Source organism: Ornithorhynchus anatinus, chromosome 1 (genome assembly GCF_004115215.2).
Source record: "Ornithorhynchus anatinus isolate Pmale09 chromosome 1, mOrnAna1.pri.v4, whole genome shotgun sequence".
In the NCBI taxonomy this organism is placed as follows: domain Eukaryota; kingdom Metazoa; phylum Chordata; class Mammalia; order Monotremata; family Ornithorhynchidae; genus Ornithorhynchus; species Ornithorhynchus anatinus.
The window spans coordinates 47,503,003-47,575,091 of NC_041728.1; the positions used below are offsets into that span (position 1 = coordinate 47,503,003).

At 40.3% G+C, this 72,089-nt stretch overlaps 1 non-coding gene across 1 annotated transcript; it reads right to left on the reverse strand.

Moving 5' to 3' along the window:
- Positions 1–24,152: 24,152 nt before the first annotated feature.
- LOC114816687 lies at positions 24,153–24,291 on the reverse strand. Its single transcript, XR_003764492.1, has one exon. It is a non-coding gene; the product is annotated as a small nucleolar RNA SNORA7 (small nucleolar RNA).
- Positions 24,292–72,089: the final 47,798 nt, after the last annotated feature.

Genomic DNA, 72,089 nt, shown 5'->3' on the forward strand with positions numbered 1-72,089 from the left:
CATAATGAAGGTTGTTTATATTCCTTCCTCCAATCTTTACTCCCCATTCATCTTTATCCAATCCATCTTCTCTCATTAGGTATTCAGTGTAAAGGATGAACAGATAAGGAGATAATATACATCCTTGTCCTTACTAATGGGAAACTAATCCGTTTCTTCAAATTCTGTTCTTACTGTAGCCTCCTGTTTGTCACACAGGTTCTGTATTAATGCAAGTAAATGGTCCGGCATGCCCATTTTCTTTAATGTGCTCCAGCATTACTCGTGATTCACGCAAAAACCTTTCTATAATCAATAAAAACATGCTGACTTCCTTTTGATATTCTCTTGTCCTTTCAGTTATCCAATGGGCATCAGCAATAATATCTCGTGTCCCACATCCTTTCCGGAATCCTACTTGATCATCAGGCAATTTGCATTCCATATAAGTCTCCAAAGGTAATTATTAATAATTTACTATGTGCAGAGCACTGTACTAAGCACTTCAAATAGCGCAATATAACAGAGTTGGTAGACACATTTCCTGTCCACATGGACTTAAAGTCTAAGGTCACTATTGTATCCTTATGTTGTGTAACATTATGAGTAAATAATTGCTACTTATTGAGCACATATGTACCGTTTGTATAGCACTGTACCTAGCCCTTGGGAGAATATGATGGATTTGGTAGTCATGTCACCTGCCCTCAAAGAGTTTATAATCTAATGGGAGCTTACAATTACAGTAAAATTTATTTCACTTGTATCTAAGGACCCAGAACCTGACACAGTAATGGCATGTTTTCTGTTCCTATCCTCATATGTTCATCATACCTTGAGGTCCAAAGGTCTACTTTCTTAGACAAAATAGTTCAGAGTGGGAAACTTTACTGAAAATCACAGAATTTCAGAATCCTTCTAGCTAAAAGGAGAGATATTCCATTGTGGTCATTCCAGGGAAATCATCATCATCATCATCATCTTAATGTTTTAAACACTTCCTACCTGCCAAGCACTGAGATAGATACAAGATAATCAGGTTCGACATGGGGTTCAGAGTTTAAGTAGGAGGGAGCACAGGTATTGAATCCCCATTCTGCAGATGAGGGAAGCAAAGAGAAGTGAAGTGACTTGCCCAAGGTCACAGCAGGTAAATTTCAGAGCTAGGATTAGAACCCAGGTGCTCTGACTCCCAGACCCATGCTCTTTCCAGTAGGCTATTGCTGCTTTTAGATGAATATAAGTTGTTGAGACTAAGAGCATCAGCACTGTGGGTGTGAAGGGGGCATTATTTTGGAGGCATTTGTTTTGTCTCTATGGTTTTGGGTGGAGAGGGAAGCCCTAGCTGCCCCTCCCAACCCCTTTACAGCTAGATGGAGAAGAAACAGAAATGGAACTGCAGGATGGAAGCAGTATTTCCCATCTCTTCTAAGCCAATGCCTGTAAGCAACTTGCTCACTTCAGATTTCAGAGCTATACAAGCATCCTGACTCACCTTGTTGGTAACTGCAAGCAGGACTGAGGATTCTCTAAGTCAATCTGATTCTGAAGCCCAGAAGGGGCCCAAGGTCTATGGAAGGTGGGTCCCGAGGGTGAGAGACATCTGAAACTGGCATTCTAGCACTTTCATTCATTCATTCATTCATTCAATAGTATTTATTGAGTGCTTACTATGCGCAGAGCACTGTACTAAGCGCTTGGAATGTACAAATTGGTAACAGAGATAGTCCCTGCCCTTTGACAGGCTCACAGTCTAATTGGGGGAGACAGACAGACAAGAACAATGGCAATAAATAGAATCAAGGGGAAGATCATCTAAATAAAACAATAGCAAATAAATAGAATCAGGGTGATGTACATCTCATTAACAAAATAAATAGGGTAATGAAGATATATACAGTTGAGCGGACTAGTACAGTGCTGAGGGGATGGAATGGGAGAGGGGGAGGAGCAGAGGGAAAGGGGGGAGAAGAGGTTTAGCTGTGGAGAGGTGAAGGGGGGGTAGAAGGAGCAGAGGGAAAAGGGGAGCTCAGTCTGGGAAGGACTCTTGGAGGAGGTGAGCTTTAAGTAGGGTTTTGAAGAGGGGAAGAGAATTAGTTTGGCGGAGGTGAGGAGGGAGGGCATTTCGGGACTGCGGGAGGACTTGGCCCAGGGGTCGTTCAGCGGGATAGGTGAGAACGGGGGACGGTGAGGAGGTGGGTGGCAAAGGAGCGGAGCATGCGGGGTGGGCAGTAGAAAGAGAGAAGGGAGGAGAGGTAGGAAGAGGCAAGGTGATGGAGAGTCTTGAAGCCTATGAAAAGTTTTTGTTTTGTGCGGAGGTTGATAGGCAACCACTGGAGGTTTTTAAGAAGGGGAGTGACAGGCCAGAGCGTTTCTGCAGGAAGATGAGCCGGGCAGCGGATTGAAGAATAGACTGGAGCGAGGAGAGACAGGAGACAAGGAAATCAGAGAGAAGGCTGATACAATAATCCAGCTGGGATATTATGAGAGCCTGTACCAGTAAGATAGCCGTTTAAGGGAACTTTCATCCCACTCCTCCCCATGCCTCATCCTGAAATGGACTGCCCTAATTACATTTCCTGTTTGTTCCTAAAACCATGTTTGTGCTTGTATTTCCCACCTCCGATCCTAATGGATGTTTATACTTCCTATTCTCTAACCCAATATATGTCTGCTGTACTTTCTGTTCCCCAGTGCCACGTATACCTGCATTTCCTTCTTCCTAAACCCTTGGGTTTCTCTGCTCCCCCTTTCTGACCCATATGTCCTTGCCTCTTATTTTTGTTTCACTCCCAAGCCCATGTTTGTCTTCACCCTCAAAGTTAAACATAGGTCCCCTGTTCTGATCTGTTCAGCAGGCCAACTCAGCATGGGACCAACTATTAAAAAAAAAACGGAGTTTGACTATCAGCACCTATTATTGACTCATCTAGTTATGCTTCTTTTTACTCTTTCCAAAGCAAATTTAATTACCACTCCCAACAATTATCCTTGAGCACCTAAATCAGCCCCTGGGCCCAACAAACCCACACCTGTTACATTTCTTCTGCAGTCCCTCTGCCCCGAAGGAGGGTTTTGGTCATGCCTTTCTCTTTGTATCCCCAGTGAGTTATTTATAAAATGAAGTCCCCTTTTATGATGTATTTGAATTACGAGGTCATCCAGTTTGCTCAGAGTGCTATTTGCTATTGGCATGTTTAGGTTCCATGTATATATAACTGAGATTTATAATCGAATGTTTTGGAAAAAGTCAAAACATCATGAAGAATGGACTGAAACACTGATTGAGGTGTTTGCCATCTTGCTGTCCTCTACTTTGTTCCAGAGAAATAAAGCCACCTCATTAGGCCTATTTTTATAGGTGCAGGATGCTACTTTATTGTCCAAACAACCATATCATTATCCATCTCTTTCATCTTCTTGTTTTCTTTCTGTTTCTCCTCCTTGTCCATCTTGTTTTCTATCATTAAAAAAAGTTTTAACATTTCTAGGTTTACTTTATAGAAAAGCAGTGTGGCCATATGGATAGACCACAGGCCTGAAAGTCAGAAGGGCCTAGATTCTAATCTCAGCTCTGCCACTTCTCTGCTGTATGGCCTTGGGCAAGTCACTTAGCTTCTTTATGCTTTGGTTACCTTATCTGTAAAATGGGGAATAAGACTGTGAGGCCCATGTGGGACATGGACTGTGCCCAACCTGATTAACTTGTATCCATCCCAGTGCTTAGTACAGTGCCTGGTACATTGTATGCACTTAACACATCATCTAAAACAAGAAGGGCGATTAACTTTTTTTAAGCAGTTAAGGACATCTGAAAAGCTTGATTGTTCATTCTCCATAGTCAATTTGGGCAATGTGTTTGTAAAGAGCTTTAAAACCTTTTTAAAGCAAATTATTTTAAACATCCCTTTCCAGAGATAGTTTCCATATGAAGCCAAGAGCAAGACAATTATAATTTGTATTGCATGTGAATGGAGGCATTACAGATTATTTTCTCAGACTTTAGATTCAGTTCTTGCATGATTAAAAAAAAAAGTTTTAGTTCAAATAATGTGGTCAATAACCCATTTGGAGCTAAATTTTCTCTATGTTTTGTTTGTATTTTTGTAAAAGAAAATTAAAGAATCAGGTGTTTTCAGATTGTGAACTCCTGAGGATAGAGGTTCTGTCATTTTGGACTCTCCCGAGTACTTGATAGAGTGCTCTGCCCACAGCAGAACCTCAATAAATAGTATCTTTGATGGATGACAGGCAAGTATAAACTCCTTGTGGGCAGAGAACTTGTCTACCAACTCTGTGGTACTCTACCCTGAGCACTTAGTACAGTGCTCTGCACACAGTAAACAATAAATACCGTTGATTGATTTGTGCTTTTCTTCTGGAATTTTCTAGGTCAGCTTAGCTATCTTCTTGCATTTATCTTAATTGGAGTCCACCACAGTCAAAATTCTTGAATAATTTGCTGGGAAGTAGCCATTGATTTAAAATATTGTCTCCATTTGTTTTGTATGCATTTTATTTATGCTGTGGTCATTTGTATGCTAATCGTATTCAGAAGTAATAACAACATTTAGTCTTGAAGAAATTGACTAAATAAATTTGATTCAGCACACAAAATTGTGAAAATAATAATTTCCAAAAGAAAGCCCTTATCTCCTAGGAATACATTTCCAAAAGAAGGTAAATGTTCATAGTGTTGCAGAAAAAGATTGCATTTGATCTGTTTACACAACTAAGCATTGTCTAATTGATTTCTCCCAATATTTTCAGTGCAAAATTAATTACATGTCCTTTTAATAGGGTCATTGCAAGAATAGATGCAGTTTCAATATAATCTGATATATCATATCTGTTATTTTCCTTAGCCCCTGTGTAGCTAAATGCCTGACAAATAAAATAGTTTTGCAACAAGTTGGAAATATTAGAGATGTATTTTCATTCGACTTCCAGGACTCACAGATTCCTGATATGACTGAGTCTCTGAGTTTCATCAGCACCCCTTCCAGGCCAGGCTGTATAACCCATAATACAAAACTCCCTTAAATCATTAAATTCCATACTGAGATAGCTCATGGGTCATTCTGTCCCACTATGAATGATCAAATGAGTACCCAATCTATTTACAGAAACCTGGAGGTCCTGTAAGACATTAGAGTTAAGACATTAATATTTCCCTGGGGGAATTTATAAAGTCTGGACTTTAAGTAGGATTAATAGTGATGAGATTATATTTTGTCAATAAGAAATTGTTTAAGCTTAGGGTTCAGTATTTCAAATGAAATTGTCTTGAATTTGATAGTGTTCTTTTTTTGGAGTTCAGTGTCTTCTGGATTATGAAAAACATTACACGAAATGGCTGCACCCTAGGTTTGATTATGCTGATTTCAAAGTTTAGGTTCATTCATTAAATCATATTTATTGAGAGCTTACTGTGCGCAGAGCACTGTACTAAGTGCTTGGAAAATACCATTCTGTAAAAGTGTGAAATCTAAAATAACTGAAATGCTTAAGGTTTCTGGTTAAGGCTCAGTTAATATAACTGACACTTTATAACACTCATTTGAGTTTTGCAAGATGGTACTGCTGACAGTGAGGGTATCAGTGGCTTTGAGTGTTACACTGAGACTCTCTTGAGCACTTGTCTATGATGTCCCTGAAAATAAAGTAGTGTAGCTTTCTGTCCCCATGCAATTTCGGGTAAGCATTACTCAGACACAAACAGTTTAGAGGGAAAAGGTATGTGCTGCCACTAGTAGGCATGCATTTGAGGTTTATTGAAAGTGTTTAATGGTTTGCACTGAGTCATCCATGTTCTCTCACCTGGACTCCTTTTGCCCAACAACAGTATTTGTTTAGCCTTAACCAAATGATTTTGAGAAGCAAATCAATTTGGAAACTAAGACATCATTCTGTGTTAATATTCACAATCTAAAATCTCTTATTTTACTTCCCTCAATTCAAAAATTGACCAAACTGTATCACGTCAAGTCATGGAAATTAGAAAAAGCAGTGGAAGCCATCCACATGTCACTGAGCTATTTTCTAATAGAGACAAACTGACAACAATTGCTCAGCATTTTATACTCAACTTGCGTCTTATTATGCTGGCTCTGTGCATCAACGAGAAAAAAAAAGACGATAAGTGGATTCTGACCAAAGCCCATCCACTAAGAAAACTGCTGAATCTTCATTTTTTTATACTTAGTCCCATTTACTTTTCTGGGTTAAAAAAAACCCCAAAAACTTAGAATAACAATAGGTGAACAAAGACCTGTGCAATAGAATTCATTCTGACTTCTTTAGTTTCAGGCAAGGACAGTGAACATTAATGAAAATGAAACAGAGATAGCAGGGGAGGTTATACATGATCTTTGACCCTTAAAAGGGGCTGAGTTTGGTTTAATTTGGGGCTTAGTTTTCTGATTGGCACTCATTTTATCTTAACAGGTTGTCCATTTTTCCCCCTTATTAAATCCCTGCCATATGACTAACAGCTGTGTTATTTCTTAAACAAATGAATTTTCACTAGAAACATCAGTATCAGCATTTTAAAACAAACAATTCAATTAAAAGTTTGACTAACTGAGAAAACATCTGTGGATTTTAGGAGCAGACATTTCTCCAATGCAAACCAATCTCCACCTTTTATATCTGTCAGTAACAATAGGCTGTGTGTGCTGATTACCTTCTGTTTATCAACAAAAGGAAAGTGTTATGATTACTGATACTTTTCATTCAGACCCATGCACTTAAGACGTCATGGTGAGTAATTAGAACAAACTATAGTTTAAAGTCTATAAATGTCTATAATAGACTATGCCATACTGTTGCCAGATATTTTAGAAACAGGTTTGAATGAATGAGGGTTCCTTTTCCTCTCCCTTAGATTTTGGTTGAAATTTAATTTCAAACTGCCCTTCTGAAGCAGACAGTCTCAGTTATTCCCAAGCTCTCCTCATCCCAGTGAGTATGGTTCTTTACTGCTTTCCTTTTAAATAACAGATTTCCCAATGAGTCATAAAAAGCCAGTTCTTTTGTGGGGCCAAGGAAGAAGGGCAGTCTTTCTAAACACTGAAAACACTCTTGTTACATTAATAATCCAAGATACTTCTCTATTATTTTATGACTTTATTATGCCTTTATAATTTTTATTATTATTCCAATTTGTGCTTTACAAACTCTCTGAGTGCCTAGCACTGGAGTGATTTTTTTAACTTTTTTGTATCTCCACTTCCTCATCTGTAAAATGGGGATTCAGTTATTAATAGTACTTATTGAGCACTTACTGTGTGCAGACAACTGTACTAAACCCTTGGGAGAGTACAAAACACTAGGGTTGATTGACACATTCCCTGCTCACAGTCTAGATGGGGAGGCAGACATTAAAATAAACACATTTTGGATGAGTACATAGGTGCTGTGGGCATGAGGGTCAAGTGACTAACAAGTGCTTAAAGGGTACAGTGTATGGGTGATGCAGAAGGAAGAGGGAGTAAGGGAAAAAATGGCTTCAACAGGGAGGGTCTGTTGGAAGAGACATAGCTTTAGTAAGGCTTTGAAGGTGATGAGAGTAGTGATCTGTCATATGAAAGGGGAAGGAGTTCTAGGCTAGAGGCTGAGCATGGGTTGGTGCTAAAATAGATATTGAGGTACAATAAGTAGGTTTGTGTTGGAGGACTGAAGTGTATAGACTGTGTTGTAGTAGGAAATTAACCAGGTGAGCTAAGAGGGGGTGAGCTAATTGAGTGCTTTAAATCTGTTTGAGTGCTTTTTGATGTGAAGGGAGATGGACATGAGTAGGAGTTTCTTGAGGAGTGGGGAGACATGAACTCAACTTAAAAAATAAAACCAAAAAAAAAAAAAATCCTGGCAAATTAGTGAAATAAGGACTGGAATAGGGAGGTCAGTGAGAAAAGACATGTTGTAATCAAGATGGAATAAGTTAGGCACTTGGACCAGCCAAGTAGCAGTTTGGATGAAGAGGGAAAAGGGAAATTTTTAGAGATGTTGTGAAGATAGAACCAAAGGATTTTGTGATAGAATGAATGAATATTTGGATTGAATGAGATAGATGAGTCAAGTGTAATGCCAAGGTTATGGCTTGTGAGATAGGAGAATAGTGGTGTTATCTACGTGAAGGGAAAAGAAAAAAATGAGGGAGTTGGAGGGAAAGGTATTGGATAAACAATAATAATAATAATAATAATGGCATTTGTTTAGAGCTTACTATGTGCCAAGCACTGTTCTAAGCCCTGGAGGGATACAAGGTAATCAGGTTGTCCCACATGAGGTTCACAGTCTTAGTTCCCATTTTACAGATGAGGTAACTGAGGCACAGAGAAATTAAGTGACTTGCCCAAAGTCATACAGCTGACAAGTGGCAGAGCCAGGATTAGAACCCATGACCTCTGACTCCCAAGCCCATCTTCTTTCCACTGAGCCATGTGGATCCCTGATCCATCTAAGCATCTTGCTTATACTAAAAATTATTGGCCCATTAAAGCCTTGTAAGTAGGTCTAGAGATGGAAAACAGTAGGACAAATTCTTCATATTTCCATATCCTTTTTCTCCTCACCTGCTAATAATCACACCAGCTGCATCTGCTCTTCCTTAGATACTTTAAATCCCAAAGACCCAGTTTTGCCCCCAGTGGTCAGGCTGGCCTTATTCCAACCCTCTGTGTCTACCCCAATATTTAGCACAGTGCTTGTTGGCACATAGCGAGCACTCAAAATATCACATTATTGTTATTATTATAATTATTATTCTTTATAGCAAATGCAAATCTTATTTTCAGGTTTCAACAGTTTAGATGAATGTACACTCACAACCCTACCAGAAACAATGGACATTTTCTGAATGGCTTTCAAGTGAGAAATGTGAATACTAATGAGACATCCAGTTCCAAACACAGGCTGTTCTCAGATTCCTAAGTATTTTTAAGGGATTACAATTGCCTGTGTACTGTAGGCATGGCTAAAGTTCTCTCCCTCAGTGAAATTCCTAACAAGTAACTGGATGATTCACAGGGTTGAAATATCAGAAACCAAGTTGCTTTTTACCCCCAACAAATTATTTTCTTTTCCCTGGTTTCGCTAGCTATTATCTTAACAGCAAGGATAAGTTTGTCTAGAGATGATTAGATCTCTATAGTTTGAAATATTTAAAACTGGGTTAGAAAAAGTGTTTGAGAGTAAATGGCAGAGAACAAGTGTCTTTCAGATTGTCTCTCAGTCTTTCAGACTGTTCTCCATCTCCTGACATCTGATTCTTCCAAGGTTTAGTGAGAATTAGAGCTTCCCAAATGAGTTGCACTTAAAAGTGAAATTTCCTTCCATCCAAGAGGGAAAGCACTATTAAATGTCTTATGGTATGATAGGTCATTCAAGTTATAATTAAATCAACCTGCCACTCCCCAAGCTTTTGTATGTTTTATCAGCAGGCAAGTGCACTTGAAAGATGTGGAATTTCTTTATTCCTTTGAAAATGTTGTGATGACAAGCACTAATTTGATGCTAGTACACTGTGTTCTGGATTATGATCCTCTCCTGCCATAATTTTAAGCATAAGATACAAGGACTGTGGCCTGATGGAAAGAGCACAGGCCTGAGAGTTAGAGACATTGGGGTCTAATCCCAGGATTCACCATGTGCCTGCTGCTTAACCTTGGGCAATTCACTTAACCTATCTGTGCCTCAGTTACCTCATTTAAAAAATGGGGACCTGTTCTCCTTTCTACTTAAGATTGTGAGTCCTGGATGAGAGAGGGACTTTGACTGACCTGATTATCTTGTATCTTCCCCAGCACTCGGAATGGTGCTTGGCACGTAGTAAGCGCTTAATACCATTATTATTATTATTATTATTATTATTATTATTAATATCATTATTATTTGCTACTGATGGGCCTGCTCTAAAAGTTGAATATGCATGTCTGTGAAAAAGCCAGGTCTCTGGACACTACAGTTGCTCACAAACCAAATCATTGAACAGTATATAGAGTCATGAGAGCAGATACTGTTATTCTTAAACCTAGTTTCCATCACTGGCTGGAAATAGATCCTTTGTGGACAGGTATGTGCTGTGTGTTTTCACATTTCCTGACAGTTGTCATTTGCTAATATCTACAGAATAACACAGAGTTGTTGTGGCTAAGAAGTTAGCAGTGTTCTCTTTAGACTCCACTGGGAAAATTAGCTACATAGGAAGCCTCATCAAAACATTTTAACATACTCTGAAAATGTCGAGGTGGAAAGAACTCCATCAATCATATCAAGGTGCACTATGACATCTAGAGCAAATTAAAAAAATCTGTAAAAGGTTAGCCTGTATTAGTAGCAAATTTTTGGCATAGCAACTTTTAAATGTAATTTAAGGAGAGCAACAACAACAGTAATGAGGATTGCATGCCATTTAGCAGCCCAGAACAGTGAAGGTTCATATAATAAAGCTACAGATATGTCAAAATCAGTCAGAATAAGGCAAAAAATACACTTTCCAAACTGCTTCACCACATGACAATGTCTGAGAATTGGAAATTAATTTCATGCCACGCCTACATGCTGGTGTTAATCCAAGAAATTTGGAAGAGAATTACACATCCACTCCCAGAACAATCTGAGTTGATTTAGTACCACTTGGTTGGAACATCCTGGCCTTTCTGTCAAGTGCTAATTTACAATTTACTTCAGAAGATAAACTGTCCCCAACTTCCCCCAGGTAATGCCAACCCCAGGGATTTTTCTTACCCACTGGAAAAGGACACTATCCAGAGTGTTAGGAAAAATAAATAATGGAAATTTTGAGTGTTAAATGAGCCACCCTGGGGTACCCACACATAATGTCTTGATTGTAGTTAAGGAAATTAGTGGAAAATGACAAATTAAATGGCGGGATAAAGGTTACAGAGTTCAAATAAATTGTCATCCTTGTAAGTGCCAAGCTTTAACCAGCAGACTTCTTTAAATCCAAACAACTGAAATACATTGTTTTCTAGTTTATTGGAAGAAACATTTAATTTTTTTCATTCATTCATTCATTCAATAGTATTTATCGAGCGCTTACTATGTGCAGAGCACTGTACTAAGCTCTTGGAATATACAAGTCGGCAACAGATAGAGACAATCCCTGCCCATTGATGGGTTTACAGTCTAACTGGGGGAGATAGACAGACAAAAACAGTAGCAATAAATAGAATCAGGGGTATATACATCCCATTAACAAAATAAATAGGGTAATAAAAATATATACAAATGAGCAGATGAGCACAATGCTGAGACGAGGGGAAGGGAGAGGGGGAGGAGCAGAGGGAAAGGGGGGAAAAGGGGCCTTAGCTGAGGGGAGGTGAAGGGGGGGAAGAGAGGCAGCAGAGGGAGTAGAGGGAAAAGGGGAAGCTCAGTCTGGGAAGGCCTTTTGGAGGAGGTGAGCTCTCAGTAGGGCTTTGAAGAGAAGAAGAGAGTTAGTTTGGCAGAGGTGAAGAGGGAGGGCTTTCCAGGACAGCAGGAGGATGTGGGCCAGCGGTCGACGGTGGGATAGCCGAGAATGGGGGATGGTGAAGAGGTGGGTGGCAGAGGAGCAGAGCTTAAAGGGTGAGCAGTAGAAAGAGAAAAGGGAGGAGAGGTAGGAGGGGGCAAGGTGATGGAGAGCCTTGAAGCCTAGAGTGAGAAGTTTTTGTTTTGTGCGTAGGTTGATAGGCAACCACTGGAGGTTTTTAAGAAGGTGAGTGACATGCCCAGATTGTTTCTGCAGGAAGATGAGCCAGACAGAGGAATGAAGAATAAACTGGAGCGAAGAGAGACAGGAGGAAGGGAGATGAGAGAAAAGGCTGACACAATAATCCAGGGGGGATATTATGAGAGCCTGTACCAGTAAAATAGCCGTTTGGGTGGAGAGGAAAGGGTGGATCTTGGCGATATTATAAAGGTGAGACCGGCAGGTCTTGGTGATAGATTGGATGTGTGGGGTGAATGAGAGAGCTGAGTCAAGGATGACACCAAGGTTGCGGGCTTGAGAGATGGGAAGGATGGTTGTACCATCCACAGTGATAGGGAAGTCAGGAAGAGGATAGGGTTTGGGAGGGAAAATAAGGAGCTCAGTTTTGGACATGTTGAGTTTTAGGTGGAGGGCAGACATCCAGGTGGAGATGTCCTGGAGGCAGGAGGAGATACGAGCCTGCAGGGATGGGGAGAGGACAGGGTAGAGATGTAGATTTGGGCATCATCGACATAGAGATGATAGTTGAAGCTGTGGGAGAGAATGAGTTCACGAAGGGAGTGAGTGTAGATGGAGAACAGAAGAGGGCCAAGAACTGACCCTTGAGGAACTCCTACAGTTAGAAGATGGGAGGGGGAGGAGGAGCCCATAAAGGAGACCGAGAATGAATGGCCAGAAGGATAAGAGGAGAACCAGGAGAGGACAGAGTCTGTGAAGCCAAGGTGAGATAAGGTATGGAGGAAAAGGGGATGATCTACAGTGTCAAGGAGATGTCATGGGTGAGAGGTCAAGGAATAGGAGCCATTGGATTTGGCAAGAAGGAGGTCATGGGTGACCTTTGAAAGAACAGTCTCGGTAGAGTGGAGGGACCAGAAGCCAGATTGGAGGGGGTCCAGGAGAGAATGGGAGTTAAGGAATTCTAGGCAGTGAGTGTAGACAATTCGTTCTAGGAGCTTGGAAAGGGAAGGGTAGTAGGGAGATAGGGCGATAACTGGAAGGGGAAGTGGGGTCGAGAAAGGGTTTTTTTAGGATGGGGGAGACATGGGCATGTTTGAAGGCGGAGGGGAAGAACCCACTGAAGAGTGAGCGGTTAAAGATAGAAGTTAAGGAGGGGAGGAGGGAAGGTGTGATGGTTTTTATAAGGTGAGTGGGAATGGGGTCCGAAGCACAGGGGGAGGGGGTGGCACTTGGGAGGAGGGAGGAGATCTCCTCTGAGGATACTGCAGGGAAAGATGGGAAAGTAGGGGAGAGGGTTGGGGAAGGGGAGGCAGAAGGGGGAGGGATGACTTTGGGGAGCTCAGACCTGATTGTGTTAATTTTCGTGATGAAGTACGTGGCCAGATCATTGGCAGTGAGGGATGGGAGAGGGGGAGTAACAGGGGGCCTAAGGAGAGAATTAAAGGTCCGGAACAATTGGTGGGGGTGACGGGCATGGGTGTCAATGAAGGAAGAAAAGTAATTTTGCCTGGTGGAGGAGAGGGCAGAGTTAAGGCAATAAAGGATAAATAGATAAGGTTGGCTTGGTGCTTGGACCTTCGCCAGGAGTGCTCAGCAGCTCAAGCATAAGAGCTTAAGAGGTGGACAGAGGCAGTGAACCAGGGCTGTGGGTTAGTGGAGTGAGAGCGGCGGAGGGAAAGGGAGGTGAGTGAGTTGAGATGAGTAGAGAGGATGGAGTTGAGAGCGGTAACCTGATCATCGAGAGTGGGAAGAGAGGATAGGGAGGCAAGGTGGGGAGAGATGCTTTTGGAGAGATGGATGGGATCAAGAGAGTGGAGGTCTCTGTGGGGGAGTACTACAGATTTGCAGGGGGAGAGAGTGTGAGAGAGGAGGCAGGTGAGATGGTTACGGTCTGAGAGAGGGATTTCAGAGTTGGTGAGGGAGGAGATAGTGCGGCAGTAGGAGATAACGAGATCAAGGGTGTGACCAAGTTGGTGAGTGGGCGAAGTGTGGTGGAGCAGGAGGTCTTTGTGAATTGTTGAGTACTCTACAATGATCCCCTATTATCAGTGTAGCCAAGTAGGTCTTTATATGCCCAAATAATAGAGTAATGTGCTCACTGCAATTTTTCATTAATTAGGTAACTGTAGTTGAAGATTATTTAGACTTGTCTTAACCCTGTAACATAGAAGATTGACCTACATGAAGGGCAGTAGGGTTGATATGTCATGTGTACAAAATCTACTGCTGCTAAGCTAATTTTCTTCTTTGTTCCAGGTTCGCCTTATTACTCCTACATTTTTCCTTTTTTTCTTTTCATTTCTTGGAATTTTTAGGTTTCACAGAGAGGGGTCTACCATTGTGTGATTTACCATTCACATAAATTTATCTTTAAATCTTTCCCCAAAAGCTGAACTCTGGCTCTCACAATTCCCATTCTTGCCTCTCATGATTCCTGTTCCTGTTCTCTAACCTTCTTCATATATACCACCATGATGTGACAATTCCACCCTGATGGTCTGATTCAGTGGATGCTCCCAACTCTCACGTTTGGTCCCATTTAACTTGTTAGGTAAATCGACTCCTTTGCTTGACCATGTGAGAGCCTGTTAGATGGATCTCAGTGTATTCACTCAAACCCAACTGACAATTATCCATCCAATTTCTTTTTTGTGGGGGTTAAAAAAAAAGTGAGCTGTCACTTTCAAGACTGTTTCTTTACATAAGTGAAGCCAAATTCATATCGATCCAAGTGACATGTTTGCAGAACAAAATAAACTGAAACATTGATATAATTTATGGCTTGTTATGTTTGGTGATAAACAGACATTTTAATTAAGTTTGAGTTTGGGAGCCTTTAAAACCTTCTGCCTGAATTTTATCACCCATAGCAAATAGGACCTTGAAAGAGGGAATGGGTAAACAGAAGAATTGAATCCTCTCTCTCAGAGAGGATTGGGCTGTAGGCATTCACCCTGTGATGTTGTGTGACAGCTCCATCACCAAAAGTACCCAAGTGGCTCCTTCAGCTCATAAAGGCACCTGAGAAAATTTTGCTATAAATCAGGGTCGAAGTCACTTTGAGTCAAACCTCACTGCATCTGAGATACGGCTTGATCTTTAGATGGAAAATATTTTAGAGGTAACCATGGCTGAAGAATGGACTTCATAGTGGAATCAAGATTAGAAACAGCCTTTCTGAAACATCATTTATTGCCAGGTCTTTAGGAGTTCCCCAGACCAATTGCCTTTAACTGGACATACAGTCCAAATTTGGGCTTCATCAGGGCTGCGAGTGTGATGTCCCAAAGGTAACCCCGTCTCAACCAATTGCAAAGTGTCACACCCCGCTGGGTCACACCTACAGTGAAGGGCATTCTTGCTCTTGCAGGTGGGTCATAGGCAGGTTTCCAGTAATGATTTGGTCAGCTGTAGGTGATCTAGCTACCTCTTAAAGTCCTGGTTCTCTGCCTTAAAATACAAAGGATTGATTCACTAATACCTCCCAGACCTTTTCACATTATTGTCCTATTAAGGGGTAGTTTATAATGGCTAAAGCTGAAGGTGTCCTGTTTTATCTTTTCCCTTAATAAACATAAGAGCAAAACAAGTCTGTGTGGAGGTCACACAGAACACACCCCTCTTGTTAATATCCTTGAAGAGACAGTTTGGGACCAGGATATTGGTGGTAGGATATGTTTGCTTTGAACATGGAATTATTTCTTCCAACAGACTATGGACATCATTTAAGAATTTTTTAAATGTGTATTTGTTTTGGGGGTTTTTTTGGTATGACACCTACAGATTCTTAGGTTTGTCCAGTGAAGACTCATTGTGATGACAAAGAAATAATTATGAACCTCTTCAGAGAATTAGTGTGGTGCTATAGACCAACAATAAATAGGGTGGAAGCAAACTGAGGCTCTCAACTAGCCTGTGTCAGAGAATATTTTCATCAGCTGTAATAAGTGTCACTCATAAATGGCTATAGATTTACTACACCAGTATGGAGGGATGCACTGCAATAGTTTCACTGGTCAAAATATGGCTAATAGCAGGAACACCATTTAGATTTTGAAAGGTGAGCTGGAGCAAAATGCAAGCACACCACTTTGGAAATTCAAGGAAGCACAGTCTCAAGCAGTGTGGCACCACATTGATCTTTTGAGGGCATTTGGGGTGGGTAGATCAGTCTAGTATGCTGGACACCATGAGAGGGGAATTTTCCTCCAACAGAAGCTTTGGGAAGGCCATTAGGAACAGTGCCAGACAATGAAAGTTGCTAGTATGATGGCTCAGCCAAGAACAATCTTATAATGTACCCAATATGAAAGGAGCCACATATTAATATTTTCAGTTGCATCGAGGTTCACTTCCTCTCAGGGTTGCAACCTGGAGAGTTTCCAGTACTCTACCCATCACACCTACAAGCAGGAGAGTCAAGCAGAGGCATACCCATTCCATTCCTAGCTTGGGCAGTGGCTAGTGAGTGGAAGGCAATCAGCTGTAAGTCAGAGCTCACCTGTGCTGGGCAGCAATGGGATGGGAGAGAGTTGAGGGCAGAGACTTGTTTACTGCACAGAATGAGGCAGGGGTAAACCCTTTCTGTATTTTTAACAAGAAAACTCTATGGCTACACTACCAGAACAATTGCAGATGGAATTGGGTCATTCTAGGAGAGATGTATCTGTGGCATCACTATGTGTTGGACACGACTTGACAGCATAAGACAACAGTAACGTTGAGGTTCACTCTCAGGAACGTCATCTTTGACACAAAGGACACAAGGGACATTGGTATATATTGTTGGAAATCACTTACCTCATGTAGACAAGGGTTAACACAATTGATTGACCGCTAAAGAAATCTCTTAAAACTGTGCTTCTCAGCCTTCTGTCATGAGAGGTTTGTTATTTACTGTTGCTTGTTCTTCCTTCCTCATTTTATATCCACCACATTAAAATGAATACTAATAGGCTTCAAGGCTAACAAGGTGATTTAAAAAAAAGGCCATGATTTTTCACTGAACGTAAATTTATCTGAAGGTGCACAATGTACTCTACGGTAAATCCCACCTCTGTTCTCCTGATCGGAACAATGAAGCAGCTGAAGTAAAGATTGGTTTTATATCAAGCTCCATCTGAACTGAAGTCAGGAAGAATTAATTTCAAGCTTTCACTGGTATAGGTAGCCACACACTCATGAATCATTTATTTAGGTTATATTGTATCAGGTTTACTGATACTGAAGAAGCAGTTGAGCATCTTTGCCTAAGGGAGCACAGGAATTCTTGGGGATTATTATGAGGTTGATTGGGGAATTTTCCATCATGCGAAGGAAAAAAAAGGTATGAGATCTTTAAATATATTTTAGTGAAGTTCTTGAATAAAAATCTCAATGTTTCATCACTGTTCTTATCTTATTCATTCAGCAACATTAATATAATTATAAATTTAGAAAAAATGACTCACACACTCTTGTACCTCCTCTACAATGAATGCACACACAGTTCCTCTCCACTGTGGCTGAGCAAAGCCAATGATAACTGCGACCTGCAACCTTCTGTCCAACTCTCGATCCCTTTCCTTCACGTCACCAGTGAAGCAACTGGTGTGGCATAGTATTTAGAGCAAGGGCCCTGGAGACAGAAGTTCATGGGTTCTAATTTCAGCTCTGCCGCTTGTCTGCTGTGTGACCTTGGGCAAGTCACTTCACTTCTCTGTGCCTCAATTACCTCATCTGTAAAATGGAGATTGAGGCTATGAGCTCCACGTGGGACAGGGACTGTGTCCATCCCAATTTACTTGTATCTACCTCAGCACTTAGTATATCCCTGCATATAGTAAGTCTTAATAAATGCCACAATTATTACAATCATAATTGTTGCAGCCTCCCCTGCCTCCATCACCGATGTTTCCTGCTCCCAACATACTCTATGCTGATCAGGCTGGGATGAAAAGTTCTGCTGACTATTCATTCATGCAATCATATTTATTGAGTGCTTACTTTGTGCAAAGCCCTGTACTAAGCACTTGGGAGAGTAGAATACAACAGACAGTTCTGCCCTCATCAAGTTCAGGCTAGAGGGGAGCTCACAGTCCAGCTCACAATTGAGAAGCAGCATGGATTAGTGGAAAGAGGACGGGCTTGGGAGTCAGAGGTCATGGGTTCAAATCCCGGCTTCGCCACTTGTCTGCTCTGTGACCTTGGGCAAGCCACTTTACTTCTTTGTGCCTCAGTTCCCTCATCTGTAAAATGGGGATTAAGACTGTGAGCCCACATGGGACAACCTGATTACTTGTATCTACCCAAGCACTTAGAACAGTTCTTGGCACATAGTAAGCGCTTAACAAATATCATCATCATCATCATCCAGTGAGGAGGTGGGGCGGGGCAGAGGTTTGGGCAGAGCTCTTGCCCCTCTATCCCTGGTTTTCCTGTGACCAGAATTAAGCATTGTGAAACAGCTGATTTGGGTTAGGGATGCAGTTCTTGTCTCCCCTCGCCGCAACTGAAGAGTCAACCACACTGCCTCCCCCTATAACTGATCTCCTCTGCACTATCAAGGAGGCTCCATCCCATTATCCCTTTCACTGCCCCAGCAGAACCTGCAGGATGGGACCTTCACAAAACCCTGGGATAATTGGAGGCAACTACAGTGGCTGCTGTGGTTATGGGTATGCCTTGGATTTTAAGTGACAGGACCCTGGAATTCTTCTTCTCTAGCTACATCACCCAACCACTTTAGTGTTTATTTTGTGTGTGTGTTTTATTTTTCTTTAGTGTTTTATTGTTTCATCACTCTGTATATCTGTCTCCATTCCCCTCCTCCCAATTTTTACTCTTAGATTGGGAATTCCTTGAGGAACAGAGATGGTGTCTAATTCCCACCTATGTATTAATAATTCTTAGTTCAGTGCTCCACACAAAATAACCACTTAAAATGCCATTACTACCACAATGACTTACAATGATTGATTATAGTACATTTGTGACTCACTCCACCCTTCAAGCATTTACTCATTTACATATCCATCTTTCCCTTTTCCCTCCTAACTGGAATTCATTTTGTGTTTGTGTCCCCTGTTAGACTGTCAGCTCCTTGTGGACAGGGATTGTGTCTTTTACCTCTGCTACTCTCTGGGGTGCTTTCGTGTTTAGGTATCAACAAGGTAGGAACATTGATAAATACTACTTGATTGTTCCTCCATCTCTAGATTGTAAATTCCTTATGGGCAGAGAATGTGTCTACCAATTGTGTTGTATTCTACCCTCTCTCTCAAGGGCTTAGTACATATTTACCAGTCAATAAATAATGGTAAATTAATTAATTGATTGATTAAAGAGATCATCTACAACATCCTTTCAGATGGGTATCTACATATAGACCTGTCCTTTGGTTCAAACACAGTACTGGTGCTGGTGCCCTTGTGCCCTTGAGGGTGCCATTAAGAGAGATATTTACTACACCTTGAGCCCATAAAAATATGGTAGAACAACTTTTCTGGCCCTCAGACATTGATGGTGACCATTGCTCAGACAGCAAGGGCATTGTAGAGAGTCACTTCTGCTTTTCCCTCAACAATATATATGAACTGTTTTCTAATACCTTAGACTTAGGAAGAAAAGAGGGAAAGTTGTATCCTAGAGTCAGAAAGACAAGCACTTGAATTGTTCATATGATAGTGGTGATGGTTTGCCCCGAGGCATTCACACATTTCCTTGAGTGGTGGTGAATATCTAAACCATTCAGAGCAGAAAGTTGTCTGTTATCTTTTTCTTAAGATACTACAATCTCCTTAGGTAGTCTGATAGTGCATAATAGTCTGCAGTTAAGAGCTTCTTTACATCTAACTTCCCCAGTGCTTTGCATAATGTTCTGCATCAATTTGGTACTAAATAAATATATATATATATAAATAATGCTCATTGATCTATCTAACCCAATCATTTTGGAGATTTATTATAAGCCTCATATATGGTTTACCAAAACAAAAACCCAAAAAACAACCCAGTAATTTATTAGGTAGTAGTTAAGCATTCAGACAAGCAAGATAAGTTTGGATCTCAAGGAAGGTCACTAAATTTGGTTTAGATCAGAAATACCCAGTTGTTCTTTCATTGAGCTGGTCAATGTCTTAAACATAAAAGTCCAGCACTGCAGTCCTGTGATATTTTGTTGGTGTTGCTGCTCTGATTTGCTTCTGCTCTGAGTATTTGGATATTGTTTTTCCCTAGCTGCTCTCCTTGCCTCTTCCAATTTTCACCAATACTATTTTCAATTTTATTTAAGAAATGTATTTTGTGGGTTAATGGGAATGATAGCGGGTTGGGGGAGGGGTCAGAGAGAGGGAGAGAAATGACTCTACCATCCAACCCCTGGATACCCATTAGTAAAAATATCTTAGTAAAAAATATTTAGAGGTGAGCACATGCTTTGTACTCGACAAAATGTGAGCATTTTACTTAATTATTCCCAGGTTTTGAGATTCTGGAACTATTATTTTGTTTAAAAAGGAAAGGGAGGAAAACAAAATTGGTAGGAATGGTACATATTAGCAGTCATCAATTGTCTAATACTCTTTTTTTTCTGCTGAGGAAAGGGGTACTTTTCATTTATGTGTGAGTAGTTTTTAAAAATTATTGAATATTTCATAACCATAGAGATCTGAAAGGGAAATGTTTTGGTCTCAAAAGAAGACCTTTGAATGAACAGGTTATTAGATCATGGCTCAGCAGATAAGCATCCTCTGTAAAACAAATATGAAGCAGACTATTCCCGTAGGTTAGATGGGAAATTTGGATAAGTAACAGTGATTGTAATTCAAGCACAAGTGGAGGATGAGGGAAGATTAAGCTCTTTGGCACTCAGTGATTTCTATTGTTTGGTATATTTTTATTTTTGAGCCGATGCATCACACATTCCTGAAATGGCGGGCAAAGATGAACTTGGTTGTGGGAAGAATGGAAATGATGCCAGAGGCTCTGTTTTGACACTGCAATCATCAGTGGTTCCAAAATATATGGATCAGTTTGTCTGGAAGAATTTCCAAACTCATCTGGATGTAAGAGACATTTCTGCCAAGGGCATTATGTGGTCTGAGAGAATTTAGTTTTCTTTCACCTTTAATTCTTTCAGGATAAAATAAACTGAGGATTAAAAGAATGCAGACACATAACTCTGTTGACCATGGTTGATGTCTTAATTAGATCAGAGAAATGTGTTTAGTTGTTTTGAAAGATTTTGGGTCTCTCACACAGAACAGCAACTAGATGAGTTTAACATCTAACCTTATAAAGCAACTATTTGTAGAATGGAACCCCTCGAAGTTGGCAGGAAATGAAACATCTCCACAATACCTGAATCAGTACCAGTCAGGTCTGGACAGAGAGAGATATATTTTCATCCCTCATTGTCTAGGGATCAGAGGAAGTAGTACAGTTGTTTAGGTGAAGTGTACTTGATTAAGTACATTATTGCTCTTTCCAGGTGGTGTCTTTGCATGGATATATTGTTTTACAATTTAGCCTGAGGATACCTGACTAAATTCCAAATGAAAGTCTATTGGGTAACTTAATCCTAATCAGGAGATGTTGTCCATATGTTATTGTAGAAGTACACAGTTCAATCTGATAGTCATCTTGGCTTGTTAGTCAGTGAACTATTTTGAAATGTTGCTATCATCACAGCCTGATTTTTTGAAGAGGAAAAAATTCCCGGTTATCTATTCTAAGTAAAGATTTCACCTCTCCTCTCAAATGGTGACTTGGAAGGAACAAATTTCTGAGATTAAAATAGAAATTTTAAATCATTAATATCTGAAGTCATTTTCTCCCTGTCGGGTTTCCCTCTTCTTCTGTTCTGAAATCAGGAGTTTAATCCTTCCCCAGATTTATCTTTGACATGTTGCTCCAGCTGTTCAATTTCCTTCCTAAGGGCTCTGTTTCTTCCTTGAGCCCTTTTTGACTCTTGGTTCTAAAGAGAATGTTTCACTACCCCAGCCTCAATTATAGCTCACCCATTATTATACTGTAAAATAATATCTTTCTCTGAAAACCCTCCTCTAGTCAAACAGCACATGTGAGGAACACCACAGGAAAGCCTCATATTCTAAAATTTATTTCTCATTTTTGCACAACTCACAGGTCTTTTTATGATTTCAAGAGGCAAACGAGGAAAGCAAAACCCAAGTAGAAAACTCAAGTTCTTTATAGGGAAGTGATCATTGGACATAAGTAAATAGGGAGGTAAATAGGACACATCTCATTCAAGAATCCTTGTATTTAGGATAGGTTGATGAAAAGGTGATTTTTTTTTCAAATAGAAAAATATACGGGCTCAGAATTGTTAAAGTGTATGTACTCTGGAATTAGAGAAATACTTTGAGGTTGGTTCATCTTTAACATCTTAAAAATCACAAACAAATTATCTGAAAGCTTATAATTTTTAATCAATCCACATTGGTGAATTGAATGGGATCCTTAAAGGAGCTGGGCATTCTTGTTTATAAATCTTTAAAATATAATTATTTATTTATTTAGGGGGTACTTTTCTCTTGGAATCTAATGCACCCATTCTTTGTTAAGCAACGTTTGCCTGAACTGAAACAGAGCATACAAAATGTATGACCACCCTTACCTATTTGCAGTGGTCTTCCAAGAGACGTTTAATTGGTAACAAACATGAATGAACTAGTTACTCTTTTTAATATCTCCACTGTTATTTGATCAGATGCAATGTTGACTGAAAGTGACCATATGAATACTGACTAATTTATCTTGAAGAAGACAGTGTCAACCCATTACTTAGACTGTATCTCCCTCTGGATGGTAAGCTCATTTTGGGCAGGGAATGTGTCTGTTACATTGTAGTATTATACTGTTCCCATCACTTAGTACAGTGATCTCTACTGTCTTGCTGCCAACCCCTGGTCCACTTCCTACCTCTGCCCTAAAACGCCTTCCTTTCTCAAATCTACCAATTATTCTCCCCTGCTTCAAAGTCTTACTGAAGGCACATCTCCTCCAAGAAGCATTCCCAGACTAAGCCCCACTTTTCTTCATCTCCCACTCCCTTCTGCATCACCCTGACTTGCTCCCTTTGCTCTTCCCCCCACTTGCTGCCCAACAGCACTTATGTATATATCTATAATTTTATTTATTTATATTGCTGTCTATTTATTTGCATTGATGTCTGTCTCCCTCTCTCTAGGCTGTGAGTTCGTTTTGGTCAGGGTTTGTCACTCTTTATTGCTATGTTGTACTTTCCCAAGTGCTTAGTACAGTGGACTGCACATAGTAAACACTTAATAAATATGATTTAGTTAATGAATTAATGATTTGCATATAGTAAGTGCTCAATAAATATGACTGAATGGCTAATTGACTTAAAGTCATCCAGAAAATTAACCAGGTCAGCCAAAGTACCTATGATTTGTGGTGTCTTGTCCCTTGCATTGAATAGCAAAGAATGCAGCCTGTTCAGTAACATAATAATAATAATAATAATAATAATAATAATGACGGTATTTGTTAAGTGCTTACTATGTGCCAAGCACTATTCTAAGTGCTAGGGTAGAAACAAGCAGAGTGGCTCAGTGGTAAGAGCCCGGGCTTGAAAGTCATAGGTCATGGGTTCGAATGCCGCCTCTGCCACTCATCGGCTGTGTGACCTTGGGCAACTCACTTCACTTCTCTGTGCCTCAATAACCTTATCTATAAAATGGGGATTAACTGTGAGCCTCATGTGGGACAACCTGATTACCCTGTATCTACCCCAGCACTTAGAACAGTGCTCTGCACATAATAAGCGTTTAACAAATACCTACATTATTATTATTATTATTATACAAGGTAATCAGGATGTCCCACGTGTGGCTCACAGTCTTAATCCCCATTTTACATATGAGAGAATTGAGGTACAGAGAAGTTAAGTAACTTGCCCAAGATCACACAGCAGACAAGTGACAGAGTCAGGATTAGAATCCATGACTCCAACTCCCAAGTCCATGCTCTTTCCATTAAGCCACTCTGCTTTAACATTTATTAATTTGTCCTGGCACTTACTACATACCCACACCTTTAATACTCTGGTATAAAGAGATTGCAAAATGATCTACTTGTGTTATCTACAGCTCTCAATCTATCATCCAGTGACATTTAGTGAGCAGTTACTCTTTGCAAACCACTATGTTAAATGCTTGGAAAAGTACAATACAACAGAGTTGGTAGAAGTGATCTCTGCCGACAAGGAGCTACCTATGTACCTATTAATATGCCTGGACATCAGCCTTCTCTCCCAATTGTCCTGTCTTATGCTTTCAAGTCCTCTCCAACCCATCGTGTCTCCATGGACACATCTGTCCCAGAAAGCCTCACCTCCAACTGTAATCATTCTGGTAGTGTATCCAAGTACTTTTGTTGGTAAAAATACAGAAATGGTTTACTATTGCCTTCTTCCATATAGTAAACGTGAGTCTTAGCCCTCTTCCATACCACTGCTGCCCAACACAGGTAAGTTATGACTTGTAGCAGATTGCCTTCCACTTGCTAGCCACTGCCCAAGCTAGGAATGGAATGGGTAGGCCCTCTGCTTGGCTTTTCCTCCCATCGCCGAGACTGGTTGAGTATTGGAAACTCTCCAGATGTGATCCTGAGAGGTGTTCTCCCAATTACGATGTAAGAATCTTAAGGACAGGAACAATTGTAGTCTTAACTTTGTAATCTTATGGCATCTAATGTATCACAATGATTCCTTTTGAGGTTTGGGAAATATTGATGATGATGATGATGATGATGATGATGATGATGATAATGGGTTCTGAGTCAGTGAAGCCAAGGTTGGATAATGTTTCCTGGGAAATTTCAAGGAAGAACAAGACCAAATCTCTGTCATTAAGAAGTTTTCATTTAAATTGGACCTTTATTGCTCAGCCATGATGGAGAGTTAGAGTGAATTCAATGAATACCCTTTCCAATTCTAAACTGCTGCTGAAATTCTATTCTGAAGCTTGGTCCTTTTCTCGTCACCTCCTGGAGTGAAAATCCCCACTGATTTACCAAAATATTTAGGGGTGTAATGCCAATCAAGTAGTTAAATGGGTACATTAGAAATAAAAATATAGCTAATGGTTTATTGGAAAGTCAAAGAGATAGCTTGTGAGGTACCTCTGAAAAAGCACATTAAAAGTGTTAGAATTCAACACAATATTCCACACATTAAAATCCTATAATATCCTACAGGTGTCACCCATTTATTTCTACCTGGTCTGCTCAAAGGTAGTCATTGGGAAAAAAAATACCACTTTCACCTGTTTTCTATTTAGCCACATCTGCAGAGACAGTAAAGAGATAGAGAACTAAGTTTTGAAAAGGACTAAAATTTCAGTGTTTGTCCAAATTTATTGGTATTACTGAGCTTTTTCCAACCTGCAAAAACACTAGCTCAGTCTAGAACTGAACAACATTGTCTATTTGAGAAGTCAGAGCTTACAGACAGGGCTTTTGGGCCATATCTATACACTCAAACAATCAGTCAATCACATTGAATGCTTACTGCATGCAGAACACTGTTCTACACACTTGGGAAAATACAGTGTAACAAAGTTGGTAGACAGGTTCCCTGCCCACTAAGAGCTTACAATCTAAAAGGATGACAGACTTTAAATAACTAAATTATGGATATGTAAATATGTACACAAGTGTTTTGGGGTTGAGGGAGGGGTGAATAAAGGGGGAAAATGCAAGTTCAAGGACAGCACAGAAGGGAGTAGGAGAAGAGGAAATGAGGACTTATTTAAAGGCAGTTTGAATTAAAGCGTTTCTAAGAATCTAAGAATGAGGATCTCAGTGTTAACTTGGTAACCCATCAACAAAGGGATATCAGTGCTGCACTGCTATTTACCATTATGTTTACTCCATGAAGAGTCAGGGCAAAAACAGATATTTCTACTAAAAAGGAATTTTAACCACTGGATGCTGTTTGGAAAATAATATTAATAATGGCGTTAAGTGCTAACTATGTGCCGGACACTGTACTAAGCACTGGAGCAGATACAAACCGTTCACTCCTCACTGCCGCTCACCACCTCATGGTCCCCTGTTCACGCCTATCCTGCTGTTGACCCCGGCTCACATCCTGGAATGCCCTCCCTCCTCATGTCCGCCAAACTAACTCTTCCCCTCTTCAAAGCCCTACTGAAAGCTCACCTCCTCCAAGAGGCCTTCCCAGACTGAGCCCCCTCTTTCTCTCTGCTCCCCCTCCCTTCCTCTCCTCCCTACCCTCTTTTCTTCCCCCTTCCCCTCCCCTCAGCACTGTGCTCATTTGTATACATAATTTAGTACCCTATTTATTTTGTTAATGAGGTGTATAACTCCTTGATTCTATTTATATCGATGATGTTGTCTTGTTTTAGTTTTGTTCTGTTTTGCTTTGCTGTCTCCCTTGTTTAGACTGTGAGCCCGTCAAATGCCAGCAATTGTCTCTGTTGCCAAATTGTACATTCCAAGCACTTAGTACAGTGCTCTGCACATATTAAGTGCTTAATAAATACGAATGAATGAATGAATGAATGAATGAATGAATACATACAAGCAAATAGGGCTGGACACAGTCCCTGTTTCATGTGGGACTCATTAAGTCTCAATCCCCATTTTACAAATGAGATAACTGAGGCACAGAGAAATAAAGTGACTTGCCCAAGGTCACACAGCAGACAAGTGGGGTAGTTGGGATTAGAACCCAAGTCCTTCTGAATGAGGCTCAGGCTCTATCCAATAGACCACACTGCTTCATTGTATTGAACTAGTTCTTGTGTTTCATTAGACCAAATTGTTATTAGTAACGATCTTGATAATCTTTCCAGTGAGAATTGAAATGTCTTTCTTGTAAATTATTTTTCTATATATATGGATTTGAAGGAAATAAATTTTAATGTTTGCTTCCACAAATATGCACTGTCATAACAAACTAAATGGTAAAATGCAGAAGCTTACAATTGGTTTCAGCAGAAATACTTTTTTTTAAGGCCAAATTTAATTACTGTATATTCAGCAGTCGTCACTTCGACGATTTAAATTTGACAAAGTATGCTTAACTAAGTGCAATCTGAAATACGTTTTCTGATATAGATTACAGTGAGGTATCCTTGTTTCTATATGGGCCCACATAGGCTAGTTTATACCAACAATTATATCCACTTAGATCATTCTATAGATGTGATTGGTGCAAAGCATATTCATATACCCCCAACATCCATATGCAAGTTCATTAAAATGACTTATATTCGAATTGTTAGATTTATTTTTATTTACAACTTAGATAAATATCAAAAGGAGAAAGAAGGAAAACAAACTGACCAAATCTGATTATTTCTCTGAGGTATGCTGCATTTATTCAGCCTCTCCAATTTTGTTTTACAGAAAGCATGAAAGTTCCTCATTAAGGTCTAACAAACACTAGGAAGTTCTTGTTATACCTTCAATGACCTACCATTGATCCACAAGCCATGACAAATTTGTTCAGAACAGTGAACAATAAACGTGTTATTAAAAGTTCATAATGCTCTGAGCTTATTTTTTTTTCCTTTTTTAATGGGGCAAAGCCATTCAGTAGCAGTAACTGCTCAACGAGGCCAAATTATATTTAAATGTCTCATTTTTGTGCTCATTATATGTAGTTATATTACATATAAAGTAAGATCTTAGTACCTGAACAGTCAAAGCAGATCCAAGTGTGAATATTGTAAGTAGAATTTTTCAAGTGTTAGACTAAGGAGGTTTTTTGGGCTTTTTTTAAATCAAACAAATATGTTTTGGAAATCTGTAGTCACAGTGGGGGACCTGGTTATCTTGTATCCACTCCAGTGCTTGGCACATAGTAAGTGCTGAACAAGTACCACTATTAATTATTATTATTAGAGAAGCAGCGTGGCTCAGTGAAAAGAGCATGGGCTTGGGAATCAGGTTGTGGGTTCTAATCCCAGCTCCTCCACTTATCAGCTGTGTGACTTTGGGCATGTCACTTAACTTCTCTGTGCCTCAGTTACCTCATCTGGAAAATGAGGATGAAGACTGTGAGCGCCACGTGGGACAACCTCATTACCTTGTATCTACCCAGTGCTTAGAACAGTGCTTGGAACATAGTAAGTGCTTAACAAATACCAAATAGTTATTATTATTAATATCATTATGATTACTATCATTATATTGTTATTCTTATGTGTTTTTGATACGGGGAGACAAGATGTGAGTTCCATAGGAAAATATCACTGTTGTAAATGTGAAAATTATGAACACCTGCCCTCCCCCCTTTACAGGAATGTGGCTTTTTCAAAAACTTCCCCAAATAGTCAAGGCATTGTTCACCATGAACTCACTTATGAGGAGGAGTTAATATAAGAGGTGGACAATTGTCTTGAGATTACTTTATGGAAGCCAATTTTGCCCAAGACCTGTTTCTGCATTGAATCGAAAATACTGGTCTCATCAGTCCTTCTCCAATAATTTAAGAACTGTAGGAATTTAGGCTTCACTGTTTCAGAAAGAACCAATGTGCCAGCAACACACATTCACTGACCATCCACAAGGATGATGTCCCTCAAATGGTGCATAAGATAGATGTAAAATAGTGAGCTCTTTGAAGGTAGAGATGGGGTCTACTAACTCTATTGAACTGTCTCCTTGCTAGTGTTTATTAACTTTCCCTGCACTTAGAATGTGCCCAATAAATACTATTGAATGACTTGTTATACTCCTGCAAACATCTAGTACCATGCTCTGCACACTTGGGCACTCAATAAATAGTCTTGATTAATTATAAAAGTGTAGACACAGACACTGCTGCCAGGCTATCCTAAACTACTCACCTGATCAATCCCGAACCCTCACCTGATAAAGCTCTGACCAGAAACACTACCTCTCCTCCCTCATTGACTCCCTTCCCCACTGCCTGCATCAACTACTCCAGGCAGTTCCCCAATGTTCTAACCCTGCTCCTGATGATCTTGCCAGTACTGTTGACAAAAATCAAAAACACTATCCATGAACTCTCCCAATTTCTCCTTCACCTGCTCAGCACCCGCTCTCGCAGCTTTCAGGAAGAGATCTCCCACAGACTTTTAAAATCTACCCCTTCTACCTATGCCTCTGACCCTGTTCCTTCCACTTTATAAAAACATTCATACCCACTCTTTCTTCCCTCCTCTTTGGTGACCACCTTCAATTTTCATTCTCTTATATCTCCTTCCCCTATGCCATCAATCTACCTTTCTACTGTGTGAATGAAAATTCCCAATATTATTTTTTTCATTTTACAGATGGGTAAACTGAAACACCGAGCAGTTAAATTATTTTCCCAAGGTCACAAAAGTCAGATGCAGTTCCATTAGCAAGGATTGTTGATTTTTCAAAAGTCTGAACTGTAACTGCCATACCTAGACTGAAAACTTCTTGTGGGCAGGGAACATGTCCACCAACTCTGTTATAATCTACTTTCCCAAGAGCTTAATACAGTGCTCTGCACGCAGTAAGAGCTCAATAAATATGATTGATTGGTTTATTACAAATGGTGCTGTTTCTAGGCTTTAAAAAAAGTTAATTTTATTTAGGAAGACTTACTCTATGCCAAGTACTGTGTAAGCACTGGAGTAGGTAAAAGATTATCAGATTAGACACAGAGCCTATGCCATATGGGCTCACAATCTCAGAAGTAGAAAAAGCAGGTATCTTATCCTTTTTTACTAAAAGAAAAATCTGAGGCCCAGAAAATCAATCAATCAATGATATTTATTGAGTACTTATTGAGCAATGTACTAAGCGCTTGGGAGAGCAAAATTCAACAGTGTTGGAAGACATGATCCCTGCCCACAAGGACCTTAGTCTACAAGGGGAGGCAGACATTAAAATAGATTAGGGTTGAGGGAAATAGAGTATAAGAATATATTTATAAATATTAGGGGTCTGGGTTGAGTATCAAAGTGCTTAAAGGGTAACCAGCCAAACCCACATAGGCACAGAAGGAAGGGTGACAAGAGAAACAAGGGACATAATCAGAGAAGCCTTGTGGGGAAGATGTCATTTGAAAATAGCTTCGAAGGTGGAGAGATGGTGTACTGTCAAACCTGAATAGGGAGGGAGGGAGTTGTAGGCCTTATGGAGAACTTGGCCAAGGGGTCAGCGTTGGGCCAAACAACATTGAAGTACAAAGAAGCAGTGTGACCTAGTGGAAAGAGCTCAGGCCTGGGAGTCAAAGGGCCTGGGTTCTAATTTCAGCTCTGCCACTTTTTCTTCTGTGTAACCTTGGAGAGTCACTTAACTTTCCCACGTGCCTGTTCCCTCATCTGTAAAAATGGTGATTAAGCCTGTGAGCCTCACGTGGGACATAGACTGTGTCTAATCTTGTATCTATCCCAGCGTTTAGTGCAGTGCTTGGCTCATAGTAAGCATTTAACAAATACCATTGAAAAAAAAAAAGCTTGGTGTTAGGAGAGCAGAACATGCTAGTTGGTTTGTAGTAAGAGATCAGTGAGGTTAGGTAAGCGAGAGAGAACTTACTGAGTGGCTTAAAGCCAATGGTATGGACTTCTCTTTAATGCGATAGTGGGTGGGCGATTATTAGTGAAGTTAAGTTACTTGCTCAAGGTCACACAACATGCCAGTGGCTGAGGTGGGATTAGAACATGTTTCTTCAGACTTCCAAGTTCATGCTCTTTTGGCAAGTCTAATATGATGTGAGTGGGCCAAAAGAGTAAATATTTCATCTTTAAACAGACTGATCCATATCAGGCAGCCAACAGAATATTAGTGTCAAAGCAGCACCTGTTTAGGTTGTTTGCATGTCATCCTGCAATGATTAATTTCTGTCTTCTCATTGCTCACTACTGTATTATTGTAATGACAACTAATAGCCTTAGGCTTATGTACTGTGATGTAACCTGAGAAGACTCCCACATGTAAGTGCAATGCAAATTATTAGTTTCTAGTGTCATTCAGATAGAGAAACAGCATGGCGTAGTGGATAGAGCACAGGCTGGTGAGTCAGAAGGTCATGGGTTCTAATCCCAGCTCTGCCACTAATCCCAGCTGTGTGACTTTGGGCAAGTCACTTAACTTCTCTGTGCTTCAGTTCCCTTATCTGTAAAATCTGTGAGCCCCATGTGGGATAACCTGATTACCTTGTGTCTGCCCCAGTGCTTAGAACAGTACTTGATACATAGTAAGCACTTAACTGACATTATTATTATTCAGATAGTTCTATCTTATAATCAATTTCAATCCACACATGCAAATCGGGTAAACTATCTAAATTATAGGATCCATTAAAATTATTGATATTTCTTTGCACCTGTGGAGCAGGTACAAAAACATGAACAAAGGTCAAACTTACCCATAGGCAAGAAACCTCTTATAAACAACTACTTGCTCATCAGCTGTATCGCAGAGAAACATATTCTTTTATGCACCTCTCTCTCCACCTTCAAAGCCTTACTAAAATCACATCTTCACCAAGATGCCTTCCTCTACTAAGCCCTCATTTACCCTACTCTTTCTCCCTTCTGAGTTGCCCTTGCACTTGGACATGTGCCCTTTATTCACCCCAACATCAGCCCCACAACACTGAAGTGCTTATCCATATTTATTTTAATTTCTTTCTCCCCCTCTAGACTGTAAGCTCTTTGTGGGAAGGGAACATATCTTCCAACTCTTATATGGTTCTCTCCCTGGCATTTAGTACAGTGATATGCACACAGTAAGTGGTCAATAAATATCATCGATTGATTATTCACACATTTGTGGCTGTTGTGAATGCATGCTTAAACAATTGAAAATAGAAGAATCTATAACTCTATATCATGCAGGCTTATTATTGTGCTCAAAAATATAGTGATTGCAATTTTTTACTGAACCTAGAACATAAAGTTTGAACTAGCTCAACTTCAGGTTTACATTGAAAAACTCACAAGAACTCAGATTTTCTTACAAATCAATAAAATTGGGGCTCTTTGATGGACATCTGACAGCAAAGCAGGACATATTCATTTGGCAAGCTCTCACTGATCTTCTCTATAAAGGGCCTCGCATGGACCCAGGTTGTATGAAATTGAGAAAAGTCTCTGCCCTTGAAGAACATATTATTTTATAAGATCTAAACAGACAACCAACAATTAAGGCTCAGATTTTTTTCAATCAACCAGTGTAATTGTTAAGTACTTACTTTGTGCAGTGCATTGTACTAAGTGTTTTAGGAGGGTAAAAACAATTGGTAGATATGATTAAAACAGTTGCTAGATATGATCCCTGTCCTCAAGGCACTTACAGTCTTGCAGTTTAAAGCGTGTGAAAATGAATAAAAGACATGGAAATCAAATAGTAAAGTTGCAAGCTCTTGGTTGTCTAGTCCAAGAAGTTCCTTATTATATTGTAAGAACCTTTAGGTTAGGAAATGTGTGTTTGGGACTAGTGTTTGGGACTCTCCAAGTGCTCAGCATAGAATTCTGCACTCAGTCACCTGATAAATGCATTGGTTGATTGATACATTCTGGGAAAAGAGGACTTTGATTGAGGAAAAGGACATCATCAGAGAAAATTCAGAGATGGATTAACAACTAGTGAATATTGAGATCACTCTGCTCAAGTGAGGCAGAGCAGGAGCCAGAGGTGATTGGAACAAGAAGCATTGTGGCTTAGGGGATAGAACATGGATCTGGGAGTCAGAAGGACCTGAATTCTAATCCCAGTTCCACCACATGTCTTCTGTGACCTTGGGCAGGTCATTTCACTTCTCTGTGCCTCAGTTACCTCATCTGTAAAATGGGGATTAACACTGTGAACCCCATGTGGAACAGAGACTGTGTCCAACCGAATTACCTTGTATTTACCCCAGCACTTAGTACAGTGCCTGGCACATAGTAAGCACTTAACACATAGCACAGATATCTTTATTGTTATTATTAATGAGGGAGAATAAAGTGTAAAATTGTAAAATTCAGTGGAAAGAGTTACTGTTTTGAATTTGATGTAGTGGGAGACAGAGAATCACTCTAGGACTTGGAGGGAAAGGATGACTAGATCCCAATGGCTAGCACTAAAGATGATTCAAATTTAGTTCTAACTGAAGAGGGGAAAGGCCAATTCATTCATTCAATTATAATTATTGAGGGCTTAATGTGTATAAAGCTCTGTACTAAGCACTTAGGAGAGTACAAAGAACAGTAAACAGACACATTACCTGCCCACAATGAGCTTACAGTTTAGAGGGGGAAACAGACATTAATATAAATTACATATATGAACATAAGACTCAATGAATAATTTTTAATGGTATTTTTTAAGCACTTTCCATGAGCCAGGCACTGTATTAAGTGCTGGGATAAATACAAGGTAATTGGGTAGGGCACAATTTCTGTTTCACATGGGGTTCACAGTCTTAAAACCCATTTCACAGATGAGGTTACTGAGTCACAGGGAAGTAGGCACAGTTGAAGTGGCCTGGCGTTTACTGAGCTCTTACTATGTGCAGAGCACTGTACTAAGTGCTTGGGAGAGTCCAGTACAACAGACTTGGTAGAAGTGATCCCTGCCCACAGGAGCTTCTAGTCTAGAGGGGGAAGGGATTAGTTCTCATAAAACAAATTGTTTTTGCTTTGAATTAGGAGCTAAATTGATTTCATCAGAATTTAAATAAGTTATATTGTACTCTCCCAGTGGTACAGTGCTCTGCACACAGTAAGCTCTCAATAAAAATGACTCATTGCCAAATGTTAGGCTGACTCTAATTCTAAAATGTGAAAACTAAGTGCTCATTTCCTTTTCCATTTCATTCCATTCTTACTATAGAGGATGGACCTATTACATAAAACATTCAAGCTGTTGAGTCAAAAAGGCAGATTCTAATTCGCTTATGTTATGTGTAAGTCAGTATGGGTGCCAAAAGGTGCGGGAATCCCTCCAGACAAAGTCCTCCAGCTCTCTTCTCTCTTCTCTGTCCCTGCTGAATCAGTCTGGAAAAACAGATTGATTGTGTTCCATCTAAGTGCTGCAGCTTCACCTGAAGACTGGCTCTGCCTTAGGAGGAAAATAAAGTTGGGTGAGTTGGCCATGAGTCAAAAAAAAGAAAACTAAGAAAATAGGCAGGGGGAGGTGAGAGGAAAATATGGTTTACCTAGAGAAAAATGTGAGGCAGATAGAGAGGGACGTAGCAAGCTCTTGGAAGGTCTGGGGAATTAATTACAGCATGTAAAGCTTGAAAGATTGCTCCAGAAAATGGGTAGCTTAGGAGAATGAATAGAGAAGTTTCTTTGGAACTAGTACTGTATTAAAAGTCACCGAAGAAAAACCACACATGCCTATAAGGCTTTGTCTAAATTCTAGTATCTGTAGGGATTCATTGTCTTGTACCAATTCATTCTTTGCACTTAATAGCTTAATGTTACACTTCCACTTCTTCCTGTTTCTGATTAGGCTGGAAATACTAACCTATTAGCCTTCTTCTCACATCCTGTTGGGGACCAGGACATTTAGCGGCACTGGTGAAAATTAAAAATAGGCTAGCTTTTATTATCTCAAGTGATAAAGCAGAAATAGAAAAACTCCATTATACTTCAGGCTCTATTTGAAACTTAGAGTTATATGAATCACTAATACTGTTTCTATTTAATATAAACAAAAGCAGGTAATTTAGATGAAGGCATATAAAAGTGTACACATACACAATAATACTATCAATCTACCAATAATGTCTTCCCCAGTTAAACTAATCCAATCATAAACCCAGTTAGTTCTCCAACACAAGGATTGCATTTTTAAGAACCTCTTGAAAAGGAGACATTTTAAGGTTACACGGATTGACTGTTGCCCCATACAGGCACCCAATCATTTATTCCAACACAAGATGTGTGGGGGATTTTTTTGTTTGTTTATTTTTCTAGCACTTGTTAAGCACTTACTCTGTGCCGGGCACTGTACTAAGCACTGAAACAGATATAAGATAATAATGGGCATGGTCCTTATCTCACATTGAGAATACAGTTCTAATTCCCATTTTACAGATGATTCATTAATTCATTCAATAGTATTTATTGAGCGCTTACTATGTGCAGAGCACTGTACTAAGTGCTTGGAATGTACAATTTGGCAACAGATAGAGACAATCCCTGCCCATTGAGGGGCTTACAGTAGAATCGGGGGAGACAGACAAAAACAATAACAATAACTAGAATCAAGGGGATGTACATCTCATTAACAAAATAAATAGGGTAATAAAAATATATACAAATCAGCAGATGAGCACAGTACTGAGGGGAGGGGAAGGGAGATGGGGAGGAGCAGAGGGAAATGGGGGGAAAGGGGGCTTAGCTGAGAGGAGGTGAAGGGGAGGCAGAGAGGCAGTAGAGGGAGCAGAGGGAAAGAAGAAGCTCAGTCCTGGAAGGCTTCTTCGAGGAGGTGAGCTCTCAGTAGGGCTTTGAAGAGGGGAAGAGAATTAGTTTGGCAGAGGTGAGGAGGGAGGGCATTCCAGGACAGCGGGGGGACGTGGGCCAGGGGTCGACAGCTGGATAGGCGAGAACAGGGGATGGTGAGGAGGTGAGCGGCAGAGGAGCAGAGTGTATGGGGTGGGCAGTAGAAAGAGAGAAGAGAGGAGAGATAGGAGGGGACAAGATGATGGAGAGCTTGAAGCCTAGAGTGAGAAGTTTGTGTTTCGTATGGAGGTTGATAGGCAAGCACTGGAGGTTTTTAAGAAGGGGAGTGACATGCCCAGAACAACTGAAGCCCAGAGAAGTTAAGTGGGTTTCTCCAGTTCACACTAGCAGACACATGACAGAGATGGGATTAGAACTCAGGTCCTTGACTCCCAGTCCTATTATCTTTCCACGCTGCTTCTCATTTGGTGTTCTATCCATATAAGTACAGATTGCAAAAGTGTTCCTAAATCTTCAATAGTAATAACAGACAAAACACATAATGAAAACCATTATTATATAAATATTGAGTCTACTAGACCCATCAATTTTAAGACATGAAGCAGAATGCAGCAGCATTAAAAGATATTTTCAAAGTCATTTATATCGGCAGTGGCAAAGTCAGAATAGATGCTACGTCCATCTTCTTGACATATTAATTGGCCAGAAAATCACTTTGAAACAACAGTCAGCTAACCCAAAGCTAAATTAGTAATGGGAAAACTCCATAAGGAAGTGAAAGTGTTCCATAGTCAAATACAACAATTAATTGTTCTGTAATGAGACGGACTGCTCTCAAAACTGATTTGACTACCAAACAATATTCATTGTCATATGATCAGCAAAGCCTATGGAAAGAGCATGGGCCTAGGATTCAGAGGATCTGGGTTCTAATTCTGAATCTGCCTCTTTTCTGCTGTATGGCCTTGGGCAATTCTCTGGGCCTCAGTTTCCTCCTCTGTAAAATAGGAATTCAATAACATGTACTGCCTTTTACTAAGATTTTGAACCCCAAGTGTGGCAGAAATTGCATCCAATCTGATGAAATTGCATCTATCCCAGTGCTTAGTACAGGGCTTGGCACAAAATAAGCACTTCACCAATAAGACAGTTATTATTATTGCCATTGTTATATTCTTATTATTTATCCTCAAATATACCTAATGCAACCTCAACCTGTCTTTAGCTGAAAATAGTTGGAAATCAAATTTGGTAAAAACGAAGTGCAGGGTGGACCTTCCTGTTTCAAAAGGCATTAACTGTGGGATTTCACGCATCAAGGGAGGGATTCAGTCTTCGATGAGATGTCTTGTTCTATATCATTTGTCTTGTCCATTGCAGTTGAAATGCTTGTAAAACCATGTTTCCTCTTAGATGTACACACCCAGCACTAAAATAATGGAAATCTCTTTGCTTTGAACTTACAGCCAAAATGACTTCATACTTTAAACTTAAATAGCTGCCAATTTTTTAACCATGATCACATTCACAAGCACAAAAGTGGTTAATGAGCCTGAAATACCCCTCATTTGCTTATGGAGAGGCCTGTGAAGGCAGCTATCTCCCTTAACTAAAAAAATAGTTTGGCAGTCCTGAGGCTGAGAGTTCTAATCTTAGAAGTTTCATGTCATCTTCCTCTTTGTCCTGAACTCCTCATCTGTAACAGGGACTTTACCTCACGGAGCTGGAATGAGGAAGAACAAATAAATTACATGGAAAACACTTTGTAATTTTAAAAAGCTATATAAATTCTAAATAAATAAGGTACTTGACAGGGAGTTTCTAAGTGGTGTATTTCAATGCATATTTTCTTGTTCAAATGAGGTGGATGCATTATTATATCCTTGCTTTTCATTCTTACTACTGTCTTGTCATTCCAATCATGAATCAGTGTTAATATTTCTGGAGTTTTACTTAGACACTCACTCCTCAATTCGTTTTTCTGAAGGTATATAAGTCAAAATTATAGGCTCAGATATTAAAAATAGTTGAAAAATCAATGAACTTTTAAATGCTAATAGATAACTTATAAAGTTTTAATTCCTAAGCCATCTATCTTGGTCACAGTTTCCTTTATCAGGCTCATCTCTGAATTTGCCTGATTCTTCTGGAATTGGCAGTTCACGGCTTTGATAACTCGGCTCTCGTTATATGCCAGCTAGACTACTGTGTCAGCCTTCTCTCTGATCTCCCTTCCTCCTCTCTTGACCCGCTCCAGTCTATTCTTCACTCCGCTGCCCGGCTCATCTTCCTGCAGAAATGATCTGGGCATGTCACTCCCCTTCTTTAACACCTCCAGTGGTTGCCTATCACCCTCCGCTCCAAACAAAAACTCCTCACTCTAGGCTTCAAGGCTCTCCATCACCTTACCCTTTCCTACCTCTCCTCCCTTCTTTCTTTCTACTGCCCACACCGCACACTCCGCTCCTCTGCCGCCCACCTCCTCACCGTACCCCTCGGTCTCGCCTATCCCGCCATCGACACTTGGGCCACGTCCTCCTGTGGTCCTGGAATGCCCTCCCTCCTCAACTCAGACAATCTACTTCTCTTCCCCTCTTCAAATCCCTACTTAAAACTCACCTCCTCCAAGAGGCCTTCCCAGACTGAGCTCCCCCCTTTTTCCCTCTGCTCCTTCTACCCCCCCTTCACCTTTCCGCAGCTAAACCCTCTTCTCCCCACTTTCCCTCCCCTCTTCCCCCTCTCCTGTCTCACCCCCTCAGCACTGTACTCATCCGTTCAACTGTATATATCTTTATCACCCTATTTATTTTGTTTATTTTGTTTAATGAGATGTACATCACCTTGATTCTATTTATTTGCCATTGTTCTTGTCTGCCTGTCTCCCCCGATTAGACTGTAAGCCCTTCAAAGGGCACGGACTGTCTCTATCTGTTGCCGACTGTACATTCCAAGCACTTAGTACAGTGCTCTGCACATAGTAAGCACTCAATAAATACTAATGAATGAATGAATGAATGAATGAATGAATGGGAGACTTATTGCATTGCTTGAATGGCCTACTTGAATCAATCAGGTGTATTCATTGAACATCTACAGAATTCAGATTTTTTTTAAGGTATTTGTTATGTGCCTATTATGTGTCAGGTACTATACTAAGCACTGGGATAGATACAAACTAATAAGGTAGAACACAGTCCCTATCCCACACTACAATGTAACAGAGTTGGTATACAAGTTCTCTGCCCACAGTGACCTCATCTGTAAAATGGGGATTAAGACTGTGAGCTCCATGTAGTTTAGGGACTATCTCCAACCTTAGTTGCTTGCCTCCACTCCAGTTCTTAGTACAGTGCCTGGCACAAAGTAAGTGCTTAACAAATTCCACAATTATCATTATGATTATCAATATTATTATTAGAAGAATGTAAATTTCCTCACTCTGCCTCATTTGACACTACTAATATTTTAGAGAAATGTATCCCTTTCAATGGAAACCCTCAAAAATGCTAATAGTTTAAGAAGTATGGGGGTAAAAATATAGTTTCACAAAATAGGTGTGAAGCATGGTGTTGTGATTTTCTACTTGTAAATGCAACGGGTAAGCATTTCCCACACTCTGTATAGCTGTATCACATTCCCTCTATTCCAGAAGGGCTAGGAATAGTGTCATATTGGCAGAGAAATATTAGCATTTCATACAGGACTCTTCTAGGGAAATGATTTATTCTAAGAGCCTAGAGGATGGAAAATGTGTCTAATTCTAAATCCTGTATAGTGTCTCTGCAGCATTTTGTTCCAGAAGACTGAAATTAATAATAATAAATGTGTGGCTGGGCAAGATGGAGGGCCACTGACACAAAGACAATATGTGGGAAACTAAGGCATAACCCACACTGTGCTGAACTTGGTCTTGTAGTCATCTACAAGTTGCCTTTCAATTATTACACTTACTCAAATGGTTTCACGTAGCAGATATATTCCTTTCAAAGAATGTTTTTTGACAGGTTCAATTATTGCAATAACTCCTTTGCTTTCATTTGTGATTATGAGACCTGACAAAATCTCAGAGGCCTCCAAAGTTTAGTGTCAGTATTTTTAGTATGCCTTAGTAGTACTATACTCCAAGAAGCTGGGCCAATGTGTTAATTACTTTTCATTTCAAGGGAGATTGAAGAGGCCCCCACCTGCCCCTTTTCCAGTGTTTAAATTATAGTTTGTCTGGACTGCAGAAGGTTGTGGAGTTTGTTGTTTGTTTTTACTTTGGTGGTGTATTGAAGAAATAGGCTGTCAAATATTCTAAGTCAGTTGACCTTCAGCATGTGATAATCTGGGTGTGTATTATGTTTTGGAAAGAAAAAAAAAATCTTAAATATACCCGCCTTCCTTCCCCTCCTCACTTCCCATTTCCACATTCAATCTCTCTCTCTCTTTCTCCCTGCCACCCTCTGTTTACTCTTCTTTTCTCTCTTCTCCTACACCTCTATCCCCCACCCCCACCTTTTCACAGGCAGCTGAAAGTGTATATTTTTACTGGACCTCAAAGGAGGTGATCCAGTGTTTCTATCCTTATTGTACTCTCCCCGGGGCTTAGTACAGTGCTCTGCACTCAGTAAGTACTCAATAAATGCCATTGATTCATTCAATTCATTCATTTGTATTTATTGAGCACTTACTGTGTGCAAAGCACTGTAGTAAGCGCTTGGAAAGTATAATACAGCAATAAAGGGAGATAATCCCTGCCCATAATTGTTTTATGGCACAGAGATTGATTGATTAGGGGAGCTAAGGCATATGGACTGGTCTAAATAGACAACAATTTGTGTTATAAATGCATGTATAAATTAGATACAAATACTAATAACTGTGTTTTTTTGTTATGTGCCTACTACATGCAAAGCACTGTATTAAGTGCTGGGGTAGATATACTACAATCAGGCCAAACACAGTTGCAGTTCCATATGAGGTTCACAGTCTAAAAGGGAGATAGAGCAGGTATTATAATCCCCATTTTACAGATGAGGGAACTAAGAGAAGTATAGTGACTTGACTAAGGTCACATAGCAAGCAAGTGGCAGTGTTTGGATTAGAACTCAGATTCTCCGAATCCCAGGACCATGCTCTTCCCACTAAGCCACTCTGTAGCTCCTCCCTCTTCTCCCTCTACTCCCTCTACCACCCCCCCTTCACCTCTCCACAGCTTAACCCTCTTTTCCCCCCATTTCCCTCTGCTCCTCCCCCTCTCCCTTCCCATCCCCTCAGCACTGTACTCATCCACTCAACTGTATATATTTTCATTACCCTATTTATTTTGTTAATGAAATGTACATCGCCTTGATTCTATTTAGTTGCCATTGTTTTTACGAGATGTTCTTCCCCTTGACTGTTCTCCCCCCTTTCCCTCCCCTCTTCCCCCTCTCCCGTCTCACCCCCTCAGCACTGTACTCGTCCGTTCAACTGTATATATCTTTATCACCCTATTTATTTTGTTTATTTTGTTTAATGAGATGTACATCACCTTGATTCTATTTATTTGCTATTGTTTTAATGAGATGTTCTTCCCCTTGACTCTATTTATTGCCATTGTTCTTGTCTGTCCATCTCCCCCGATTAGACTGTAAGCCCATCAAACAGCAGGGACTGTCTCTATCTGTTGCCGACTTGTTCATTCCAAGCGCTTAGTACAGTGCTCTGCACATAGTAAGTGCTCAATAAATACTATTGAATGAATGAATGACCACCAAATTGCCACTGTATCATAATGGGTGCTTCCAGGATGGCTTTTATTCAGTAAATTACAGATAGTGTTGGTCATTACAAGTTGATGTTTGCCATATTCACTCCAGCTATCACACTGGCCTGGACTTTGTCCTAGTTTTAATGTGTTATTTTAAGAAGAATCTTCCATTAACCAGTGAACCCTTTTGCAAGAAAACTCACTAACACTTTGAGTTTGAGATTACATATTGTCAATTCCTGGGGGTAGTTCATTCCTTAGTACATGTATAGGCTTCTGTTCTACAAGGTGACTGCTTTTTGCAAGGCCATTCTTTCTGATTGTGCTTTTTGTGCCTGCCTGTGTCTTGGAATGTATTTAGTGGCTGGTCATTCATTTTCAGTCTCCTTCATGGTCTTCTCCTCTTCTTCCCAACCCTAACTGTGGGGGTCCTTCAAGATTCAGTTTTTTGTCCCTTTCTATTCTCCAACCCCCTCTCTTGGAGAGCTCATTTGCTCCCATGGCTTCAACTACCACATCTAAGCGGATGATACCCAAATCTACATCTCCAGCACTGATCTACTCCCTTTCTTTCCAGTCTCACATTTTCTCCTGCATTCAAGGCATCTCTGTGGATGACCTCCCATCACCTCAAACTTAACATGTCTAAAATAGAACTCCTGATCTTCCCACCCAAACCCTGATCTCCCCTTGATTTTCCCATCACTCTAGACAGCACCACCATCCTTTCTGACTCACAAATCTGTAACCTTGGTTAACCTTGGTGTTATTCTTGACTCCTCTCTGTCATTCAACCCACCTATTCAATCCATCACTAAATCCTGTCAGTCCCATTTTCACAACATAGCTAAAACTGCCCTTTCCTTTCCATCCAAACGTCTGCCATGTTAAAACAATCACTCCTCCTGTCTTGCCTGAATTACTGCATCAACCTCTTTGCTGAGCTCCCAGCCTCTTGTCTCTCCCCAATCCAGACCATACTTCACCCTGATGCCCAGATCACTTTTCTATAAAAAAAGTTCAGGATATGTCACCCCTCTCCTCAAAAAACTCCAGTGGTTTCCCATGCACCTTCACTTCAAACAAAAACTCTTCCCCACTGGCTTTAAAGCACTCCCTTACCTGGCTCCCTCCTACCTCACTTGACTACTCTCCTTCTACAACACAGCCCACATACTTCACTCCTTTAGTGCTAACCTTCTCACTGTGCCTCGATCTCACCTTTCTCGCTCGGACCCCTAGCCCAGGTCCTGCTTCTGGCCTGGTACATCAATTACTCTCCCCAACTTCAAAGACTTATTGAAAGCACATCTCTTCTCTTCTCTTCCCCCACTCCCTTCTGCTTCCTCCTGACCTCTTCCCTTTGTTCTTCCCCATCCCAGCCCCGCAGCACTTATGTATACATATCTGTAATTTATTTTTTTGTATTGATATCTGCCTTCCCACCCTCTGGACTGTAAGGTCATTGTGGGCAGGGAATTTGTCTATTGTTGTATTGTACTCTCCCAAGCTCTTAGTACAGTGATCTGCACACAGAAAATACTCAGTAAATATGATTGAATGAATGGAGTTGTCCCCATGGTACTTTCAATCCAACCAAATATGGAAGGAGAGAAAATGGACATTTCTAACTTCCTTATTTTATTAAAGAGGGCGGCTTAGTATCCAAATATTTCATCCAGATTCTTTGTTATGTTCTAGATGATTATTCTTCTCTGGACCAAAAGCTTTGAGTGTGCCAAATATCTAAAAAGAATGTCTTGTATTTTATGTTTCCATCTCCTTTTATTTCATAGTCTGAGAGACAACCTTCTCTTAAGTGTGTATCTGATAAAGAAATGACTCTTAGATTGACTAATCTGTTATATGCAATGCAATAATTGAACCTGTCAAAAAACATTCTTTGAAAGGAATATATCTGCTACGTGAAACCATTTGAGTAAGTGTAATAATTGAAAGGCAACTTGTAGATGACTACAAGACCAGGTATCTTGCCCACTTTCTGCCAAAGCAGTGAATTTAGAAGGTTGCTTTGGTTTCTCCAGCTTTGCTTTATCTGCCCTTGCTCTTCATATTTTTTTTATTATTCTTCTGTAACTCAGGCAGCTAATCTAAGCAGCTTGCATTGTTCATCTCAATTCAAATGCCCAAAGGAAGCCATGTGAATGGTGCACTTTCAACCTCCTCCATTTCCTGCAGCTTCCAGCCTGTTCACTTGATATGTAAATAACATGAGTCAGCATTATCATCTTCTCCCTCCTGATGGATATTATGTCAAAATAGTGCCATTTAGACTTCCAGAAAATATATCACCTCACATGTCCTGTTAAATCTCAATTATATAGATGAAGGACAGTATGGAAAAGGACATAGCCCTGATGGTGACTCGCTGTAGGAAATTAGTAATGCTTCCAACCCAATCCAGGGTTATTTAATTAATTGCGAAGCATTAGGATCCTCTTTCCTTTCTTTCCAGAGGTTAAAATAAGTGAGTGGTGTTTTAGGTAATAAATCAAGAGACAGTCATCAGCATTAGGCTGGAAAAGATGCCTCCCATTTGAAATAACTGTTTTACTCTTTCTCCTCTTCCCTTTCCATTTTTTTTCTCCCCCTTTTCCTTGTTGTTGTCTCAATGGACTAGATGGAAAAGATAGAAAAGCAGTTACCCTTTAGAAATGGGAACTAGAATTGGACCCAGCATAGCTTGAATCCACAAAGAGTAGTGAAAGGAGTATGGCCAAGGAGAAAGGGCCAGGGTCTGGGAGTCAGAGGACCTAGGTTCTACTCCTAGCTCCTCCACTTGTCTGTTGTGGAACAGTGGGCAAGTCACTTAACTTTTCTGTAACTCAGTTACCTCATCTGTAAATTGAAGTTAAGACTGTGAGCCTTAGGTGGGGCAATGACTGTTTCCAACCCAATTACCTTATATCTACCTCATCTCATAGTACAGTGCCTGGTATACCATAAGTGCTTAACAAATACCACTAAAAAAAAGTAGTGTATCTAAATACAACTTCAGTGGAAGTAAAATATTCATGCTGACCCCCACCCCCAGCCCACTCGGCATCTGACGCTGGTGACTAGGTAAGCCTGCCTCCCTCACCCTGCTCCTTGGCCTTGTCAGCTATGCCTACTCCTTCTCCCATCTGCTGCAGATTAATTTTCTTTTCCATTTCCTCTTGGCTCCCAAGAGCCACCCCCAATCTCTGTCCTCTGAATCCACCACCCCTATCAATCAATCACTCAATGATATTTATTGAGCATTTACTGTGTGCAGAACACCATACTAATTGCATGGAAGAGTACAATACAATATAATTGGTAGCCCTGTTTCCTGTCCACAAGGAACTTATGGTCTAGTTCTTGTAATAGGTAGCAATTACTCCTGGATCTCCACATCCCTCTTACTCTACATTGTTTTTCAGATTTTATTGAAAAGATTTTCACAGTCATAACATGATTCCTTCCCTGACTGCAGTCTCTATAACAGCCATAGATGGGAGCTGTGGGATGGCATGTGGAGGGTGCTGATCCCCTCCCATACCACCTCCCTACACCAGCCACATTTCACCGAGGCCCATTACAAAGACCTGTGGCCGATGGGGAAGGGACCGATCATGTTAGTAAAACCTAGCAGGAGGTGTGTGATATCTGTTGGTATTTTTTTGTTAAGCGCTTACTATGTGCAGAGCACTGTTCTAAGCACTGGGGGAGATAAAGGGTAATCAGGTTGTCCCACGTGGGGCTCACAGTTAATCCCCATTTTACAGATGAGGTAACTGAGGCACAGAGAAGTTAAGTAATAATGTTGGTATTTGTTAAGTGCTTACTATGTGCAGAGCACTGTTCTAAGCGCTGGGGGATATACAGGGTAATCAGGTTGTCCCACATAAGGCTCACGGTTAATCCCCATTTTACGGATGAGGTAATTGAGGCACAGAGAAGTGAAGTGACTTGCCCACAGTCACACAGCTGTCAAGTGGCATTGTTTTTACGAGATGTTCTTCCCCTTGACTCTATTTATTGCCATTGTTCTTGTCTGTCCGTCTCCCCCGATTAGACTGTAAGCCCGTCAAACGGCAGGGACTGTCTCTATCTGTTGCCGACTTGTTCATCCCAAGCGCTTAGTACAGTGCTCTGCACATATAAGCGCTCAATAAATACTATTGAATGAATGAAAAGTGGCACAGCTGGGAGTCGAACCCATGACCTCTGACTCCCAAGCCCGGGCTCTTTCCACTGAGCCATGCTACTTGCCCACAGTCACACAGCTGACAAGTGGCAGAGACAGAATTTGAACCCATGACCTCTGACTCCCAAGCCCAGACTCTTTCCACTGAGCCACGCTGCTTCTCTAATGTTGGTATATAAGCACTTACTATGTGCAGAGCACAGTTCTAAGCGCTGAGGTAGATACAGGGTAATCAGGTTGTCCCATATGAGGCTCACAGTTAATCCCCATTTTACAGATGAGGGAACTGAGGCACAGAGAAGTTAAGTGACTTGCCCACAGTCACATAGTTGACAAGTGGCAGAGCTGGGATTTGAACCCAGGTCCTCTGACTCCCAAGCCTGGGCTCTTTCCACTGAGCCACGCTGTTAGTCAACTAACACTGTAGTAATTTTCTGCAGGTATTTGTTGTCACAATTTCACCAAGAAAGGCTGGAAAGGATTGGGTTGAGTTCATGCACACAAAAATATGCCTTCCATTGGAGTTTGATGCTGAGCTTGTCTTCTGTCATGCTCCAGTCCCCTTAGGGCCACAGCTGTAGGAAAGTGTAAGGCTGGGAGAACAATTTCAAAATGCTGTTGAGTGTCAACTAGACTCTGATGTTGGACTAGTGATGATGATGATGATAGTAATAATAATAATTGTAGTATTTGTTAAACACTTACTTTGTACCAGGCACTGTACTAAGCACTGGGATGGATATTGTTCTATCCAGGCCAGATAGACTCTGAGAGAAGGTGTGCAGATCGGGTCAATATTTCTGCAAAGGCTCAAAAATCAATTTACTTATGGGTGCATAGTAGTAGAATTGTACTATCCAAGCACTTAGTATAGTGCTATGCACTTGGTAAGTGCTCAGTAAATACTATTGAATGAATAGAAGAAGTTCTCTTAACCCAAGGAAATCTCCTCAGTCCAAGTGACTAGGTTATCCATTCAAAAAGACTAGTATTCAGCTGGAGAATTTTCCAGACCTGACCTTCCATTAACTAATTATACATAGACAAACTCTCATAACCTTGGATATAGAAACTGGTTAAAAACAATCTAAAAACATTTTTACAGAAGACTTTTAGAAGAAATCAGAAACCAAAGTTTTCATTTCTATTATTAGAAATGATTGCTCTAATTCAGTTCTGGATCATTGTCAAACCTCAAGAAAGTATCTAATCTGAGAGTTCTTATCTTCTACCACACTCTGGAAAAATAGATAAACTAGAGAGGAGACAATACATTTTGAAAGTGAAAGGTCACTTCCTGTTTCTAAGTATAAAAGCCAGATGAGGCCCCGCTAGATAATCCCATCTTGGTTTTATTTTACTTACAATGTAAAAGATACCATTCTTCTAACTGTCCTATTTGTAAAGTGCTGATCAGGTTATCTGGAGTCAAAGAATGAAATCCGACCCAAGTTCCACCATACTGCACATCAGTCAGCCTGTAGCCAGATGGCTGAAGATGACACTCTCGAGAAGCCTTTGGGTTCAGGGATAATGCCTATGGCTGCAATTGACCAGTCATTCAATGGTATTTATTGAGCACTTACTGCAAGCAGAGCACTATACTAAGCTCCAAGGAGAGTACAATGTAATAGATTTGGTTGACACCATCCCTGCCCACAAGGAGCTTAAAATCTAGTAGGGCAGACAGACAATAAAAATGAATTACAGATGGGGAAAGGATCAGAGTAGAGGGATATGGGAATAAGTGCTGCATCAGTCGAGCTACCTCCTTGCTGTGAAGATTACTTGAGCTCAATAGTGGCGAGGTCAGGTGGGATGGGGGTAACAAAGGGAAATGGGGGTCCATGGCAGTAGAGTGGAGTCACAGAGAGCAAGTAGAATGGAAAATGAAGAGGGAAAAGGAAAGGAATTCAGTGGAGAAGTGGTGTTGAGGGCACTGATTTGTGCATAAAGAGAAGGTAGTTGGGTATGGAGACCACTCGGAGTAAGTTGGCTTCAGAATATTAGTGGAGAATAATAGTCTCTCTATATTAGAGAAGCAGCGTGGCTCAGTGGCAAGAGCACGGGCTTTGGAGTCAGAGGTCATGAGTTCGAATCCCAGTTCTGCCACTTGTCAGCTGTGTGACTATGGGCAAGTCACTTAACTTCTCTGTGTCTCAGTTACCTCATCTGTAAAATGGGGATTAAGACTGTGAGCCCCACATGGGACATCCTGATTCCCCTGTGTCTTTCCCCAGCGCTTAGAACAGTGCTCGGCACATAGTAAGCGCTTAACAAATACCAACATTATTATTATTATTATTATGAAGGGGAGATGGTTCCAGGCCAGAGGCAGAAAGTGGGTGAGGGGTCAGCTATGAAATAGATAAGATCAAAGTACAGTGAGTAGGTTGGCATTAGAGGAGTGAAGTGAGCATGCTGGGTTGTAAAAGGAAATCAACCAGGTAAGATATTAGTGCTTTAAAATCAATGGTAAGGAATTTCTGTTTGAAGCAGAGGTAGATAGGCAACCATTGGAAGTTACTGAGGAGGGGGGAAACATGGAATTAATGTTTTCTTAGAAAAAAATGATCTAGGCATCAGAGTGAAATATTCACTGGAGTGGGGAGAGACAGGAGGCAGGGAGGTTAGAGTGGCGGCTGAAGCAGTAGTTAAGGCAGGGTAAGGAGGATGAGAAGAGACATAGAAAGGAGATCAAGGAGATGAGAGGGGAAAACAGGTAAAATTAAGGAGAAAGTAGTCACAAAGAGAGGGCTAACCATGCAGGAGAGAGAAGGAGAGCATCAAGGAGTAGTGGAAGGCCCTTTCCCCAGAAGCTTCTCCTGAAAAGCCCTCCCAGTGGCATGGCACCCTGGGAATTTGCCTTGTCTACTCCAAAGAGATTACTCTTCTTCTTTCTTCCTTCTTCTTTTTTATTCTTCTTCCTCTATAATAATAATTGTGGTATTCACTAAGTGTTTACTGCGTGCCAAACACTGTACTAAATGATGGGATTGATACAAGATATATAGGTCCCACATGGGGCTCACAGTTTAAATAGGTGGGAGGACAGGTATTGAATCCCCATTTTGCAGAGAGGGAACTGATGCACAAAGAAGTTAAGTGACTTGCCAATGTCATAGAGCAGGTAAGAGGCAGAACAGGTATTAGAACCCAAGCCCTTTGACTCCCAGGCCTGTACTCTTTCCACTAGGTCATGAAGCTTCTCATTAGGTTGTCTAATCATGAGTGAAATGCCATTTTTTGATTTATTATCACCATTATTTCTGGCATCACTTGTGTTTGACTCTTCATTTCTGTCATCTCGAAGAACTAAAGAATTGTAGCACGAGTATAGGCACCTGGCAAAATGAATAATATATAAAATCTACTCTAGAGACAGCATGGACAATAGTTTGTTCCAAAGGAAAAGTTGGAAAAAACTAAAACAAATTCTTTATATTTTCAGAACAATTAACACAATTAACTGCTTTCATGTAGATAAATGGTTTGTTTTTTTGAAGTAATATAACAATGCTAATCATTGCTAAAATGCTACCCAGAAACATAATAAAAGATATTCTAATGTTTCTCCTGCAGCAGAATTTGAGGAAGAGATGTTATTTTCTAACTACTCCCAAAACACTTAAAATGTAAATAGAGTATAAAAGGGGAAAATGTGGAATAGAAGATATGTGGAAAATATGAGATAACAATTGTGTCAATAATGATGACTCACTGTGTAGGTAGAATCGCAATTTCTCTAAAATATGGCATTAAAGACTCTGCTTTCACATTTTGAGTAACATCCAAAGGAATGTACTGCTTGATATATACCACACACTCACATACTGATGACTGAATGAAGAAATAATTCTTCTACCAGCCTCTTAGTCCAAAGCCCAGGTAACAAATGACAAACGGTGCTGTTTTATCCATTCTAGCAAAGTTGGGTCAGTGCCTTGGTAAGAAGTGTTCTGAGGATATCCACATTTCTGCTTTATCATCAATGAAGGCTTCTAGATTTCCAGTGATTAACTGAGCTTCTTAGGAGAGAATTCAATAATCCACACCACAAATTACCTTGTATCTTCCTTGTGAATCCTGTGACCCTGCTTCTGAACTGGTTAGCCCTGACTTCTAGGGGTGAAAACCAAGACACCTGAGCTTTATAACACAGTCTAAAGGATTAAATGTCCATTTTCATTTTCCATTGTCCTAGGCAATCTCATTAACACTGGATAAAGGAGGAGAGTTCAGAGTCTTGAAGGATGGAAAGATTTCCCTGAAAAGGTTAAGAGTAATCAGATATGATAGGATTTGCACTTCTTTGGAAAGAGCTTTTTGAAAAGCTATTAAATTTGAGTTGAGGCTGCTATCCAGTTGGAACAGGATCTTTCTTTTATCACCCTTAACATACTTAAACTTTTTAATCACTGCCTGAATGGTTATACGATAAAGGGTCACTACAGAGTATGAAATTTGAGGTATTGGCATATTACAATAGAGAACACAAACTGACTATGCCTAAATGTACTTTATAATTCCATATTTTCAGACCAATGATCAAATCTCAACCTCAAGGCCTATAGTTAACCATCTTCTTTTAGAACTAGGCATATGTTGGATTAGTAACATGAACATAATTTACTTTCTAACAAAAGGAAGTTGTGAAACATATATGATCAGCAGATGTGTTTTAAAGGAAATTCAGCAGGGAAAGAGAGAAGAAAAATGGCAAAAAGAGAACATAATATTTGGTATTCCTCATTCAAAATGTGATAATTCTGCATTTTGTCTATTTCAGTTTTGAATGGTTAGGATTTCTCAGCTCTCATCATCGTTTGGGACAATATTCTTAGAATGAAAACTCAGAACCACTAGAAAGCAATTTCTAATCTCCAGTTTAAATTTTCTGTTTTATAGTGTCTTCCCAAGTGCTTAGTACAATGCTCTGTATAAAGTGTGTTAAATAAATACAATTGATTGATTAATTGATTGACTAAAAACAACTTAGCAAAAATATGCATGACCCTTATTTGGATGATTTAATGTTTTCTTGCCACTTGCTTCTTCCTCCTTTCACCCATTCCCTTCATGAGTCCCACCCAGATTAACTGTTGCTCTGATCCTCTGCCACTTGACAGTTGTGTGACTCTGGGCAAGTCACTTAACTTCTCTGTGCCTCAGTTACCTCATTTGTAAAATGGGGATTAAGACTGTGAGCCCCACATGGGACAACCTGATTCCCCTGTGCCTACCCCAGCGCTTAGAACAGTGCTCTGCACATAGTAAGTGCTTAACAAATACCAACATTATTATACATCCAAACTGCCACCACATTAGTACAATCACTCATCTTCTCTCACCTGCATTACTGCACCACCTCTTTGCTTCCCTTCCAGCCTCCTGTCTCTCCCAACTCCAGTCCATACTTCATCCTGCTGCCCAGATCATTTTTCTACAGAAACATTCAGGACATATCACCCCACACCTCAAAAAACTCCCATGGTGGCCCATACATCTCCACATCAAACAAAAACTCCTCACCATTGACTGTAAGGCACTCCATCACATTGCCCCCTCCTACCTCATCTCTCTTCTCTCCTTCTCAACCCAGCCCACACTCTTTGCTCCTCTAGTGCTAACCTTCTCACTGTGCCTTGATCTCTCCTATCTCACTGCCGACCCCTTGCCCACATCCTACCTCTGACTGGAATGCCCTCCCTCCTCAAATCCAACAGACAATTATTCTCACCCACTTCAAAACCTTATTAAAGACACATCTCGTCCAAAAGGCCCTCCCTGACTAAGCCCCCCTTTTCTCTTCTCCCACTCCTTCTGTGTCACCCTGACACACTCCCTGTGTTCTTCCTCCCATCCCAGCCGCACAGCACTTTTGTACATGTCTGTAATTTATTTATTTGTATTGATGTCTGTGTACCCCCCACAACCCCCTTCTAAACTGTATGCTTATTTTGGTCAGGGCATATGTATGTTTATTGTTGCATTATACTCTCCCAAGAACTTAGTACAGTGCTCTACACACATTAAGCTCTCAAATATTATGATTGAATGAATGAATGAATGAATGAATGAATGAATGAATGAATGAGTGAATACACAAGCCACCGATCTTCCAGAAGTTCACAATCTAAAAATAAGCTGGGAAATAGTTTTGTGATAGACACAGTAGAAAAGATAAAATAATATATGTTCAAAACAACATAAAAGTCAAAATCTGAAGGTCCTTTGAGGTCCTTTGACCTCTAGAGGCCGCCCTCTAGGTCGTTGAGAATACAGTTTTATCCAACAATATCCCAGAGTGATAAAATCTTTGGAGGTCGTGGGCACAGGTTGGGTCATGAGGGGAAGGAGGTGGGGACTCCCAGTGGTTCTACTTGGCAGTCGAGTGGAAGAAAGCAATGTTCATATCATTTTTATTACTTACTATAATTTGCTTTTAGGTATTGTTTTACCAAGCTAAGTGCATTATCTCTAATTATTTTAATCTGTTCTTATAAATCTATGAGGCAGCCAATTTCTATTTTTATTGTTCTTCTCTGAACTGCAAATACATTTTTCAACATATTTTCAAATCATCTCACCTTCAGAGCCCTCCTAAAATCCCACATCCTCTAACAAGCCTATCTCAACTCCTGGCAGCATAGAAGCAAGCACAGCCTAATGGAAAGAGCAGGAGTAGGAAATCAGAGGACCTGGATTCTAATCCCAGCTCCACCACTTGTCTGCCTTGTGACCTTGGGCAAGTCACTTAACCCCTTTCTGCCTCAGTTACCGCATTAAGACTGGGAGCACCCTGTGGGACAGAGATTATGTCCAACCCGATGATCTTGTACCTACCCCAGAGCTTAGTACAGTGTCTGGCACATAGTAAGTCCTTAACAAGTACCATTATTATTATTATCACATTTATTTGTATACTCTTACAACATTATATATAGTAAAATAATGATAATAATGGTATATATGCATGATCTATTGTATGGCCAATTTATTTATTATTTTTACCCCATAGGTAAAGTTTTATTTTCTCTCCCCTAACGGAGTGCCAGTTCCTTGTGGACAAGTAATGAGCTTATGCTTCTGTTGCACTGCCCCTAATTTTAGTACAGTGCACTGCAATCAGAGGATGCTTAATAAATACCTTAACTACTACTGCCAAACTCCTTAGTATAAGGACTGTATTTGGTGTTTGCCAAATAAGCATACTTTGCTTCATAGAAAACAAGTTTTACTAAATTTTTTTAGATAAAGATTAACTTTTGAAAACAAGCTCAACACACAATGTCTCAAATATAACAGTGAGTGTGTGTGTGTATATATATATGTATATATATATATATATATAACTTTATGCAGACTAGACTGTAAACTCATTCTCTAGAATATGAGCTTGCTGTTGGCAGGGAAGGTGTCTACCAACTCTGCTATGTTATACTCTGCCAAGCTCTTAGTACAGTGCTGAACATGGTAAGCACTAAAAAAATATGATTGATTATGTGTGTATATACATACATATAGTGTTTATGAACAATATATATTCATATACATATATAGTGAAACACATCATCATTTATATAATACATAAACACACACTGCACGGAGATCTTCCAAATATAATTATATACAGTCTAGCTTATATGAAGTCTCATATCCATATATATGTGGATACATATACGTATAATGTAAGGATTTTGGAGGGACGATGAGAAGTTCACTTTTCATTATCTAGAATGCAGGGTGCCAGATGAATGGTGCCAAATGGCTGACATATGGAGATGTCTTATAGGTAAGAGGAAATGCAGTATTGTAGAAATGAGGAGACATTGGAATTTAAGAGAGAGATTAGTGAATCAGCCTTATGTAAGTGGTATTTGAAGTCATTAGAACAGATGAGCTCCCAGAAGAAGTGAGTAGAAGGTGAAAAGAGTAGGGGATCGGGACCAGAGCATTGAAAAGCACCCACATTTAGGAAGTGAGCGAAAGCAGAAGATACAGCAAAAGAGAAAGAGTGGGCAGACACATAAGAGGAAAACCAGGAGATAATTTTGTACGTGAATTCAAGACGAGCTAGTATGAGAGACTTTTGAAGGGAAATGAAAGTGATGGGGCAGTTGTAGGATCCTGGACATTTTTTTTCCACTCGTTTGATATGTATACAGGCCTTCTCTGCCAGGGTAATTAACCACCTATTTGCAGAGCATAACCATCTCATTATCTCTACTTTGGTGACTCTCTTCTCCAACACTTGGCCAAATCTCCTTTGGGAGATGAACAGTTAAATTTAGATGAGGATAGCATCATTGCATACTGGCAATGTTCTCATATTTTTAATTGGAAGAGATCCATATTTTCCATCCTTAGCCTTATGTGTAGAACATCTTGACTCTCCTCATTTGCATGATTTGCTACATTTATTTTATCATTATTATTTTTATTGTGGGCAAAGATTTAACATACGTCCAGTTACATTTATTAATTATTAATAATAATAATATCGTGAGTATTATGAAGTAATAATGATGGTGTTAGGTAATGAGTATGTGTCAAGCCCTGTGCTAAGCACTGGGGATGATGCAATATTGCTACAGTCCCTGACTCACGTAAAGCTCACTAGCTAAGCTATCTCACTAAACATCAGTATGAAACACTTTATATGGATCATGTATTTCCTATCACTAAATATTAACTCCAGACCCTTGAAAGAACTAAAATTAGCTTCCCTTGAAAAGGAAAGATACAATCTGTTGAATACAGAAAAGAAACATCAAATCAAGTTCAAAAACAAATGATCCAGTAACAATGATAAAATGAGGGGAGAGTTAGAGCTGGAATGTAAGAAATGCCCTTTGGTTAGGATACTGGATCGAATAACCGTCATACATAAAAGGTTTTCTGTATTTTTTTTTTTGAGGAAACTGTGACCTTGGATTTCTGATTCATTGGAAAAATAGCACTTCCCAAAGTAAAGAGCCATCTATTTACACCCCAAAGCCTTAGCTCAGTAATGAGTCAGAGGGAAAAAAGTGCCACCTACTAAATCGTGAGAGCTTTCTGCACAACTCTATATTTTTCTTGAGAGGCTGCCATCTCCGTCTAGGATTCCATTTTACTTTGACTTTGAGACATAAAGAGATCAAAGCTTAAGATAGTATTGGAGGCCTGCAGGTCATGACTAGAAACTTAATGCTTGAATCTTTGAGAGAAAGAGCCTGGAAAGTTGGCCACCTCACTGAGAACAAAAAATGAAATACACTATGATCAATCCTGGTTCAGTGGATAGTAAAAGAGCAAATGAGAATTGATTGGATGCTTCAGATGCAGAGGGAGGACAAAGTTCCAATGGGAGTCAAACCCTCAAGATTTGTGTGGCATGTTATTTTTTATGTTTTTACCTAAAGCTAAAAAAGATGAATATGGGAGAATCAAATATACAAAGTTAGTTGTTTGGATGAACTAAGAAATTATACTTTTTGAATAAAAAATAGACAGCCTAAGAAATCACTATAGATGACACTTAAGACCTTCAACATTGATTAATTTTTTTTTAATATATGGTATTTAAGTGCTTACTATGTGCCAGGCATTGTACTGAGCCCTAGCGTAGAGAAAAGATACTCAGGTTGGGCATAGATCACGTTCCACTTGGGACTCACAATCTTAATCCCCATTTACAGATGAAGTAACTGAGACACAAAGAAGTTAAGTAACTTGCCCACAGTCACACAGCAGACAAGTGGAGGAGTCAGAATTAGTCCCCATTCCTCCTACTCTCAGGCTCATATTATTTCCACTAGGTCATGCTACTTCCAAATTTACTGTGGAAAAAAATCATGTCCTCCTGTTGTGCTCTCCAAGTACTTACTACTGTTCTATGAACTCAGCAAATGCTCAATGTATATGACTGCTTGATCTAACTGAAGACTACAAGGGCACTGACAGGGCTGTGATACCTGTGATATCTAAATAGCTGTATTTGCCCCTGACTTTTGAGGTGAAGGGGGTAGATCATTTGCTGATGAACACATGTTAAGAGCTTCTCAAAAAGTCAAATGCAAAGCCCCTTTACTTTTCCCCTATGTCAAATCCTTCCTATTTTCACGGCCTTCAAATTCCACACAAACTTTCAGATACTCACTGTGCCGAGTTCTTGTCTCTCTCTCTTGCTGCCAACTTCTTGCTCACAATCTCTCTCCTGTAGGGAACTCCCTCCTATATGACATCACTACTACTACTACTACTACTACTACTACTACTACTACTACTGTTACTCTTCCCACTTTCAAAACCCTTCGTAATTACATCTCCTCCAGGAAGCCTTCACTGACTAATCTCTTATCTTCTCACTAACTGTTTCCCCCCTCAGCTGCTACTTTAGCACTGCCACATCACTCAGGCACTTTGGTAATCACTCCTCTTCCCTAGTAGCACTTATGAACATATCCTTAAACTCTTTTCTTTCTCCCATACTTGTAATTTTGTGTCTGCCTCCTTTGTTAAATTGTAAAGTATTTGAAGGCAGGAATCATCTCTATGGTACTCTCTCAAGTGCTTAGTGCAGTACTCTGTACATAATAAATGCTCAATAAATTATTGATTAATAAGAAAAAAAGTAGGACAATTGGCAGTGGATTTCCTGGAAAGTAAAGATAGAGATTGAGAAGTTTGTCTCCAGAAAAATCAATCAATCATCGGTAAAATTCATTGAACACATTGTGAGGAGAGCACAGTACTTACTGCTTGAAATGGTAGAATACAGTTGGTAGACATGATTCCTATTCTTAAGGTGTTTACAGTCTAGCAGGGGAAACAGATTTTAAAATAAATTAAAAGTTAGGGAAGTAGCTAAGTGTAAATTAAAGGCTATGTAAGGGCACTAGGGATACAATAGAGTCAATACCTAAGTGCTTAGGAGACTAAATGTATGGATGAGATAATAAAGAATAGGATGATAGATGAGTCAAGAAATGCTTAAAAAAATGTTATGGTTTTTGCTAAGTGCTTACTGTATGCCAGGCACTGTACTAAGTGCTAGGATAGTTACAAGATGATCAGGTTGGCACAATCCTTGTCCCACAAGGGACTCACAGGTTTAATCCCCATTTAACAGTTGGGGGAACTGAAGTACATAGGAGCTTAATGACTTACCTTCTGTATGACCTAGATCAAGCTCTTTAGCTTCTCTGTACCTCAGTTTCCTCATCTGTAAAATGGGGGTTAACTACCTCCCTCCTTCTTAGACTGGACGCCCCCTTTGAGAGAGGGACTGTGTCCGACCTGATTATGTATGCCAACATTTAAGAGAGTGATAATAATAATAATTGTCATATTTGTAATATTAAAAAGACCTGGAACTGATCTCTGTAGGAACCCCACAGTTAGGGAATAGAAAGCAGAGGGTAAGTTGGAAAAGGAGGCTAAAAGCGAGCTGTCAGAGAGATAGGAGATGAATTAGGAGAGGGCAGTGTCAGTGATACCAAGGTTTGATTTTGTTTTCAGGAGAAGGAGATGGTCCATAGTGTCAAAGGCTGCTGAATAATACTGGAGTATTAGCGTAAAGTCCATTGGATTTGGCAAGGAAGTAGTCTTTGGTGACTTCGGAGAGAGCCGGTTCAGTGGAGTGGAGGAAGCCGAAGTCAGATTGCAGAGAGTCAGTAAGGGAGCTAGACGGTGGAAGTGGAGTCAGTGGTTGTCATCAACTTGCTCAAGGAGTTTGGACAGGAGTAGAAAGAGGGAGTTGGGACGATAGCTGGAAGGGACAGTGAGTCTTTCTTTAGGGTAGATTATATAGGCAGCGAATGTATCTGTTTACTGTTGTACTCTCAAGCACTTAGTACAGTATTCTGCCGTCAGTAAGCACTCAATAAAAACAATTGTATGAATGAGTGAATGAATGTGGTCATGTCTGAAAGCAGAAGATAAAGAGCTATTGACGAGTGAGCAGTTAGGGATAACGACAAGGGAGGGAGGAAGGGTGGGCAAGAAATAGCCATCATTTCATCCCTGGTCTATTTAGGATTCAACCTAAAAGGTAGAGAACAAAGAGACCTTGACTTCTAGTACTGACCTCTCCCTAACCCTTCATGTGAATTTAAAAATCCCTTCCCCAGGGTTCAACTTCCCTGTTTGGAAAATGAAAAAAAATTCCACAGAGGTGCTGTGTTCATTAATCAGAAACTGAAAATGGTTTGCTATCTTTGGATGAAGTTTTCAATGCCATATTGCTTATAACTACAGCTCTGTGAAGCCGCTTACTCAACACCCAATATTGCTATTGCTAAGTGTGTTTTGTTAAAATGTTCGTGTGCGCAGGGGAATCAGTATCACCGATCTTTCTTCTGAAGGGGTCTCTACAAAGACTTGGGTCACATTCCTTCCATCAGTGACATTTCTACAAAATCCCAGAATGATATTATACCAATTCTAGCTCATGTCAGTTAACTCACAACTGTGAAGTTCAGAGGCATGGGGAGGGAGTGGAGAGGGGAAGAACAGAAATTAAAATGAAATGTTAATGTAATTTTTATAGCAGATTGACCTCCTTAAAAGATCATGAGAAAGTATGTCTATAAGATGTGATATATTTTTGAAATTTAGCAACAGTGAGAACCACATTTTTCTACAAAGTTTGAGGTTATTTTCTCAGAAACAAGATTATAAGGTCCGATCTGCAGTGAAACCAGCAATTTACAATCAGTGGTATTTAATAATAATAAATTGTTACTATTATTATTATGGTACTTGCTAAACACTTACTATGTGCCGATCACAGTTCTAAGTGCTGGAGTTGATGCAAGTTAATCAAGTTGGACACAGTCCCTGTTCCATATGGGGCTCACACTCATCCCCATTTTACGTTCATTCATTTTGTCATATTTAATATGTGCTTACTGTGTGCAGAGCATTGTACTAAGCTCTTGGGAAAGTACAGTACAACAGGGAACTGAAGCACAGATAAATGAAGAGACCTGACTAAGGTCACACAGCAGACATGTCAGATCCAGGCTTAGAATCCAGTTCCTTTCACCTCCCAGGCCTGTGTTCTATCCACTAAGATATGCTGCTTATTTAGTGTTTATTGTGTGCAGAACACTGTGCTAAGCACTTGGGAAAGTACATACAAGGAACTTACAGTCTTTAAGGGGAGAGAGACATTAAAATACATTGATGTGCATAAGTGCTGTTGAGCTGAAGGTGGGATGAATATCAAGGTCTTAAAAGGTACAGATCCAAGTGCAGAGGTGGTGCAGAAGGTAGAGGAAAAGGGAATAGTGGAACAACTCATATTTCATTGCATCCTGTCTCATAAGTTCAACTTCTCAAAATCCAATTAATTGTATTAAAATAACTATTAATGTTGTTATCCACATGGGTAGATAAAACAGATTGAGAGTAACACATGAGAAGTACCATCATTCATAGAAGAAATGTAACCAGCTCCTTTCTGGATTTTTTGCCCAAGCTCAAATACTAGACATTTGAATCACCAATTTACAGAACACTTTTAATACAGAATTGCCACTGTTTTCAAACTTTTGGTCACGTTGTCCCATGTCTTGCACCTTCAGAATCATAGGAAAATTGGATTTGTGCTTTAAATCCAATTACCCCATTTTGCTAAAATTCATCTGCATGATAATAGGCTTTCTTGGACATTTTGACAATATTTGAACATCCCAGAATCTTCCCCAGAACGTCCCCAATAACATAATCATCAAAGCTGTTTTTAAATTTTTCTAACTATAACTGTACCATACTAGAATGTGGTATCTAGGTTTTATGGTGTAAATATTTCATTCCTAAAGAAGCTGATTGACATTATAAACTTCTACCACTTAATCTATGACCAAGAATGAGAAAAAAGCCTCTAAATCCTGTACTCAGTTTCAGAATATCACACCTATTTAAGAAACAGCAAAAATAATGTGTGATGCCTGAAGGAATTAGATTGCTGTGCATGTAAAAATATATAGTTGTTTACTATGATTGTATTGAATTTTATGTTTAATATATTGGTTGGTGCATACAGTTCATTGATTTGTTTATGCTTTGGATGTTTGCCTAGGTAATAAATTGGTTCCAGGTGAATTGAGTCCATCTATGTAAAAGATATTAGTTTGCCAGTGAATCGATATTTAAGGAAATATATTGGTTATGGCTACACTTCCCATTGGTTTTGATAAATGAATTGGCCATGGGTATATTTTGTATATGCATTCAATATGATGCTTTCTTTATTAAGTGGATTTCTAAATAGAAAACATAATTGTTACTAGCCCACTTCTTCAATCAGACTGAGACAACCTCATTGATTTAGGAAGCTAAGTTTTTTTTTAGAATTTGTGGACTATAGAAACAGTTATAGATCTTTTGATCAGATCGATTGGTTATTTGTGGAGTTTCAGTTCAGTACTCACACAGTCCACTTAGAACCATACAAGGAGAGACATCTCTCATTCTTGCTATCAGTCAGGTTACACGCAAAGAAAAATGAATTCTTCTGACCTGGATGACCTGGAGCTGAATGGATTTTGCAGGAAGGCTGGTTAATGCTTTCCCTCCTCTGCATTCAACCAGAATGTTGCATTTTTGGGGAACTTAGACCAAACGCACACATGTGTCTCACTCTAGATGACAAAGGAATCCAGAGGAAAACTAGAGGGCTACTTCTCCTGAATTCCAGGCTAGCCTCCTGTCTCCAGTTGGACCCAGTTTGGCTAGAGGAAAGGAAGTCTTGAGGAGGTTTGGGGCAGTTCCAGAGCTTCTCTGGAGATTCAGCTCCTGGAAGCTGAGTTCTGATTCAAACCCAGGCCAGCCTCTGAGTCACTGCAGGCTCCTATAGACTGGGAGCCTATAGCTCCTTGTAGACAGGGAACGTGTTCACCAACTCTGTTATATTGTACTCTCCTGAACACAGTGCTCTGCACACAGTACTTGCTCAATGAATACCATCGACTGATAGAGATCCTCATCTTGGAGATGATTCTGAGTGGTCTCTTTGACTTGCAACTGCACTCAGGGGTAGGACCTCACATAGAACCTGTCCAGCTTCCAGAGGTGAGTGGGAGGAGGTCCTGAGTAAGCACCTCTTTTATTCAGTTTATCAGAGCACCATTGAGGGGCGGGAGGGGAGGAGGAGACTGAGTAAATAATGGTAATAATAAATAACAGCAACAATAATAATAGTGGCATTTGCTAAGAACTTCCTCTGTATCCAGCACTGTATTTTAACTACTGGGATAAACAGAATATCAAGTCAGACACAGTCCCCGTACACCTCGGGCTCACAGCCTAAGAGGAAGATAGAGCAGGTAGTGAATTACTGTTTTACAGATGAGAAAACTGAGACACAGATACTTTAAGTAATTTGTCCAAGGTCACACTGCAGACAACCGGCAGAGCAGATATTAGAATCCAGGTCCCATGACTCCCAAGCCTATACACTTTCTACTATGCCATGATAGTTTAGAAGCCTAAAACAGTCACAGACACTTCAGAGTCAAATGGAAGTTGTGTCCCTAAGGAAACAATAGAGATGGGAAAAAAAATGGGTGAGCTAGCAGTTCTTTGTAACAATTGTTTTCTAGGCTCTGGGATCCATTGCAAGGTACTTTCACTGTATGGAAATGCATTTCACTTATTGCAGAAATTCAAGTTGTAACAGAACATTTGACAATAGTTCACAGATTCCTAGGTGTGACAAGACTGAAAGTCAAATCCCATCTTTCTTTGAAACAGAAGGGAATTTTTCTGATGGTACCATGTAGCTGACAGTTGGATTTCTTCCAGATACTAGGCTGAACAATGTATTTAGCAGAAGGAAAAGTCAGAGTGTTTTTAATGATTGCAAACAACCAGAGGGATGGTATATTTCATGTCAGTTAAAATAAAATAATAATCTAGCAGTGTTCTCTAGTTCTAGGGTTTAGATAATCTTCCAGATTAAAAAAAAAATCTGCAGGATCTGAAATAGTTTTGAGATTTCCCAACTGAGTTCTTGCTAGGTTGAATCTATTTTACTTCTTAGATCAAAGTCCCATCTCCTAAGAGCTAAGACTTCAGGCCAAATAATCTTATCTCAGTCAGTCACATTTATTGAGTTAGTGTGTGTAGAGCACTGAACTAATCACTTAGAAGAGTACCATGTAACAGAATTGGTAGATTGTTCCCTGCCCACAGTGAGTTTACAGTTTAGATGGGGATATAAATATTAACAAAGGTAATGGGTAAGTACATAAGTGCTGTGGGGTTGAGAGAGGGGTGAATAAAGACTGCAAATCCAAGTTCAAGTGTGACACAGGAGGGCGTGGAAGAAGAGGAAATGAAGGTTTATTCAGGGAAGGCTTCTTGGTGGAGATGTGCTTCAGTAAGGCTTTGAAGATAGGGGAGTGATCATCTCTCCAGAGGACAGTAGGAGAGAGGTGACTGTGTGAGAGGATATTACCATGCAGTCATAGGCAGAAGAAAAACCTGTTCCTTAAAGAAAGGGCTTTTAATAGGACATAGTAAAGCACATTAAGAAAACATGACCTCTCCTTGCAAGGCAGAACGCACCCAATGTGACTAAGAGTTCTCCAGCTAAATTGGTGTGAAATATATAAATCAACAGAGCCTCTCTTGATGAACACTTACAAAAATATTGATTTTTCTCTTGGTCTAAACTGAAGACCCAATTCACAAAAAAAAAAAAAGCAAAAAACAAAATCCTTGGCATCCCTCAACAAGTTTAATCATCTTTATTTTCAGGCTTGTGGTTGCTACCACTTCATGTGCCACTCATCTTGACCCAGAACACCTGTTTTAGAAATGCAGCTCATTCAGTCAGGGAAGCAATGAAAGTGTCTTCCTGTGATTGGCTCAGGCTGTAAATCCTGTCTCGATCCAAGCAATTAACTACATGAATATGTTGGTGAGTAAAATGCCCTAGATCTGGAAAAAAAAATATCAGCAAACTTCAGTGCTGCATGTCTTATTAATCAGTTGCATGGCTCACAGCAACTGTAGCCAAATCAGTCTTGAGTTCTCCAAGGGGGCTCATCATGGAAAGTGGGACTCATAATGCCCATTCTTCTATTTGTTGTTTCTGGCTCTTTGAGGTTATGACAAGCAATCCACAAGCCTTGTCACCTTCCCACTCAGCTAAGCAAACAATAGAGTCAAAGGAGCATAGAGCAGAATGAAAGGACCCCTTCTCCCAGCTGGTTCATTGGTGCCTGATTTCCCTTTTTTGCAAAATGTGGAGTGGCTGGCTAGAAGCTGCTTGAGCCAAATAGAAAAAAAAATCTTTCCTTCTCCTGAATCTTAGAGGTAAATATGTTGTAGGATCCTGGCTGTGGAGAGGAGGTGTATATTGTTCTTCAAGTGCTTAATAGGCAGGTGTTTCTCTTCTTAGCTGCATCTGTAACAGCTGAATTGTGGTTGTATCCTCTTCAACCCAGGAGTTCTCCTGTTGTCCATACCCTCCCTATTCAGTAAGGAGATTCACACACAAATGGAGCTGTCCAGATTCCCTTTCTTCTCTCCACCCACACCTCTGCCTCCTACTTCTCCCATCTTGGTCTGGGCTTACATCAGAGGTCTTAACCTAGGTAAGTGTCAACTCTGGAGGACTGAACATGTTGGTTTGCTGATTTTTAGACCTATGTGTCCTGAAGTGAGATAAATAGCATGGGCTTTTCTTCAGAGTGGAGATTTAGTATTTAAACTTTTTGAGAAACTTGTATCACTTTGTACAAAGGGAGAACATTAGATTTCGGGTACTGATATAGCCCATTTAGGGCATATTCCTTCTACCTCTTGTCCCAGTGTTGAATTTAGAGTGAGTGCAAAGCACTTCTCATGGGACATTCTAGGAAGATGCTCCAGGTGAAGAAGGAAACATATTCAGTCAATATGAAGGCTAAACAAATTTGAGGACTCACATTGAAAAAAGAAAAATTGGATTTATGCCAAGATGATGAATAGATGTTGTTAGAATTGTATGTAGAGTGTCTAAGAGGAGGAGAATGCAAAATGAACAGTTACCTCCATGGATGGCATGAATAGAAGAAAAAATGATTTGGAGTCAGTGACAAAGGGGTTGGACTTGGGTTAATTGCCCAAGGTCACACAGCAGACAAGTGGTGAAGCTGCGATTAGAACAAGTTACAGAAGCAGGAAATTTATATGATATAGAAAATTTTTGGTTAGGGTCTCTCCATGAACTTGTATTTTAATTTTTACAACAGCTCCTTTTAATGGTTCTTGTTAAGTACTTACTCCGTACCAGGCACTGCACAAAACATGGGGGTAGGTACAAGATAACCAAGTTTGATATAGTCCCTGTCCCAAATGGAACACTTTTAGAGCACTTCGTGTATACATATACATAATTCTATTTATATTGATATCTGTTTACTTGTTTTGAGGTCTGATTTCCCCCCCTTTAAACTGCAAGCTTGGTGTGGGCAGGGATTCTCTCTTTATTGCTGAACTGCACCTTCCAAGTGCTTAGTACAGTGCTCTGAACACAGTAAGTGCTCAATAAATACAATCAAATGAATAAATGAATGAACCCAGGTCCTTTTGACTCCCAGGCCCATGCTCTATTCACTAGGAATGTTTTCACCATTAATGACATGACAATCTTTTGTGTGTGGTGCTATACTGAGAAGCAGCTTGGAAAGGGCACGAGACAGATTCACAAGACCTAGGTTCTAATCCTGGCTCAGCCATTTTGTTTGCTATGTGAGTTTGGGCAAGTCACTCAACTCTTCTGTGCCTCAGTTACCTTGTCTGTAAAATGGTGATTAATTCCTCCTCCCTCCTATTTAAACTGTGAGCTCCATTTGGGACAGGGACCTGGTTATCTTGTATCTACCCCAACATTTCTTAGAGTGCCTGGTACAGAGTAAGTGCTTAACAAGTACCATAAAAAAGCTGCTTTAAATACTAAATTAAGTACCAGTTCATGGAGAGACTCTAACCAGGGTTTTTTTATATCATTTACATTTCCTGCTTCTGACACTTGGCTATCATGTATACATTGGTGGGTATCTTGTCATGACCATTAGATTGTACACTAATTAAACATAGTGTATGTATTCTTTCTTGTTTCCTACAATGTGTTTTATAGCCTTATGACCACAGTGGAGAATTAGAAAATCTGTTGACTGATTGAATTAGTTAATTTTTTTTTCTTAAGCACCTATCAGCTGCCCCTCAGGATTTCTGGCTGGTTTTGGTTTACTCTAGGGAGCACATCAAAAGTCAAGATTTGAGTTTGCCTTTTTAGGACCATCACAACTCCAGTCGATAAAACTGTGCCATGGCTGAAATAAAAATGTCACCCAAAATGATCTTAACCAGCATCTGACACTTTATCTTAACAAACTTCCTACAAATCAATCCATAGTCCTTTAGCAGTGTACTTAATTTTGGACAGTCTGCATAGTTTCTCTTGGCTTAAAAGGTGGCTTCCAAGCAGTTACTAACAACTGCTAATACTAATTCTGGTATTTTGTACTCTCCCAAGTGCTTAGTACAATGCTCTGCACAAAGTAAGCACTCAGTAAATACCACTGATTTTACAGATGGGGTAGCTGAGGCACAGAGAGGTTATGTAACTTGTTGAAGGTCACATATTACTACCAAGACTGTACTAAGTGCTTGGGAAATCACAATAGAAAAAGTACACATGATCTCTGTCCTCAAGAAGTTTACTGTCATTGTTGAGCCAATGGCCTAGAGGAGCAGTGTGGCCTAATGGGAAGAGCATGGGCCTGGAAGTCAGAGGTCTTGCGTTCTAATCTTACTTCTACCATTTGCCTACTTTGTGTCCTGGACAAGCCACTTAACTTCTCTGGGCCTCAATTCCTTCGTCTGTAAATTGGGGGTACAAATGCTTGTTCTCTGTCCTACTTACTTTATGGAACCCATGTGGGACTCAAGTGCCTGGCGCATAGTAAGCACTTACTAAATACCACAGTCATCATTACCGGCTACTGATTTTCCACATCCCTTTGAAGTATAACATCCAAAGAACGCCCACAGTGCTATGCTCACTGTGGCTATAGAAAGAAGTTTACTTCCTGACTCTTGCATATTTTGCCCCTTTTAATTTTTATTTTGCTGCTCTATTTTTTGGAATATTGTCTCTTCAAATTAAACTGCTGGCCTGTCCAAAAGCCAAATTTACAGTTTCTTACTGTCCTGAAAATGTTCTGCTTTAGTCGCCTCTTTGAGCTACTGATGTCTTTTTATCTCTCCCTAGTATCCTCACCTGTCTTTCTCTCTCTCTGCTTCTGTTGGTCATGGTTGATCATGAATAAAGAATCAAGAACAGTAGAGTGCATGTTCCATAGTTATCTGCCCTTCCTCTTGACTTCCCAGAGGAGGATATGGTTTAAATCCCAGTCTGTGGGGTTCAAGTTTGGGCTGGAGTAGATCCCTGAGGTTGACTGCAGCATTCCAGATGTCCACACAGGACTGAGATAGTTCTAGACTAGAAGCATAGGTCCAGATCTGCTCTAGGTCCATCTCGAGAGACTGGTTTATCTTAAAAACACAGATTCACTATGGACTTAAAAATCCCAGTGTATTTTCTTTGGGTTAGGTGTTCAAAGGCCATACGATGTATGAATTTACCCCAACTCACAATGAATGCACCTAAATATAATTGAGACCCAGATGCTACTGTGTGTATACTATTATTGGGAAAATGAAATATTACTGCAATTGTCATGGCATCTTATCAGCACTACTAGGTATCAGCAATAATCATTATCAGTCATTCCAGAAATCCTGGAGGTTATTTAAACAAAGTATTTGGAGGCAGATTGTTAAAGTAATGAAGGTAAAGATAGAGGGATGCCATTATTATATCAATCAATCATTTATTGAGCACTTAATGTGTGCAGAGCATTGTACTGAGAGCTTAGGAGAGTACAGTATAAAGGAATTGGTAGATAAGTTCCCTACTCACAATGAACTTATAGTCTAGATGGGAAAGTAGACAATAATACAAATTATGGATATGTACATTAGTGCTTTGAGGTTGAAGGAGGAGTGAAAAAAAGGGAGCAAACCATTTATTGAGTGCATTATGTCTTGAAAGTAAACTTAATCATGCTATGGAATATGAATGCAGTCAAAATAGAGTAAAATTAAATTAAATTTTAATACTTATCCCCATTTTCTATCTTCTATCATTTCTGGTACTATTTGTTAGATTTGTGTAGCCTACATTTTTTTGTTTTTTGTGAAAAATTCATCATGCAAAAAACATCAAAATTATCATTACTCAGAAACCTATTCAAAACTGGATAAGCACAACAGGTGGAAAATGTAGAAAATATATAGGAAGCCTGCGTACAGTAAAGGAGTCATCCCAGAGATGTTGAAGTTGTCTGTGTCCTTAAAATGTTTTCTAATGTTTAAACCTCCTGGAAAATGAAAGTGCAGTGGAAATAGATTTTTCTAATTTTTCTACTTCAGCCATATGAAGGAAAGAGAGGCCAAGGCTGGGAGAGATGACACAGAAACAGCTTAAATGCTCAGCAAATATCCAGAGCAGGGACCTTGGGGTCATGATGGCAAGGTGGCAGATCCCCAGTAGATTCTGTCAGACATATGCTGTAAAGAGTGCCTGAGACTGAGGGAGATGGAAAGACAGCTGCTTTAAATCTTCCTGGCCGGCCTGCACAGTACGTGTCCAGAGCAGGTACCCTGGAGGTCACAATGGGAAGGTTGCAGAGCCCTGGTAGATTCAGCAATGTGGTGCAGACAGAAGCTGAGGCTGGGGGAGGCTAGGGGAGGCTGTGCTACAGCAGTTTAAATCTTCCCAGACGGCCTGCATGACACATGTCCAGAGCAGGGACTCTGCAGGTCATGATGGAAGGTTGGCAGATCCCTGATAGATTCTGTCAGCCATATGGTGGAGAGAGAGGCTGAGGCTGAGGGAGATGACATGGCAGCAATTCAAATCCTCCTAGCTAGCTTGCACGATATGTGTCCAGAGCAAGGACCCTGGGATCATGATGGCAACTTGGCAGATCCCCAGTAGATTTTGTCATCTGTATGGTGGAGAAAGAAGCTGAGCCTGTGGGAGTCTAAACAGCAGCAGCTTAAATCCTCCCAGCTGGTCTGCACAGTGTATGTCAAGAGCAGAGACGCTGGGAATCACAAGGGGAAGGTTGCAGAACACCTGTAGATTCTGTCAGCCATATGGTAGAGAGAGGCCGAGGTTGGGGGAGATGACACAGCAGCTGCTTAAATCCTCTCAGCTGGCCTGCACAGCACATATCCGGAGCAGCGACCCTGGGGATCACAAGGGAAAGTGGGTGGTTATACTGGCCACTCAAGGATTGGGGAAGCTATTCTCCCATTCTGCATGACATCATTACAGTAAGATTCATGTGCCTCCAATGTACTAAGCCCTTGTGAGACAGAACACTACCAATAGAGTTGGTAGACATGTTCCTGTGGTCATAAAATAAGTTACAGATATATACATAAGTGCTGTAGAGCTGAGGTTGAAGTGAATATCAAGTGTTTGAAGGTGTTGCAGAAAGTGTCTGGGAAAGGAGGGCTTAGTTGGGGAAGCCCTCTTGGAGGAGTGAGATCTTACTAAGGTTTTGAAGATGGGGGCAGTGGTGGTCTGGTGTATATAATGGGGGAGGGATTTCCAGGCCAGAGGGAGGACATGGGAAAGGGGTAGGTAGTGAGATAGATGAGACTTAGGCACAGTGAGAAAGCTGGCACTAGTGGACCTAAGTGTGGAGGCTGGGCTGTTGTAGGAAATCAGTAAGGAAAGATACAATAATAATAATAATGTTGGTATTTGTTAAGCGCTTACTATGTGCCGAGCACTGTGCTAAGCGCTGGGGTAGACACAGGGGAATCAGGTTGTCCCACGTGGGGCTCACAATCTTAATCCTCATTTTCCAGATGAGGGAACTGAGGCACAGAGAAGTTAAGTGACTTGCCCACAGTCACAAGTGGCAGAGCTGGGATTCGAACTCATGAGCCCTGACTCCAAAGCCCGTGCTCTTTCCAATGAGCCACGCTGATACGAGGCAGCAAACTGAGTGAGTGCTTTTAAAAGCATTGATATGGAATTTGTGTTGGATGCAGAGATGGATGGGTATCCACTAGAGGTTTTTGCATAGTGGGGAAATGTGGACTGAATTTATTCACTTATTTATTTAAAGAAAGATGATCCATGTATTAAAGGGTACAGATTGAAGTGCATAGGTGAGGGAGTATGGGAAATAAGGGCTTAGTTAGCGAAGGCCTCTTGGAGGAGATGTCGCTTCTTGGAGATGCCCCACCCACCCCACTCCCAGAGCAAAGCTTCATTTTACACTGTCTTTTATTGTATCTTCTATCTTTTTAGTATTTAATAAATGTAAAGAATAAATTCCTCTTGCCTTAGAGTAAATCACTCATGATCACCACAGAACAAGGAATAAATTACTGAGCATCCTATATTCAATATTATCCAAGAAGGAGTTGAAGGCTAGATGTAAAGATGAACAAGTGAGGATTGAAGACTTTTGTTGAAGAAAGAGGAGATTAGAGCAGAACAACATTTTACATGAGGAATGCAGGAAGCAGACTATGGTGTGTACTGGAGACGGGAAAAAAATAAAGGTAGTGAGACCAGGGCAGAGCTTGATTCATTAGGCAAGCAGGACATGCCAAATCCTTGGATTAGTGGAGTGGTTGGCTGGATTGAGAGGAAGGGGCAGATGATGAAATTGCAGATGAAAAATCATCATAAGTTAACAACAGACTGCATGTGATTTGAGAGAAGAGTCAAGGATAATACCAAGAAGGAGTTCATGAGCAAGGGGTCAGTGACAAGAGGGACATGAGGAAAATGGCCCAGTGAATAGGTTAATGTTAGAGGAGTGCAATATGGGGCTGTACTTCAATGAGAAAGGAACAAGGATATATAGAGGGGAGAAAGCTGATTAAGTTTCTTCACGCTGACAGAGTTTCTGCCTGAGGAGGAAATTAAATAGTATTTATTGATCGCTTACTATGTGCAGAGCACTGTACTAAGCGCTTGGAATGTACAAGTCGGCAACAGATACAGTCCCTGCCCTTTGACAGGCTTACAGTCTAATCGGGGGAGACAGGCAGACAAGAACAATGGCAATAAATAGAGTCAAGGGGAAGAATATCTCATAAAAACAATGGCAAATAAATAGAATCAGGGTGATGTACATCTCATTAAACAAAAGAAATAGGGTGATGAAGATATATACAGTTGAGCGGACGAGTACAGTGCTGAGGGGGTGAGACGGGAGAGGGGGAGGAGGGGAGGGAAAAGGGGGAGAAGAGGGTTTAGCTGCGGGGGGGGGGTAGAGGGAGCAGAGGGAAAAAGGAGGGAGCTCAGTCTGGGAAGGCCTCTTGGAGGAGGTGAGTTTTAAGTAGGGATTTGAAGAGGGGAAGAGAATTAGATTGTCTGAGGTGAGGAGGGAGGGCATTCCAGGACCCCGGGATGACGTGGCCCAGGGGTCGACGGCGGGATAGGAGAGAATGGGGCATGGTGAGGAGGTGGGCAGCAGAGGAGTGGAGCGTGCGGGGTGGGCAGTGGAAAGAGAGAAGGGAGGAGAGGTAGGAAGGGGCAAGGTGATGGAGAGCCTTGAAGCTTAGAGTGAGGAGTTTTTGTTTTGAGCGGAGGTTGATAGGCAACCACTGGAGGTGTTTAAGAAGAGGAGTGACATGCCCAGAACGTTTCTGCAGGAAGGTGAGCTGGGCAGCGGAGTGAAGAATAATAATAATAATGTTGGTATTTGTTAAGTGTTTACTATGTGCAGAGCACTATTCTAAGCGCTGGGGTAGACACAGGGGAATCAAGATGTCCCATGTGGGGCTCACAGTTTTAATCCCCAGATCACTTATTAAGACTGTGAGCCGGATGTAGGAGAGGGACTGTGTCCAACCTGATTAGCTTGCATCTATCCCAGCACTTAGTACAGTGCGTGGCTCAGTGGAAAGAGCCTGGGCTTTGGAGTCAGAGGTCATGAGTTCGAATCCCAGCTCTGCCACTCGTCAGCTGTGTGACTGTGGACAAGTCACTTAACTTCTCTGTGCTTCAGTTCCCTCATCTGTAAAATGGGGATGAAGACTGTGAGCCCCACGTGGGACAACCTGATTCCCCTGTGTCTACCCCAGCGCTTAGAACAGTGCTCTGCACATAGTAAGCGCTTAACAAATACCAACATAGTAGCAGCATGAGAAGCAGTGTGGTTTAGTGGATAGAGCATGGGCCTGGGAATAAGAAGGACCTGGATTCTAAACCTGACTCTGCTGCTTGTCTTCTGTGTGACCTTGAACAAGTCACTTAATTTCTCTGTCCCTCAGTTCTCTCATCTATAAAATGGGGATTAAGACTGTCAGCCCCATGTGGGACAGGACTGTGTCCAACCTGATTATCTTCTATCTACGCCAGCACTTAGTACAGTGCCTGTCACATAATAAGCACTTAAATATTATTATCATTATTAGTGCTTAATAAATCCCTTTTAAAAAGAAAGAAAGTTTGGACTTAAGAGTGAAGAGGCTGGAGACTGGGGAATCCACGAGGAGGCAAATTAAGAGTGGGGTTGGGTTAATTCAAGTGCTTGGCCTAGTGTGGTAGCAATTTAGATGAAGTGAAAGGGGTGGATTCTGATGATGTAGTAAAACTAGAATCTGCAGGATTTGGTGATTGTCTAAATATGCTGGTTGAATGAGAGACATTAGTTGAGGATAGTGCCAAGGTTTTGTGCTTGTGAGATAGGAAGAATGGGGTGATGTTTACAGTGAACAGACAATAAGGTGAGGGGAGAGAAGGTAAGTGTGAGATGAGCCATTTCATTTTAGACATGTTAAGTTTGAGATCTGGGGAGGACATCCAAATGCAGATGTCCTGAAGGCAGGAGAAAATATGAGACTGCAGTGAAAAAAATGTTGGGATTCAAGAAGATGATTTAGGAGTTATGAGGGCAGAGAGTTCAATCTATCCATCATGGACTCAATTGGCTAGGTTTTGCTTATCAGATTAAACTGCATATTAAAAAGTCATACCTAAACACCCCAGCAAGAATGCAGGCATGCAAAATTATAACCCTAGCCTTGCATGAACACTCGGTAGTATAGCATTACAACAGTACTGAGATGGAAATACACTTTTGATTAGTATGCTATTTAAGATTTTACAGTTGTCACCACTGCATTTAGAAAATTTTTTTAGTTTTGTACAGTGCCACTTTGCTCTGCTTAACTTTGCTCACACCACCACCATAGACAACGGTATTATCCTAGTTCCAAACCAGATCAAATATTTCAAATGTGCAATAAAAATGACTAGCTAATAGCTGGATTTTCTGGATTCTCTTCCTCATTAGCATGGGACTCAATTAAACTGGTTGTTTTAATGCTGACATAAATTTTCTACATTGCTTTGTCAAATTCCATTACTTTCCTCCCCTCAAAGGTTTTTTCAGCCATAATTTCCACCTGTATCCTTTAGGTGGACACAGAGAATATTCTGATGACAATGCATTAGAAAGGAGAAAGAATGGGGCAATCCATTCTCTGAATTGCTTTCTATTCTCCTAATGCATTGGTCACTTTTACTGGAATATACAGCATCTTTTCCAGTGTCTCAGGAAATTCTGCCTTTCTGATTACACTTAAAAAGCTTTGTTAAAATATTTTATGAATTCAGTTAGTGAGGCCTGTATGCTACCACCTTTAATATCAGGTGATAGATTACTCACATACTCCATGTTTATGGTGACATTCTTTGGAATAATTAAGATCATTTGATAGCAAATGTGTTCTCTTTTTTAAAACCACAGGTTATGGGTAGTGTCAAACTACCCTGAGTATGCAATTTAAGATTTGTGGAAAAGATGGCTTCAGAAATTCCCCTTGACGCTGTTTAGTGCCATTGTTCTTGTCTGTCCGTCTCCTCCGATTAGACTGTAAGCCCGTCAAACGGCAGGGACTGTCTCTATCTGTTGCCGACTTGTTCATCCCAAGCGCTTAGTACAGTGCTCTGCACATAGTAAGCGCTCAATAAATACTATTGAATGAATGAATGAATGAAAGAAGATGTTTAACTCGAGATGCATTATT